At 40.2% G+C, this 72089-nt stretch overlaps 4 protein-coding genes across 6 annotated transcripts; 3 read left to right on the top strand and 1 right to left on the bottom strand.

The window, feature by feature from the left end:
* Positions 1–6020: 6020 nt before the first annotated feature.
* hint1 (histidine triad nucleotide binding protein 1) lies at positions 6021–7343 on the bottom strand. Its single transcript, XM_084693711.1, has 3 exons — positions 7086–7343; positions 6835–6939; positions 6021–6345 (listed from the first exon to the last, which is right to left on the bottom strand). Exons 1-3 carry the CDS (start codon positions 7194–7196, stop codon positions 6181–6183), a joined length of 381 nt encoding a protein of 126 aa, XP_084549837.1. The 5' UTR covers positions 7197–7343; the 3' UTR covers positions 6021–6180.
* lyrm7 (LYR motif containing 7) lies at positions 7256–16033 on the top strand. The gene is made up of 5 exons (XM_084693712.1): positions 7256–7406; positions 11159–11231; positions 15472–15542; positions 15754–15835; positions 15935–16033. Exons 1-5 carry the CDS (start codon positions 7389–7391, stop codon positions 16003–16005), a joined length of 315 nt encoding a protein of 104 aa, XP_084549838.1. The 5' UTR covers positions 7256–7388; the 3' UTR covers positions 16006–16033.
* A 25112-nt stretch (positions 16034–41145) lies between these two features.
* On the top strand, positions 41146–57161 carry cdc42se2 (CDC42 small effector 2). 3 transcript variants are annotated; one of them, XR_014750896.1, is made up of 5 exons: positions 41146–41254; positions 45787–45888; positions 55046–55163; positions 55282–55351; positions 55499–57161. XR_014750896.1 is itself a non-coding variant. In XM_084693925.1 (4 exons), the coding sequence occupies exons 1-3, from the start codon at positions 41201–41203 to the stop codon at positions 55145–55147; spliced, it is 258 nt and encodes an 85-aa protein (XP_084550051.1). In that variant the 5' UTR covers positions 41146–41200; the 3' UTR covers positions 55148–55163; positions 55499–57161. The 3 variants fall into 3 exon arrangements, 2 of the variants coding, with proteins under 2 accessions (XP_084550051.1, XP_084550050.1); XM_084693925.1 differs by lacking the exon at positions 55282–55351; XM_084693924.1 differs by having other exon boundaries at positions 55282–57161.
* Positions 57162–63497: 6336 nt separating this feature from the next.
* sptlc1 (serine palmitoyltransferase, long chain base subunit 1) lies at positions 63498–71634 on the top strand. Its single transcript, XM_084694106.1, has 15 exons — positions 63498–63657; positions 64379–64486; positions 64689–64783; positions 65914–66007; positions 66097–66169; positions 66385–66517; positions 66588–66717; positions 66813–66902; positions 67066–67173; positions 67300–67395; positions 67678–67774; positions 68405–68459; positions 70145–70262; positions 70523–70596; positions 70919–71634. The coding sequence occupies exons 1-15, from the start codon at positions 63604–63606 to the stop codon at positions 71010–71012; spliced, it is 1419 nt and encodes a 472-aa protein (XP_084550232.1). The 5' UTR covers positions 63498–63603; the 3' UTR covers positions 71013–71634.
* Positions 71635–72089: the final 455 nt, after the last annotated feature.

Below are 72089 nucleotides of genomic sequence, written 5' to 3'. Positions count from 1 at the left end.
AACAAGAGCAACAGTCTAAGCAAGAGTCATTGTGATCCTTGAGGAAACCAGCGTTGGGTTCAGCAGATGTGTAACACGAAAGACACCACCTCAGAGAGCTGCATTTTAAAACCAGATAAACAGTAAAGGCCCGTTCAATCTGGTGTGTATTGATTTTCTCTCCTTTGAACCAGATTCCCAGGGATTGGCTAAATCCTTGTTGTGACTGACCATTTTACCAGATACGCTCAAGCTTTTCTGGCAAAAGGTCAAAGAGCTTCAACAGTAGCAAAGATTTTGTGTGAGCAAAACTTTGTGCACTATGGACTCCCTGCACAGATACATTCAGATCAGGGGCGGGATTTTGAGAGCAAGCTGATCCAAGACCTTCTGAGAATGTTGGGAATCTGTAAGTCCAGAACGTCACCTTACCATCCTCAAGGGGATCCACAACCTGAAAGATTTAACCGCACCCTTCTATCTATGCTTGGAACTCTGGAACCAAATCAAAAACAGAAGTGGAGCCAGAAAATCAGTCATTTGGTGCATGCCTACAATGCACCATAAATGAGGCAACTGTATGTTTAAACCAAACATAGAGCGGCGATTCTGGGTGAGACCTGGCTGAACAGCTAGCTGGTGGGACAATTTTAAAACACCAAATAGTATTGCCAGAGGAGTATGTAAACAAGGCACCGTGGCGGGAGGGAGGGAAGGTCAGGAGTGGCATAACCATGACAACGATTGTCATGTACCGTGTTAGTGTGGACGGTAAACATTTGGAAAATTATATGAAAACGCTAGTGTGGACGGAGATCGTTTGTTTTTGTATATTTTGAGTTTTATTTACATCCATTCTGCAGGTACAATACATTGTGACAATCAAATTTGATTAGGTTAAAATCAACAAATAATCGTGATAATTAATCGTGATCTCAATATTGATCAAAATAATCGTGATTATCATTTTGGCCATAATCGTGCAGCCCTACCGTCAACATTCCAAGCTCTAATCTGCTTCCCTACTCTGATCCAGGCGGAGACAGAGGTAGAAGAGGGAGCGGGTGAAACTGTGGATGAAGATGATTACCTTGTAGAACGTTCAAAGAGGGTGAAGAAACCAGTGGTTCGTTTGAGTTATGATGAGCTCGGAAAACCCTCTGACCAGCCTTTGACTGTACTAAGCCATGGTGTGCTTGTGGGAAGCGGCACCTTCCGAGAGTCCAGATACCGTCTGTGCCGGACAGTCTGGTGTCATGCTATGGCCTTATGCCGATTGTCATAGTTTAAATACTGCTAGTCGGTATAAGCAGATTCGAGTTATCTAAGATGTAATTTGATGAGGACATCAGATATTTTAGGAGGGGGAGAGTGTAGCCCTGATGTAAATCTAACAGATTGAAACCGTTAAGTTTCTACATTCATTTCTACAAAAAGTATATGTAGGAAACAAAATTGTAGTAATGCAATTTAACTCAGTCATTTAGTTTAAAAGAGAAACAAAAAGGGTTAACTGAGATTAAGCATTTTGGTGCTAGATTAAACAAAGTTTTGCAAGAAGTTAAAAGCTTGGAGTTATTATAATTGTTCTAAATAGTTTGGAGCATTAAGAGTAATAAACAGAAAATAAATGAGTCTGAGAAACATCGAGAGACATGAAAATAGTTAGCTTGGAGAAAATCTAAGTGGATTACCGAAGCTGAAGAAGGGTACACTAGCGCACTTTTGTTGTCTAACCGCAGTGGTTATAGCAAACGTTGTGCTAGTGTGGCTGGCTAACAGTTGGAGCTAATGGCAGAGAGTTGCTAATTTGGAGGACACTGATTTCCGATCGGAGAAGACGACTGGGTGTGTTTCCTGCTGAAGAGGACTTTGCTGTATCTCGTGACTGGTTTTAATTTTCGTGTTTGGAGCTGTGTTTCTCGGATTAACAACTAACTGTAAATTGGATTTCTGTGGGTTTGCTTCACTGAAGAAACACGTCCTTCGGAAGCATCGCACACAAGCTACCATCAGAGGCCTGTTCCATAAAGCGAGTTTACTGAATAAGCCAGACTTATGTCAGTTAGTCGGACTCATTTCTTGTTCATTCGGTTCCATAAAGCTAGCTCAACGTAGTTCGAACTCGGTTACTATGGCAACTTACGCTACGAAACTAGTCTGGTCAGGGTCAGACTAACTGTCAGGTTTAGCGTGACTTGGTGCTTAACCAGACGTCCCTGTAACACTGACCCAACGGGAAGACGATGATTTACCACGTATATTCTCATTTTCTTATTCTCATCAGTTCAACATTGATAGAAAATCAATGTAAATAGCCGACATAGGCTACAACATTTAGCCTAATGCAGGGGTCGGCTACCCAAAATGTTGAAAGAGCCATATTGGACCAAAAAAAACAAAAACAAATCTGTCTGGAGCCGCAATTATTTTTAAGCCCTATGTAAGCTTTATAATGAAGGCAACACATGCTGTAAGTGTCTATAGTAGCTATATTAGCCTACTATTTTCCATGCTTTATTCAGGGCTGCCAACTTTTGCAAAAACCTTGGAGTGAGATTTGGTATTTGGCCCCACTCGTTATGCGAGCGTGCATAGCGCGCGAGCAATTTTTTTTTGACATTATTTGAGCGCAAAATAGTTTAATTGAGCTTTATGTAAAATAAACATAGACGTTTATCAAAAAACCTTGTCTAGTGATGCCATCACTCCGGCCCTGCTCCCATCCATCCTCGCTGACGCGTATCGTTACGGTATCGGTAACCTATCTGAGAAAACTTTTTGGAAAAGACGGGCTATGGACCCAACCAACTCTATTTGGGAGGGGAGAACTCCCTCACATGATACAACCTGTAAAACTGTGTAGCCTACTTTAAGAGAAGATAATACAAACGTGACAAATGTCAACAACATCCTCGACTGGCCAAAAGTGAAGCGGCCCACCGGGAACTCTCCCGATTACCCAGCCCGGCCCTGTTTACAACGTTTACAAGACAACTTGGTTGGCGTTGCCTTTTCAGCGTGAGATATGGAAGGTGTGGCTTGAGAGCATGTGAAATGGTTGAAATGTGTGTGTCTCACAGCCAATGCGTGAGAGTTGGCAGCCCTGATTTCATTTATTATCTCCCGGGTTACAACAAAACTAGAAGCAGTAGTGGAGTTTGGAGATGCAATCCACTTCTTAAATCTATCTTTGCGCTCGTCTAATTTCTCCAGAAGTAATGCAATCGCACTTTTTCTCTCACTCCCAACTGGGTACTCGGCTGCAAATGTAGCATGCATTCCCTGGAAATGTCTTTTCACGTTACTCTTTTTGTTATTTGACAACTTCTCATTACAAAGCAAACATTCAGGCAATCCTTCCGCATTGGCAATGAAAGCAAATGATTCGGTCCAAGAACTGTTGAATCCTCTGTTCTCCTCAGCTATCTTTCTCTTTTTCCCTTTGGGGCCCATGACACACCCGCCAGTTTGTTTGCAACAGCCACCTGTCTGGCACTATGCCGAACTGAAAGAAACGTGTGTCGCAGGCTATGACGTAAATCTTCGTTGACAGAACGAAGCAGAAGCAGACAGACGAAGCAGACAGAACAATAATAATAATTAAAACAAAAATTTCACACCATCTTTTTTCATATTTTTGAAAAAGCTCCAGGGAGCCACTAGGGCGGCGCTAAAGAGCCGCACGCGGCTCTGGAGCCGCGGGTTGCCGACCCCTGGCCTAATGCATTAAACAATGATGAACAATGCTTTGATAGGCTACGAACCATAGCCGTTAAATGTATGGATGTTAGTTTGTGAATTCAAATGTTTAGGCATCAGCCATAGACATACATCTCAATCTAAATTATCCAAGTTTAATTATCATAGCAATATAATTGTTGACAGTAGCCTACAATTGCAAAACGAACCTAAATCCGCCCCCCATTTCCCCGACACAAAACCCATGTTAAAAAGTTAGCACTAGGCTACTGGATAATGTTTTAATTAATAGTAGGCTATTTATTTTAAACAATGTCAAAAAAGTCAATTTAGATTAGTTTAGAGGGTATTTTTTAATCAACGAAGGTCTACGTTCACGACGTCAATCATGGCGTGTCATTTTACTTAGATTGAAGCAGTGGATTAGGGAGCTGTCATTGTACACGATTTAAAGGGGACGTTCTTTCTGGAAGAAGTCATGTGGCCGTGTGCATTGCTTTTGCCGTGGTGGATTGTATGATCCATGTTTTACCTCTCGGGCTGTAAAAAAATAGGGTGCACGCGCAATCAGCTTGACTACATAAATCTGACTTGAATTAGTAGGACTGCGTGAGCTGAAATGGGCCTTTATGGAACCGCTTAAGCCCCGCTTAACTAATTAAGCTTTGTCAAGTCTGGTTTAGGCCTTTAAGTCTAGCTTTTTTGAGCGGCCTTTATGGAATAGGCCCCAGGCCTGCAACGGGTGTGTGTGTCTGTGTGGTACCACGGTTAATATGTTTTGAGAACGTTTTGCAGTGAAACTGATTTAAGGAGGAATACTTTTGTTTAGTTGTAATGTTTTAAGTGGAAACAGATAAAAGGATAAGGATGTGTAATATCATCTAAAGCAATATTGCCATTAGCCTATTTGAAGGGTGTTATTTGTGTTATGTTTTTTTGAGTGAGTTTTTATGTGTGAGTTGTCTGGGGTCAGTTATTCTAATACCAAAATATAGATTTGCATGTAAAAAATAGGGTAGTATATGAGGGTTCCCGCGGGGTCTTAAAAAGTCTTAAATTCTGAACATTAAATTTAAGGCCTTAAAAAGTCTTTAAAACCTCAATATTTTCATCCGAGGTCTTAAATTTAATTTAGTCAGGTCTTAAAAAGGTTTTACCCTCGTTAATTTCCAGAAACGCAGGCTGCAGAAAGTTGTTACAAGGTAGCAAAAAAGTATTGAGTCGTAGCCTACAAAGCGAGTCTTTGCTACAAACAAAACCAGCAGAACGCTGCCCATTGTATTTCTTTCTGGAGGATAGCCTCTTGGTGTTGGTATGTACGCGGTGATAAAACTACAAATCCCGTGATAACTGTAATACCTGCATGCAAAATACGTCTGCGCTTCCTCAGAGTTTGTTAAAATTCGGCTACGTGTGGAAAATGGGAAAGTTTACTTTCAACGAGACATGAGTTGCGTTCGACATGCACCGACTTCATGCAGCGCCGCAGCCGGCTGCAGACGACGCCGACGCTGCATGAAGTCGAACGCACCTATGGCTAGATCTCAGTGATTTCCGCGGTTGGTTACAAACAGTAGCCTACCCAACTCCAGGTACGACGCCTGCTGCAAACTTTGCCCCAAAAATATTCAATTCGGTTACTGTGATTGCTTTATCTGTAAATTAAATCTATGCTTTTTTTAAAATTAATTCCATTCATAGAAATTACATGTTTTTTTCAGAATGTCTTTTGATTTAAATATTATTGGGGTAATGCGTTGTGTAGATCTTAAATTACAATCTTTATGGTCTTAAAATGTCTTAAATTTGACTTAGTGAAACCTGCAAGAACCCTGTATATGACTAACCCAAAATAGGTCAACCTTCGGGGTAGCTACCTTAAAGAAACAAACTCAAACACCTCATCATTCCAGTCTTAAGTTAACTTGTTGCAGCTTGGGCATGTTATGAGTGTTGGGGTGCTACAATAGCATACAGTGTGTTTCATTATCTCACTTCATTGCACCACATCTCACCAGCCTCACTGGTATAAAACTATTTCAGACTGATGGGCAAATAAAAGCCAAGTGTAATTAATCATCAATTAATTTATTTGTACACATGCAGATATGGGCATACTTTCGTCATTTTGCAGCAAAACAATTTCATTTTCAGTGATTCTGGAGATGTGGGTGCACTTTAATGCATGCACACAGCACACAATATAAAGATGTAAACCCAAACTACAATATCCTGTGCCATTAATGTAGAATAACTTTCATAACTTTTTCTTCAGCATGTACTAAACAAATTAAACATGTTATGCATCACGATAAAAGAATGAAAAACATCACTCAGCCTGCCTTTGTGAAGTGCATTTATTCAACAGAGAAAGTGTTCCCCATTAAGTCTACATGACAGAGTTGTTGACATCCCATAGAGTAGCAAGGGGACAGCATTTTGTTGAAACGGGAATACAGAAGTGACATAAGTTATGTCTGTTACAGCAGCAGGGATCAGCTAACCAGGGGGCCAGCCCATCTGGCGCCCACCCATCACGTGGATATGGATGTGGTAGACTGATTGGCCGCCATCCGGGCCGTCGTTGACCACCAGCCTGTAGCCCTTGGGCAGGCCCACCTGCTCAGCACACTTCTTGGCCACGATCATCATGTGACCCAGTAACTGAGACGCCACAGGTCAAGATAAAACAAATAAAACGAATGAGTTTAAGCAGTCAATGTACAGTGCGTCCTTTTTGTATCAAAATCCTAGATTGTTTAAGATAAATCATATCCTGCTTTGAATTCCAATACTTTAAATCTAGATGTTGCAAGGCTAGATCAGAATATTTGAGTCATTGTGGGAATTGAGTGTTTCCAATTTAAGATCAAGAACGCCATCTAATGGTCATGGTTGGATAGTCCACTGCAGCAGGCAATGCAGAGCAATGCAGAGAAGCTTTTAGTCCACCTCCTCAGCTCTAGCCCGGGAACCAAACTATCTGCGAGTTAATGGTTTATTTTCTCTGGCAGATGAGTCTGGCTACGCTCCCATTCAAACAGATCAACCCACTTGGTTACGTACTACAGATACACACTCCAATACCACGTTGATAGTGCAGTAAGATGAACAATGACATGTCCAGTAGCCTTCCAAAAGTTAGTTACTTACGACTGCATCACAATCTTCTGCTTTAGACAGTTGGACGATTGGTTTTCTTGGGACAACTAAGAAATGAGTGGGTGCCTGTGGAGTCACATCGTGGAAGGCAATGCACTGAAAAAATACATATTTTATTAGGCCTAAGGGTGAGGGTTAGAGGTAGCAATATCGTATTAACGACAGCAATTCATAACTAGCTAGCAAGCTAACACGGTAGCTACAAAGGCAATATGGTTTGCATGACACTAGTGTATGCACACCTGATCATCTTCATAGAAAATCTTTGCTGGAATCTCCTTGCGGATAATTTTCCCAAATATTGTATCTCCGCCAGGTTTGGCAGTCTGCGCTTTAGTTATCTCGTCAGCCATGGCGTAAACTGGAGTGCATGATCCCACGTTCCACTCTCAGGGGCTCGGTTTTAGACACTCAATATGGTTAAAGTCCATTGGCTGAGGACTTTTACAGCACAACTATTGGTTTAAAAGAACGCAGACCGTTTGGGATTGGCTCTATCCTCACATTCTGACAGGAAGTCCGTTACGACACGTTCTGATGTTAAGATGGGGACTCGGTTGAAGGTGAGTTGTAGAAACGTCCAGTATGTACAGCTGTAATACCACAACGGTTTTAGTTTTGTTGTTGTTGTTTGTTTTAAAATACATTATTCCTTTCTTATGTCCATGTGAAATGTAAAACACGAGAATTAATCTCTGTTCCAGGGGGGTGTTCCATCAACGTCGCTAACGCAAGTTATGTTTACACGAATAAGTCTTGGGTAAACGTCAATTTATACTTAAGCCAAGCCGTTCAACTAACGTTCCGTTCCACAAACAGGCAACGCTAAATCAAGCTATACCTCAATAAGCATATTGTGCAGCCCAGATCAGTCGATCGTCGAAAAGAGGAGTTATGTCGCAAAAAGCAAAGCTTAAACCAGCAAAGTGTTATTTTCAGCAGCGTAAAACATTTTTTCCCCCCCAAAAGGTCAATGTATCCGCAATTAACACGGCAAGGGAGACATTTGTCAAATCATTACGACCATTAAAATGCATAAATTGTAGGCCTACCAAATCTACCTAACATAACTAAATGCAGTTAGGCCTACTGATAATTAGCGTAATTTGATGAGCTGTCTGCAACTGTTCTGGGTGACAGTAGCCTATGGCCAATATTCTCAACAGGAGATTGAGAATAATAGCCTAGCATTATCCTTGTGCAGTTGCGTATCGTAGGCATGCTTAAAGCCCCTTTCCCCATACTACTCACGTCAATGTCAATGCGACAGAACTTACAGAAGGTATGATATTGATCTTGGCTGCTCTTATGGCAAAGTGGAGTTCTGAACTCCACGTAGGTTAGAAAGGATGTCTTTATTTTTGACATCGGAAAACTTGCGCGAGTAGTAAATTGCGACGGTGGGCGTGAAGGGTCAGAAAGGAGGACAAAAGGGCGAAAAGACGGACACGCAACAGTGGTCCGGACAAAAGGTTGGAAAACCGGACTGTCCGGCTGAAATCCGGACGTCTGGTCACCCTACATTAACCATAATCTTATTTTAGTCAGATTTATCCATGACTATTTTTGTCTAGTTTTAGTCGACGTAAACTGATGACATTTAGTCTAGTTTAAGTCAATGAAAATTGTATTTTAGTCTCTTTTTAATCAAAACATAAGTAGTCTAAGCAGTAGTCTCGAGAAGCATGTCAATGCCAAAACCATTTGTTTAATGTAGGCCTATTAGTCTAGAATATTCAAAGTCATTTACATTTATTCATTTAGCAGGCGCTTTTATCCAAAGCGACTTCCAAGAGAGAGCTTGGAAGTGCATAGGTCACTGATGATAACAACAACAAGATAGCCCCAAAGCATTGCAGTTACCCAAAAACAAGAAGCACACATTGTGAACAACCCAAAAAATAAGTGCTAAAGGGAAGAAACCATAAGAGCATGTAGTTAAGCAAGTTACAATTAAACTACATGAATCTCTAAGTGCAAGTGTACCTGTAGGAAAGCAATAAAAATAGGATAAACTAAAATAGAATACAACAGTTTAAATCGGCTACCATTAACCAACAAGAGCAACAGTCTAAGCAAGAGTCATTGTGATCCTTGTGAAGTCATGTTGTTGATGCCAAATTCAGTTCACTGTGATGAAAATATAATTATTATATTACTATTCTGTATGACAGTGTATGGACAGCTGCCCCAGATTTCCAATTAATATGGTCTGCTTTGGCTGTTTGAAGGGCAGGGTGGAAACATTTAAAGGGCTGCTCCTGTTGTCACAGCCTCACTTTGGTAAAGCATGCCCTAGTGGGCACATTGTAGAGGAAACTGTTGGGCACAGCATCTAATCGTCTTTTGAAAAGGGCACCATTTGGGACATATGTAAGGGTAGCATAAAGGGCATTTCATAACAGCACCCTTTTCTATTGGAAGTAAGGGCACAGGAACAGTCAAATTTAGACCATTGTAAGGGGAACCATATAGGGTACTGCATTACATTACATCTCTACTATAAAGAAACTCATTAAGACATGTTTTGAAATTTATAGAGGGCATACTATCATTTGAATTACATAAAGGGGCACCCTGGGCACTCAAGCATATTTCACAATCTGAATGGCAGACAGTAGGGACACATTTTTGCCACTCGAGGGCATTTTAGAAATGTTTTTTCAACCCTGGGGGCACCAGGCACCCCCTGAGTCTTCCAGTGGGCCTGGATACACCATGTGGACAGTACATTGCACATATAATATTGGGGAAGCCAGAAGGAGAGGATGAAGTAATATAGTGGCTTGTCAATATATAGGCTATTTTAAACAATGAAAATGCTTTATACAATTGAATAAAAAGTCTCCTTGATTTTTTTGTGCTTCAAGATGACCTGGAAAACTGATGATAATATTCAGGTACTGCTTTGGAGCAAGGTATACCCTTCATATTTCCTGGCATAGTTGCCTTTGCTAAACCTTTTTAAGGCACCAACCTGTTGTCCCAAGAACCAAGAATGTCCCACATGCAAAGACACACAGATATGCAGACAGACTGAACAGTGGTCAAGGCGTGGCTACAGTGAGTTTGCTTCCTTGTGTGTGATTCCAGCAGACTACATAGTCTAGACCTACCTACATAGACTGCAGTCTACTACCCTAATTTCTACTATTATAGTCTACTACTCTCCTTTCTACTACTTTCTACAAAGGATGGTAGGCTGCTCTTATGTGTTCATTGCCATCCTTGCGAGTTGCTAAAGTGTTTTTCTATGTATATATTTTTTAAGAATGACAATAAAATCTATAAAGATAAACTATGCTGGCGTGCTGAACCTATACCTCTTCCACATATACTGGTCAGGGAAGCATTACTTCTGTCTCTGAAGACCCTTGGGGCTGGTGGGATAAACGCTCTTTGTATAATCTGAGCACCTTCATCCACAGTGTTGTCAAACGGATAGGCCCTATGCCATAAATGATTGTAACTTGTCTATACGCTCTGCTTAATTTCTAAGGCCTTATTTTATGTAAATGTATCAATGGCTTTTGAAAACAGTTAGGCTAAAGTGCAGTGGCGGTCATAGCACATTTGGCGCCCCGGTGGAGTCCCCCACCCCGGACCAATAAATCTTGTTCCGCCCCCTACGCCGCTGGCCGCCCCAACAGAGTACATGGTACGAGTGGCACAATCGCAATACCTTTTTTGGCCAGCAGAGGGCCAAACACACAAGTTGCGGAAAATGCCGCCCCTAACTTCGTGGCGCCCCGGGCAGCAGCCCGGTCGGCCCGTGCCTAAAACCGCCCCTGCTTAAGTGACATTATTTCTTAACTTGTTTATTTAAATAAATACATTATTTGGAGATGAAGTAAACACGTAAATGCATTAATGTCTGCGCTTCAAAAAGTCTGCACTTATGTTTCCGAACAAAGTGCTTTGCGCGCAAGAATTTACTCAACGGAACTGTCTTTTGAGATTCTGTGTCTGCCTGTTTGAAATAATTTGCAACACATCTTAGTTTAGCCAGAGCCCGTCTGTTTAGTTGGACTTTTAGCCTGACACGGAGCAGGCTAGTTCCGAAGTATAAGTTACATTGGTTACGTAGCTAGAACTAGCCACTTTAATGGAACGGAACTCTCGTTGAAATAAGTCTTGCTTTTCCTTAATCGACGTTGATGGAACACCCCCCTGCATAACTCGGCTTAGTGTTGCTGAATCTGCCGTTTAGTGTTGACACTGACAGTTAGCTGTTTAAGGAATACTTGTTTCGCCAAATAGTGGTAGCTAGCTACCCAAGATTGTGTCTATTCCATGGTTATTTATTTCCGTGCAGGTACTGAAAGCGTTCAAAGCTTTGCATCGGACAAGAATGGATGTTTTCAAAGAGGACGATAGAGCATTGACAGGTAGCAATTAGTACAGGGTATAGGCTACTCTAGTTGTGCATAGGGAAATGGATAGTTTGGCATTTACGGTGCTAACATTAGGTCAGGCTGCTTCTGCAATCTGCATGCATCCTATTCTAATTACAGTGTAATAATATTGCACTGTAATTATATTCTATAACATATAATATATACAGTAGCTAATCTAACTACATTGTATGCTAAATATCCTAATTCAAAGTCTAATGTTGTAGGCTAAGTAGCCTACGACATGTAGTCTGACTCAGCGAGGTGAAGTTAGTTTCCTATTCGACATTCGTCTCACATTCGGAAGACGCTACTTTGCAGCGTCGAGTTAGGGACTGGGTGAAAACTAAACTATACAATTTAGGAAATGTATGTGTTTGATTATATTTCTATGGATATAAAACCTCAAACTGTCACCAGATTATTTTAATAATGTCTGGCCTACTTCCACACCCTTTACTTTTTCAATAAAGTTTTTAACAACATTCAAATCAATTGCTAATCTCTGAAAATAGCATGAAATCTTCACTAATCTCAAACTTTTTCAAAATCTCAAATATACATAGGGCTGTCCCGACTCAGTTGACTAGTCGATTTTCTGGTCGATATGCTCTTGGTCGACTAAGATTTCTTTTGTCGAGCTGCCGTATCGCAGTGTGAGATCTGATTCCCGCTTGTGTCACCATTGCAGAATTAAAGAAATGTTCTACAGAAATTGTAGATTATATTATTTAAGACAAACAAAGGGACTAAATATATATATATATATTTATATTTAAAAGAAAATGTGTTATTGTTTTCCCTTTCGTTAATCTGTGCTTTGTTTTGTCTGTTTTTTGCGCACGGCACGAGCACAATTGGCAGCCAAACTACAAACTCTGCCATAGCCTACTTTGTCGGTGTTATTAGGCAAAATGGCAAATAAATCTGTGGTATGGCAGCATTTAATTTACAGTACATTTACAAAGTACCGGGTGACTAAAATAATTTTGAATGCGAACTCTGCTAACAACGGTTTATTTTTGAGTTAGAAGTTGAATATGATGTAGCCTACCACCTGAAAGCCATAAATTAGCCTACTTCGCTCATGCTAACACGCTCATGCTAATGTCCAGCAGCTACATTGAGTCAGATCGGAAACATGTTTGTACATTTGTTTGTGTAGTTGTCAATGTCCCTTCTTACGTATGTATTTATTTCATATTATCTCTTAAAACAGTGAGGTAAAACGTCACACAAAAAGGTTTGATGAAAAACATTGTGACATTCATAGAAGAAAAAAAAAATTCAATTTTCGATTAGTCGAGTCTTGGTCGACCAAAGAAAATCTTAGTCAGGGACAGCCCTAAATACACACTTCATCTACCAGCCATTTTGGCTGGTTAGCCAAAAAGTTAATTTCGAGCCCTGCCTACTTCCAGACCCTTATCTTTTTCAATAACGTTTTTAACAACATTCAAATCAATCGCTAATCTCTGAAAATAGCATGAAATCATTGCTAATCTCAATAACCTTTTCAAACTTGTGTCAACAAATCTCAAATATACACCATCTTATTCTTATAATGTCTGACCTACTTTCACACCCTTTACTTTTACAATAATGTTTTTAAAAGAATGATAGAAAACCGCTAATCTCTGAAAATAGCATGAAATCCTTGGTAATCTTAATAATCTTTAAAAAATTGTACAGAAAAATCTCAAATATAGACCAGATTATTCTAATAATGCTTGGCCTACTTCCACACCCTTTACTTACCAGTATCCTTACCAGGTGCCCAAACCACCTCAACTGGCTCCTTTTGACGCAAATGAGCAGCGGCTCTACTCCGAGCTCCTCACGGATGATTGAGCACCTCACCCTATCTCTAAGGGAGACACCAGCCACCCTCCTGAGGAAACCCATTTCAGCCACTTGTACTCCTAGTTCTTTTGGTTATGACCCAACTTTCATGACCATAGGTGAGGGTAGGATCTAAATTTGACCGGTAGATTGAGAGTTTTGCCTTCCGGCTCAACGGTGCCATGGTGCGAATGCAGTATCGTCCCTGCTGCCCCGATTCTCCGGCCAACCTCCTGCTTCATTCTCCTCTCACTCGCGAAAAAGACCCCAAGGTACTTGAACTCCTTCACTTGGGGTAAGAACTCATTCCCTACCCGGAGTAAGCATTCCATCGGTTTCCTGAGAACCATGGCCTCAGATTTAGAGGTGCTGATCCTCATCCGAGCCGCTTCAAACTCAACTGCGAAATGATCCAGTGAGTGCTGAAGGTCACGGACTGATGATGACAGGAAGACCACATCATCTGCAAAAAGTAGCGATGGAATCCCCAGCCCACCAAACCGCAACCCTTCCCCATCCCAACTATGGTTCAATATCCTCTCCATTAATATCACAAACAGGATTAGTGACAAAACACAGCCCTTGCGGAGACCCGGACACAACTCTGGCTTTGGATGTACAGGGATTCGATCGCCCAAGAAGGGCAAGAATCCCCGGGCTTTGCCACTGTGGAGTTGTTTGACTACCTCAGAGATTACCTGAGCTGCATTTCTCCACCGTGGCTTCATCAATGAAGGCTTTGAACAGTTCCCACTCCGGTTCAATGCCCCCAACTTCTGCAGGGTTACCTGAGAAACTCAGTTGGAGGTTGAAGAGTGAGTTGAAGATCTCGTGAACAGGGGCCTCCTCCAAATGGTCCCAGCTTACCCGCACTACTCACTTGGGTTTACCAGGTCTTTCCAGAGTCTTCCCCCACCCCATGACCCAACTCACCACAACATGGTGATCGGTTGAGAACTCAAACATACAACCTCTGTCCACCGGGGTCGCCTCCCGCCTCCTCCAACTCCAACAAATGCATCAGGTTACTGAGCATTCGTGTATATGGTTTCTCTTACCTGGAACATACTTCATTTTCTATTCTAGGGTGGCTGGTGCTGTCTTGGCGTTTAGGGCTACATCAAAAACTCTTTAGTTTGCTTAACAACTGCACTAAATCACACTTGACTGGTGGGGGGGACCTTACCCATACTGTTATTGTAACTGTTGTTTGTCGCTTTGCATTCTCTAATTATACTTTCTTCTCTCTGTTGCCCATCTAACCTCCCCTGTGGTGTGGGGGGGTTTAGCTGTCAACATCGGCCTGGTTGCTGTTGTGACAATGTTGGACATAGTCCCCAAGTGGACTTTGGTCTCCTATGACGGACCACACAGAGTTCCTGGTCCCTTCCTGTCCATTTTGCTGGCTGTCCTCTGATCATTTGGTGGAAAGCATATTGGTGCAAATAAACGTTGGTTATGCTGTCACAATCAAACCACAGACTAGCTCCCGGTTGACCTGCAGCTGTGTGACCATTGGTCAGAATTTAGTTTAGCACAGTTTTAATGCTGTTTTCAGAGATTGAAAGAGTTAAGAGTGTGGAAGTAAGCCAGACATTATTAGAATAATCTGGTGTATATTTGAGATTTTGACACAAGTTTGAAAAGATAAAGGGTGTGGTAGTAGGTCAGACATTATTAGAATAATCTGGTGTATATTTGAGATTTTTGACACACGCCTGAAAAAGTTAGTTTATTGAGGATTTCATGCTATTTTCATAGATTAGCGGTTTTCTATCATTAATTTTTTATTTATTTGTTTATTTTATTTAGAAAGGAAAGGCTGTGGAAGTATACCAGACATTGTTGGAACACTCTGCTGTTTGTTTGAGGTTTTATATTCATAAAAATATTATAAAAGTCATAATTTTTCAAAATTGTATGGGTTTATAGTTTTCACCCGGCCCCTAAGGCGACGCTGCAAAGTAGTGTCTTCCGAATGTGAGACGAATGTCGAATATGAAACTAGCTTCACCACGGTGTCAGACTCAGCTCCAGAACAAATTAAATGGGGGGGGGGGTTCACAAGGGGGGCACGCATTTACAAAGCATTTGAGAGTCAAAATAAGAGCAGACCTTAATATTCTGCAGGAATGTGTAGCCATCTTGATATTTAATTTATAGCCAATGCCAGTATTTCTTATTTATACTTTAACAAACATTTTTTGGGAGGGGGCACAGCATTCCATTTGGGGGGGACATTGCGCCCCAATGCCCCCCCTTGGAGCCAACCTTGCATATAGTACTACATCATAGCTACCTATCCTTGCTTGAAAAGTATTACAATTAACCTATGTGTTTAAGTATGATAATATCATAACCTGGTATTGATTCAAGTTGTTTTGTCTTACAGCTGCAAGGTTAAAAATAAATGAGGAATACAGAAAAAACAAAGAGGAAACTTCAGAAGAAAACATAAATAAGGTAAAATAGCTAATAATGCCAAGTGATACTGATAGGTAAACACAGTAACATATGCTGAGTTAAAGAGAATATGTACACCAGAAGAAAAAATAACCTTATTGCAGGACATCTGTGGATCATAAAGATTTTTTTTTTTTATCATTGTATACATCAATCAGTGTCTTGCAATAGCTAATTTGTCTGCATTTGGCTGTTTGCCATATACTTTCAGATGATAAAAATGAGCTCCGATGTGGAAAGTATTCTTCGTCTAAATGTCATTCAAGCTGAGCATTTATCACAAAGTACTATACGTAAGTTTATTCCATGCCTTCTCATTTTTGTCTTGCACAATACAATATAAAAGGAAATATTTGCATTCCGATAATAATCCAATTTACTTCATCTTGTAGAGCTTCGACCCCGAAAGAGCCTTCTTCTGGAGAATGTGCCATACTGTGATCAACCAAGGACAAAATCGTGACAATAAAATAATCATTCTAGTACTAAGATCTTGCCTCTACAATGTTACTGTAATTTGTCCAGACCATTATTTCCTGTGTATGAAGAGCAATTTGGACTGTCAAAAGACAAAAGGTTATTACTTACATGGAAATTATTTTCAAAATATTTAGACTTTACTGGACGATATTTTATGTGTTACCTGTTTTATTGTTGTAAGATATAGTCACTTAACTGTGCAAGCTATTGATTTGACTATTAAACTCACAAGTGAGGGTGCATTATACATTTGCTGCTCTCTTTTCATCTGCTACTACTGCTATGTTGGAATATTGTTATAGTCAATTAAGGTAATACTTGAACTGTCCAAAGTTTCTTTTTATACAATTCTCAAATTACTAGGCATTATATGCGAGTTTAGAAAAATATCCATATTCAAAATATTTTCAGTTGTCAATATTTCAGATACAGTTTGTGATGTTTCTGATTGTCTGGTAGGTGACATCTAACTGTATAACCCGAGACAGCTATCAACTCGGCAGAAAACTTCCCTCTGTATGCCTGCACCTTGTCCATTGTATATTGTATACATAGCAGGGCAAGTTATCCCTTCTCAGCATGAGAAATACAATAATAATAATAATTCATTTTTATAGCGCTTTTCTAAATACCGTAAGTCGCTTTATAAGTGTGAGGTGAAGCAAACAAGACAACAGTAAAATATAAAGAGAAAGGATTGAACTAAACAGACAAACAGAACATTTTAAAGAAAAGCTAACATATACGTCTAATAATACAAGGTGTTTTGTGGGAGTATGGTAAATGGTTGAAATGTGTGAGTCTCACGGTGAATGTGTGAGACTTTAGAGCCCTGATAGAGCTTTCTGCATGTGCCAAGGTAATCTGCTTGGGCTTGTATGAAATGTCAACTAGCAGTGGCGGACTCAGGCTATCTAAGGGGAGGGGCAAAAAAAATAGGGACAAAAGGACACCAGCTGCATATAGTGGGGCACAGGGGCGTTGATAGACATAAAACTCTACTTTGGCACAGGCCCCACTCATAACTAATTTTGTCTTCCAAGCTTGCTGTGTAAAGGAAGTGTGCAATACAATGCACTAAACAAACTTCCCTTGCTTAACCCACTATACTTAAAGTTCATGACATAAATAGTAAATGTGGAGAATTTGTGGCAATTTGACAATTCTTTTCGCAATAATTTGCACGCAAAAATAAGCATCATGTAATATAATACGTTGGACTCATGTTGTTATTATGTTTAAGTCCAAATAAGATGCATGTTTTCTCCACTGATAGGGCACCCCAGAAGGCACTGCATCATGCTTTCTCCACTATTAGGGCACCCTAGTGGGCACTGTATTAGAACAGCATGTTACCACATAATATTACTCAACAAGCAAACCACTGGGTTCAGTCTGAATAGTTTGTTCTGATTTGTCGAAGTCCCTGATTAAATACCTTCCTATTACATTCCTCCGGGTTTGGCTAGAAAATTCCCTACCCTTGATAAGCAGCGGTATGCCTGCTCAACAAGATACAAAATAAAATGAGTGCAGTTAGGGATACACCACGAGGTGGTGCTGTTTAAGCATAAAGTCTTTGAGGCATAATTGAAAAGGGAGTGTTCGCTTGTCAAAACCTTTAGCTACTCAGCTCTTGCTTGGCATTGACATCGTTCTCTGTTCTAGTGCCTGTGCAAGGGTCGTATGTTGGGATTTGACCAAATGCATTTCCAATTTTCAACATTTTGTTTTTAGTTTTACGTAGACGTCACGTCCTTCAAAGCATATGATACATTTCAAGTAGAAATCACGACCCGGGCGCGGAGGCTCTGCACAGGTGAACAACCATTTTCCGCATTGGTGAGGAGGACTGCATCGGGACCCTGGTTGCTGATGATCTGGTCGATCGGTAAGAAAGATTTCTGTGATGTCACTGCGTATGCCAGTCTAACATATCGATATCGATATATCATGGAAAAAGAATTGTTTTGCTTAGTTCTGTTTTTGAAGATATTATAGTGCCACCCTTCCCATCCATTGTTACATGCTATAGCCCAACAGCTTATCTTCTAAAGTGGTTTTGCTATCATTTAATTAATTCAGTTTAAATCATGCCAGTTATAGCTTGCCCTTGAGTTGCATAATTGTATTCAGTCATTTTATAGTGTTAGTCCTGTTTTTTTGTTGTGTGTTTTAGGTGGCTTTCTTCTCATTTATAACAGCAAGGTTACTTTTGAATATTTCGTCTTCATGAAGTAAATTCTGCCCATGTTTGCCAAATCTTTATTGGTAGGCTATATTGGATTAAACTGTATTAAACGGATTGTAAACTGTACTGTATGCAAGATACCAATTATTTTGGAATGGAAAAGCCTAGGTTGTGCTGGTAGCTCTACCTATGTGTTCATCTGTCAGGCTACACTGTCACTGCTGTAGCATGCAGCAGGTTCACCCAACCTATGTGTAGCCTTTGTCAGTGGAATTTTTTCTCTCCAGGTGGCGTTTATCCAAACTGGTTAATATTGCTTGATGCATTGGCAATCCAGTAGGCCTATTAAGTTCAAAAACTTGGTCTGCCAAAATTGTGTATAAAAAGAATACCTCATATCACTTAAGTCTGCCAAATGGAATTGTATTGTGTTGAAGTAGGCTCCATTGAACAGTGGAAAGCTTGTACGTGTTATTGATTGCAAATTATATATATTTTTGTATTACATTTGAGAACAATGTCCTTTAGATCTGGCATAAGTTGGTCTTTGTGCTGTTCATACAAAGGGGTTGCGGATAACTAAGGGGTCTTAACCCCCTACTGCGATTAGGCCTATATTCTGTTCAGTCATCCATGTGTTCTCACATAGCCTGAGTAGCCCACTGTTCTGCAACTGGCTATTGGCAAGCACTCCATCTCTCCTCAAATTGCTGCACTTCCTTTTTCTTTGCCCTTACAGTGGCACTGCTGTCCCCATATCATATTCTGCACAGTAATGCGGTGCTCTATGATGTTGTCTCCTGGATTCTCTCAACTCAAACACACACAACCCAAAACACAGTCACACACAAATATATACCCCCTCCCCTCTTTCCTTTTCAGGCATTGTGTTAGTCAAAGAACCCTCAAACCTTATTGTCTTCTCGGGTCCTCCTGAATACAGCGTTGCTAAAGATGGGTGGAGGAAGGTAGCTACAGTGTTAAGTGATGTATTAATTTTCTTTGGAAGTGATGGCTCCCACAGGGGCCATTGATCCATGTAGGATTTAGCCCTTTGCGTTATACATATCCTCACACCTGGTATGAGTTCCCTCACCCTAGACCTCTAGGTCTAGACCTCTTGCCCTTTGCCCTCTAGAGCAAATTATTAATGAAATGTGCTGATTAGGGCTGGTGGGATCTGCATCACCCTTCCACAAAATGTCCTAACATCTGTTGAAATGTTTCCAAGAGGAGTGGAGGATCTTAAAGCAGCAAAATCGAGACAAAATTTGCCTTGATTTTGAAATGGGAAGTTTGACAGACAGGTTCATTCTACACAAGCTATTAACTTTTGAGAAACATTTTGGCTAACCATAGCATGTTTCTTTCATGACAAAGGCTGATCATTGTAGACTTGTAGCTTCATTCACTATTTGTCCAATGGAATGAAAGAATTGGACTTGAATGAATTACTTTCCTTGTAGTATCTTACCTTTTGATTGAACAACAAATAGCGCAGTCCACATATCACAATGTGGGTTTCTGTGTAGAATGCATTCATTACATAACTGGGGAGTTTGATGTTGGCAGGCAATAGGCATCTGAAAGTAACATTGAAAGTCACTGCATTTTCCCAGAAGCTTCACATAGTAGACATTCTTGTCTAGAAATTGAATAGAAAGTGTCTCTGTTTATCATAGTGTCTTTTATGGGGAAACACTTGCTGTCACAATAATTATCTTACGCTTAACCCAGAGGGCAGTGAAGGATTCCAAACCCTTGCCCATTTATAATGGAAAAAGCACAAAATCATCCAAATGTTGTTGGTAAACCCATTGAGCTTCACAGAACAATATGGAAGCCCACAGGGGACTATATTCAAACAATAATGCAATTTCACAAATACATTATAATTTTCAGTATATGTAAGTGTTATTTGAGACAATATTCAAATAATAATGCAATAATCCAAATTGCATTTTCACATGTCCACATATGGGCATTCTATGACAATATTAAAATAAAAATTGAATAACGGTTTGACATTTCATGCAGCATTACAGACTTTGACATCATGCAATGACCGCAAAGTCAAGTTTGGGTAAGTTGTCTCTGGTCTACAGAGAAAATGTGATGTTTTAACTGAAGACCCGCCTTGATGAGAGGTCTGAGGGATTGCATTTTCATGATAGAATTTTGTCCCTAAAATAACGTGGTGTCTTGAAAATAGAAATGCAATTGACTGGGGGCGCTATACGGCAGGGAATCAATCCGGCAATCTTTTGATTAATAGCCCGACTCCCTCACCGCTCAGCCATCTGACTCTCTTGCTTAACAAATGCTCAACATGAGTATGTTGAATACATTCAAATGTCTTAAAGGAGAAGCTTTCATAACCGAATGATGTATTTGTAAATATGGTTTATTTTTTATTTTATTTATTTATTAGATTTCACAGACTTTTAGGAGATTGTAGGAAGCAATCAAAGGTTTGTGGGGCACAGTGGATAAATCCTGAAGGAAAAGCCTGCACGATTTCTGTAGGCCTATCTGGACTAAGCCAAGTGTTTTTTTCCCACACCAGCATGACTTTAAATTTTAATCAGCAGGCCCACTGAGTGTTACATCATCAGCAAAGTTATCTGCTTCTGATCCTTCCTATCCCACATGCCAGTCAAAGGTTGGGACTGGGGATACCTGTGCAGACTTGCTTGCCCTTTTGCTGAAGGTCAGGATGCGTTTAGTGGATTTATGACCGCTTTGGAAATGTTGTTGGATGAGTTCTACTGGATTTCAATGGCTTATTGCTGTGGCAGTCTTATTGGCATAGTAATGTAATGTGTTGCATTGTGATGGACAAGTTGAAGCCGGAGGTATTGGTCAAAATGAGGATGGGAGACAGATCTGAAAACCGTCCATTAGTAAAAGAAAAAAAAGTTAAGTCTACATAAATTCAAACATGTTTGAAGTGTGAGGACAAAGTCTTTATTTTTTTGCCACATTTTTACAGTTAGATTGTGGCCTTTCTAAAGACTGTCTGTAGGAATTAAAGATAGATAATAGGATAATATAAGGAGATTAAAGACTTAGACTTAGAAACCTCTTGTCAAACCGAAGTGTTCCTACAAACCCCTTGTCAAACAGAGGTGTTCCTAGAGAATGGCAACATCTAAAGGATATCCTCTTAGGTTGTTGTAGGATTTGTAGAAACCATTGTCATAACATAGTCTGAGCTGATTTTGACCAATTTGCTTGGGATAGTATGCTCTAACCTGTCGGCCTACTCCAAACACCAGGCCATAAGGCCAGTATCAAATCCTCAGACAAATCCAGGCAGACCTCGACCTAACCCCTCAAACAGGCCTGGCTGGGAAAGAGTGGACTAATTGGATTGGGGGCCTCCAAAGGTTTCCCTGGACAAACCAAAGCAAAAGGGCCCAAGTTGACAAGCAATTTTCCTCTGTTGTAGGATGAAAGGAGTCATGGCTCCAGGATGCCCTTTGGATATTGCAAATATAGATGTGAATAAATAGATGTTCTCTATTTTGGCAAAGCTTCTAAGCCAAGGACCTCCTTTCTTTGGAATGTACCCACTCCTTTAGAGTTCATACAACAGAGAATAATGTCATCCCACCAAATGTTCCTTCCTCCTTACTGTTTTGTAAGTCATATACTGAAGCTAAACTCCAATCCAAGAATGTTGGAGAAGCTGAGAAGAGGACCCCTTTAGAAAGATTAGATTTTTGTGTAAATATAGAAACAGGGGGCCCTACTACCGACTAGTTTCAGCTTGTTAAAACTGTGAAGGTTTGTTATTCCACTGCAGGGACGGAAAATTGCTTGCCATCGCTTGCCTTCCCACAGTTCACCACGCTCGAGGGCAGGTCAGACAGATTAATGCAGATTTGTAGTTATCTAAAGTCACTGTTATTGTTTGTATAACGTCATGGCAAAGTGTGCAGACTTGGGTTTACGTACTTGCAATATTGATCAAAATACGTTTGATTCCCACAATGCACCACGCAAGAAATTTATATTTACATTTAGTCATTTCAGGAGTGCAAACTCATCAGGGATGAAAAAGGTGACAAGGATCCGAACCCCCTCAGGGATCCGGGGCATGCTCCTCTGTGAATATATTCTTTTATATTTAAATATATATTTTATATATAAATATTATATATATATATATATATATATATAATATATGCATAGTCAGTGAACACTGAAATGAATTTGAGGATTATAGGTCACATGACCAAAAAGCTATTGAAGTTTGAAGGTTTATTTTGAATAAAGAATAACTTTTTAATAACTTAATAACTTTACAAAATAAAGGCTTTGCAGCATGAATGCATACATCTTCAACAGTTTAACATTATTCTGACGCTATTAGTTCCTGTTGTTGAGATGCTGTTCACTTTTTAAACGTGTAATTTGTTGATGGTCCCTAAACATACGCGTTGTTTAGGCAGTCGAAAGCGTTGGCCAAGTGGCTGGTCGTAGCGGTCCTAACTCCGGTTAAGATTACACAATAGCCTACTGGGCGTCCAAATATCTGTTAAATATCGAAGTTCAAACCAAATTTACCAAGGTCATTCACGAGCCTAAAATACAATCAAATCATCTCTGTCCACGATTGCACCTTTAGCTTGCTCTGGGTAGCCTATGTGCCACACACATAACTGAACTGCCCGCAATAAAGGTATATAGCCTATAGGCTAGGTCATTATCCCCAAAATAGCATTTTGTGGCCACGAATTAGCCTTTCATGGCCACAAATTTCGGATGTCATGTTGACAAACAACAAGCTTGAAAAATATTTTGAGATACAAAAAAATATTAATGACAGCTTGCTATCGCAGACTAGGATACTTGGAGGACCCCCGGCCCCCCACAAATACTTTTATTGCAGATCTACACGATTCACACAAATAACCTATTTTGGATCAAAAACTGCAAATTTTGGTGACGAGTTTGCACCCCTGCATTTAGCAGACGCTCTTATCCAGAGCAACTTACAGTAAGTACAGGGACATTCCCCCGAGGCGAGTAAGGTGAAGTGCCTTGCCCAAGGACACAACATCATTGGCACGGCCGGGAATCGAGCCGAGAACCTTCTGATTACTAGCCCGATTCCCTAACCACTCAGCCATCTGACTCCCTTTCACCTGGCTCCATTGAAAATGAATGCATGTTATTGCTCACATTGCGTCGCTGCAGTCGACACGCAGTTAGCAGGCAAACACAAGACACACACACTGAGCATAGTGTAACTTATTTCCATGATAGAATCTTACTGCTAAGCAGTGTTTGTAGTCAACACTGTTGAGCGCTCAGTAACTATATAATCTAATCTAGCACCCATATGTTTCTTTTTAGGAGATCATCAAAAATTTAAGCCTCTTCCCTGCTCTCTGTAAAAGGCTATCAGTCAGGGATTCCAGACACAATTGTTTCTAGACTCGCAACTTCCCCAGGTTTTGGAATGGTAACTAATGTAATTGATGATGCTTCAAGCGTGTTGAATAAATGTATATCATGTAAAATGTATATCATGGTATAAATAAAAAGCACTGATGGTAATGGAATATATCACAATATATTCGTTTTTTGAAAAATGTCTAGTCCATTCTTTTCAATAGAATGCAATCCGTACCGCTGCGTCTAATCTACCACTCTCAGATGGATTTTGATGGGGTACGGCACATATTTAGAAGGCAATTTCTGTTATACTAACACAGCCAAATATGTGGTCTTAACGCAAACGCTAAATTACAGGTTTTGGCACATATGGCTTTCCATTGTGGAACAGCACATAACCTACCACCAAAACCACACATTTACCCATGCCATTTGTTGGGGCATTAATTTGAGCGCAAAATAGAGATTTTTGAGTTGTATGTAACATTACATTGGACTTTTATATTTTATTCTGTGCAGTCACACATTATTTTTAATTTTGTTACATGTCTGGTTTGTTTACTATGCAATTTAGTCGGGGAGTGAGCCTCTTCATGGCTCAAACCTAGCCAACTTTGCAATGGTTAGCTAGCAAGCTAGTTCTGACTAAAGCACCAGCTACAGTTTACACTTACCTACAGTTTGGCATTTAACTATTCTTTCAACAGATAGCACGCTCTCTTTCAAAAGTTGTGAATTATATAAAAATATGAATTAATTGCGATGATGTGAATTACACTGAACAAAATTATAAATGCAACACTTTTGGTTTTGCCCCCATTTTTCATAAGCTGAACTCTAGATCTAAGACTTTTTCTATATACACAAGATCAGGGTGAGAATTTCTGCACAAACTGTCAGAAACCGTCTCAGGGAAGCTCATCTGCATGCTCGTCATCCTCATCGTCTTCATCGGGTCGTCCTCAGCTGGTCGGGGTCTTGACCTGATTCAGGTCGAGGGTTAGCTAACCTTAACCCTAACTGAGTGGTTTTTGGTCCCCCCCAATACAATAAAACTGCACATTTATTGTGGTCAGCCTAAGGCACACCTGTGTAATAATCATGCTGTCTAATCAGCATCTTGATATGCCACTGTGAGGTGGATGGATTTTCTCTGCAAAGGAGAAGTGCTCACAAACACAAGAAATACACGCAATGATATAAATCACATACAGCTCAACCTAGATATACATTTACTTTTAGTCATTTAGCAGACGCTCTTATCCAGAGCGACTTACAGTAAGTACAGGGACATTCCCCCTGAGGCAAGTAGGGTGAAGTGCCTTGCCCAAGGACACAACGTCAATTTCTCCGGAGCACCGGACGCATGGAGCAGAGCACTGGGGTGACATAACACACAGGTCCACTCTTCTTGAAGACACAGTACAGCTTTAATAGTTGGGGTTCAACTGCTGGTTTTGGCACATAAAATAACAGTTTTTTCTTAATGCCAGTTTAGTACTGATCCTAAATATCCAGTACCTCAGTCAGTGCATCACACTAAGCACTGCAGACAGGAGTCAATTTTAATAAACATTGTTAAATAGACTGTATGTTTTACAGTGAATAAACCACAGTTATTTCAGGCATTTGCATTTGTTCCCATAGTGTCTGTCTTGCTAATTTTCTAGGACTTTCTAACCTTATCCATGTATGATTGTGAAAATCAGCAGCATAGACCATATTTCAGTAGGAATAAGAAAATGGGTCTGTAGATGGACAAAACATAACACATTTTTGTAAGGCAAAGAAACCTGCAGTAATTTAATTGTCAGAATCTACTCCTGGACCCTCGTACAGTACAAATCCAATATATTGCATTAATAATGCATTTCCAACATAGCCTTTAAAGTGGCTGTAAAGGCAGAACTGAAAATGAGTTTTAAATTCATCACACCACAGAAGAATGTTTTGTTAACTACCCATCCAAATTCGAATGAAAAAAAAATATGTTAAATTAGGCTTTGAAATCTTGAGAAAATCAGCTTCTCTGCTTGATACTGCGGGAGCATGTTGCCTGACGGAGCTGAAGCTCCGCCCACTCAAATTTATTGAACAACAGCAACAACTAGCCAAATCAATTGCAGATATCAGAACAGACCTATCTGCAGTCTCTGTGTGTTTTATGTGTTAATTGCTTTGTCTTTGCATCTTACCAGCTGAGTAACAGAATGCAGGTTATATAAACCGTCTTTGATCTGACGTAGATGGGTGTCTGTGACAGATGTACTATACAAAATACTAGCTATACAAAACCTGAGCTGGAAACGGGTGAGAAAATGTTCAATGGTCTAACTCAGCTCTTATTTCAGTGCGACAAAGTTTTTGTGCTTTGCACATGCTTTCAGCAACTCATTTCACATGTATATAATGTACTGAGAAGCAAATCATGGAATTTGCTTTACAGCACCTTTTAAACCTCTAACTTTTGATCTGGACTCCTTTGTGGAGACATGTTGAAGCCTGGTGTGGCTGACCCTCTGGCCACAACCTTATTGGCTAGCTTGAATGTCAAACTGCTAATAGTGAAACGTCTTATTGTTGATCTCGAAGGCCTTCCAACAAACCACGAGTGTAGTTAGATTGGAAGCAGTTTATTAATGACAGACATATCTTCCTCAGTTACTCCCTCTACTTAATCCCATGAGCCACTGACACAGAAATCATCTCCTGCCTGTAGTTGCCATGGCGGTGCATTCTTCACTTAATGAATTTCAGCCTTTAAGGACAAATGAGCTGAATCTGCAGATAACCCAAACATCTTTTTAAATTAAACGCCCCAAGTGACATTGCCGTGTTTTGAGTGAGACTAATCGCAAAATCCAAGCCTCTCAAATCTACTTTCTGGCCTGGGACGGAATGCTGTTTCTCATTTTGTCAACGTGAGTTTCAAACTGCTGGGAAGCAGTGGGTTTTAATTCAAAGATTTGGTCCGGCTATATTGTTGGAAACTAGCCTGAACCCAAAATTAGAGCATGGTTAATCTCCATTCTCAATCTCAGGCCACAAGGTGCTGTGGTTATAAAATTCACTGTTGCAAAGGTCAGAACATTTAAACTTGGACGCATTACTGACCAGGCATTTTTATGTTGAGACAGAACTTTCAGTTCTTACAGACAATTTTCATGAAATCTGATCGTAATTGAATCTGTGAGGGGGAGAACATCCAAACTGCCGCGCCGTGGTACATTCAATCAATTCTTAATGTGGGAAATTGACACACAAACTGCGGCAAAGGGGTTGGTGAGAAAAATAATCACCCATTGCTGTAAATTTGTCAGGTTTGTTTCCAATGTAGATGACAAAAGTTGTTCAGAAATTGAGGTTTAGTTGCTGAGCTTGCATGCCATTCGATACTGAAGATGACTCCAGAGTAACTTAGTTTCCAGGATGCAGTGTATGCGTGGGAGCGTTGAGTGTGTGTCTCACTCACTCACTTTCTCTCTCTCTCTCTCTCACACACACACACACACACACACACACACAGGACAACTGTTTTTTCCCCCCAGTTGATCACTAATAAAAATGGAGTTGAAAATCACTGAGGCAGGACTATTTTGTGTTTACCTCAGTTTATGTTCTAAGAAACATAGTATAGACTGGGATGAGTTGTTGGGAGCTGGGCTGATGCTGGAATGTCTCGTGATCCGGCTGAAATGAAAGACTAACTTGTTCTTGAGCATAACATCATTGTCACTGATGACTCGGGGGAGATGAGCTTACTCTCAGGGCCCTTTTATAGAGGTTCTTTAAGTTTGAGATGTAATTTTAATAAGGTACTCTATAATTGCCAAATTATGTTTATAGTTGCACATTGATATTTCCCTTGTTCTTCTCAGCTATTTTGTCAGTTGGATATGTAGTTTATGATTCCCAATGCTGACTGGCAAAGTTTAAATGATGAGGTATTCCTTTAAAGCCTATTGTCAGAACATCCTAAAGGGTTTGTCATCAACCAACTAAATTAATGTAAATGCTGTACTTGCTTTAGGCTTAACTGGTGACAAAGTATAAACTTCGGTCCAACATCTACCACAAGGGCTAAGTAGTAATTAGTCCACTCTCCGCTCATGGCACACCCCAACGGAGAAGAGAGCATTCTGTACACCAAAGTCTAGCAACTAATGCTTGATGTGTTCCATTACAGGGCTGCCAACTCTCACACATTGGCCGTGAGACACACGCATTTCAACCAGTTCACACGCACATTGTATTTCTCACGCTGAGAAGGCAATGCCAACCAAGTAGTTCTGCTAACGTTGTAAACAGTAATGGACGAGGAGCAGATACAGAGTGAAGCAACATCCGTGCGTACACCCGTGAAAGCTTGTCTCAGGGGGGGCGGGGGGGTGTTTGTACGTAGTAAAATTTGGGTTGGCCCCACCAAATCTCACTCCAAGGTTTTTTGAAAAGTTGTCAGCCCTGCCATTACACTTTGGATATACAACGCACCATCCACTGATGTTAGTCGAAGGTGTTTGGCGTCTTCTGTACCATATGTGAACTACCTCAGGGCCCTTATGTTAGACCTGGGTCATCTTTATCAAGACCAGTGTTCGGCTGGTAGTTGGAACCATGTTTGCTCAAGTGTAAGCGCTGAGAAGATGAATGTTTTTCCTGTACTGTTAATCTGTATGGGATTTTCCATGCCCCTCATATAACCCTCCACCGCTCATCTGCAGGGGGTCCACAGTTATGCATAGTTATCCTGTCACCTCATGCCCCCCTCTTTCTCTTGCTCTCTCGCTCTCAGTCACTCAATCAACCTCAGCAACTACTGCTTCCGTCTTCTCCTAGTATGTTTCCACATCTTTTCCAGAGCCCCTTTGTTTAAGGTGTGGAGACGATTCTTGGATATTAATGTGAGAATAAACTAGCTGTTTTCTGACCGTCTTGCTCCACATCATGCACCCTGTCATACTGGGATGGAGTCCCATTCCTGGTTGACTCAAGGAAGAAGCTGGGATACAGCCTTTATCAGCCTGGAAAAACTATTCTCATTCTCAATGCCGTTCAACAAAGGCATTGACAGACATGGACTTCAAACCCAACGCTGGGAACAGAAATGGGCAAGAGCAACTAGGACTGATGACAATGAAGCAATCTCTAAGAATGAAAGAAACGAAGGGAAATGGGAGCAGTAAGAAAAGAGGGGGAGAGGAAGAGGGAAGAAGGGATGTCATTTGCTACTTTCGGATGGCATGAGGGGAGGGGCACACAGGCAGTGGAAATGCACAAAAAAGTGTGCCATTGATGGCTCTGCAGATGGCCAGCAGGCTTTTGTTTAGGGATGTACAATTGGGACTGTACTGCTAGGCTACCATTACGCTCATTCAACATAGATAGGTCTGCATGCTTTATCCCAGCTAGCTGATGCAGCAAAGCCAATGGTGGGAAATTTCAACAGTCAAAGATATGACTTTTACCTACTTGAGTTTTACTTTCTTCTGAATTAGTCAACAGCTTGTTTTCCCACTCATGAGAACTTGAATGGTTCAGAAGTACCAATTGTGTTTCCTAAAGCCCAAGCAGATGTGTTGCATCAGAATAAAAGAATGGACTACCTACATTTTGCAGAGATAAAATAAAATGGCCAGCAGTTACTCAGTCCTGGAAGTTACATAACAGTGACTTATCACAACTTTTGTCGTCTTTACCGAAGATTATTTTAGATTACCAGAGCACCATATGGTCAACCTAAACCCTGGACTGTCTGTCTTGGTTGGACATTTGAAAACTGCTGTGTCTGCAAAATGTGCAGGGAGATGCTACTGTTCTGAAAGGGTAGTGATGAAGATTTAGAATCGACAGTAGGAAGGGAACTGACCGATCAAGTTGACAGATCTTGGCTGTATATTACATCCAGTCATTTGAGCCTGTTCCTCTTAATTATTGCTTTCTGTGAACACTGCAGACTTATTATTGAAGTAGGCTACATCCTAAATTTGAATTATATACTACTGTAATAACTTTTTAAAAGTAATCACACAGTTGATGCTGTCCCTATGCATTTTTGTGACAATTTTTGGTCCAAACAAGATTATCAGCAGGAATGTGGCTCGTGGCCACTATTTTTAATTAACAAAGATGTGACCATTCTCTCATACTCCCAATCCCTTTATACATACTTTAATTTCCTCTCAAGATAAAATTGTAATCTTTTTTGCTGACCTGCTATTTTGCAATGCATCTGTGCCAATAATCCTGAGACTTATTGGCACAGATGCAGTATGGGGAGTTCAGCGTATCTCATGCAAACTCTTCATTTTTGTTCTCAAGTCCCTTGTTATTCACTAATGGGATCAGTGAAGTGTTAGGTTGTTGATGGATGACATAAAAGGATTCTCCCATAGCCTAGCAGAGGAATGGACTATGGGAAAACTGTACCGCAGCAGTATAGAGTCGTTCCAAAAATACTTGGTTCAACACTGTTTGGTTGATTTTTTAAAATTGATTATCCATTCTCTTTACTGGAGCAAAAGTCCAGAACATGCAAGATAAGTTTTGATTGTGGAACCCCCAGCAATACCATGTCTTTATAGGGAGTACAATTCATAACATGTAATGTACTAGTTGAAATTATACTTTAAGTACTTTAATATTGACTGTATTTCTTTTAGGCTACGTTGTGTGTTTGACTACAATTACTCTCGGCTCAATGTGCCATCGTTGTATCTGAAAGGGTCAAAAGTGCACCTGCTCTTACAAATGTCGTCAATGGGCCCTTGTGGTGAGTAATGAGAACTACAGGCTGATACGCCTTCCCAGGGCACTATGAAATTATTTTTTTTATTCTTAGATGGATTTTTTAATTTAATATTTCTTGGATTTTGTAACTTTTTTTCAAATGTGCTATACAGTCTGAGTGATAAGATAAAAAATGATACAATAGTTTAGGATGAAAAATTAAACAAATACTTATATATGACTGACACTGGCTAACTTGGTAAATCCATTTGATTGATAAGGTGGGCATGTTGGACTGGGGTGGTGTTTATGTGGTATGACCGAACCAAAAGTCTTAAATAAACCCCATTTATTTGTGGTGAGAATCTTGATCTCTTACTGTAGGTGTTACGTCCCGAGACCCGTCCCTGTTTGTACTGTTTGTTTGTTCTCCCTCTGTCCTGGGGCCTGTTCCATAAAGGCTGCTCAAAAAAGCTAGACCTAAAGTCCTAACCCAGACTTGAATAAGTTTAATTAGTCAAGCGGGGATAAAGCGGTTCCATAAAGGACAATTTCAGCTCACGGAATCATACTAATTCAAGTCAGATTTAAGTAGTCAAGCTAATTGGGCGTGCACCCAATTCTTAAACAGCCCGAGAGGTAAAACATGGATCATGCAATGCACACGGCCACGTGATTTCTTCCAGAAAGAACGTCAGTGTTACAGGATCGTCTGCTTAAGCACCAAGTCACGCTAAGCCTGACAGTTAGGCTGACCCTGACCAGACTAGTTTCGCAGCATAAGTTGCCATAGTAACCGAGTTCTAACTACATTGAGCTAGCCTTATGGAACCGAATGAACTAGAAATGAGTCGATTAACTGACATAAGTCTGGCTTATTCGGTAAACCCGCTTTATGGAACAGGCCTCTGTTTATGTATGTTTCCCAAGGGTTCCGGGTCCTGCCCTCCTGTGGCCATCCAATCAGCGACATCCAATCCGTGACGTGCAATTCATCAATTCATCAATCTTCAATCACCCATCTGCCCCACTTCCACCAATCAGAGCCCACTCCCTGTTATTTGAGCTCTTTTGTTTTCCCTTGTGAAGGGGGAAAAGAAGGTTTTCTTTTGCTGTCTTATGACATGGTGTACGGTCTGTTTTTGTTTAACCCTGGGGGGGGAGGGAAATAGGTAAGACCCCCATGGGCATACATTCTACCCGCAGGAAAACTGTGTATATACACCCTAGGTAAGGCACTGGGCGGACCACCCCCTGTATTGTTTCGTTTAGGGCACCTTGTTTGCGTGCCAGACTAGTATAGGAGTGTTGGGGTAGGGAGTTAGGGGAGGGGATGTTATATGTTTCATTTCTTGGTTTTAGTCCCGCTCAGCCCTTTCCCCCCTCTTCATCGTTGTTAGTCAGTATTGTCATCATTGTTGTTCTGTGTGTGTTTGCGTGGAGAAAAGAAACCCTTTTTTTTCCTGTTACCCCGGTTGTTCTGTGTCCACTCCTTTTTGGCCTCATTCCCCCTGCCTTTCAGGGATCCGTAACATTAGGGAATTTGAAAAATTTTGTTTGGAGTGTTTATGTGGTCATAGGTTGGTCAGAAAGGTGTGAATAGCTTAGAAATCCTTAATCCCTCATGATGGCACACTGACCTCTAAGGGTAGCATTTGATTTGTGTCAATAAACTCTCACTTACCCTGCCTTTTCACGAGGCGAGGTAAAATGCTGAATGAATTTTTTGGGACATGGCGATGTTTAGAGTGAGATGAAGGGGATTTTGGGGAATGAGTGAATACCACCCGCCCGTTGATCCGTCACTGAATGGAAGACAAGAGGCCTCCTGGGGTGAGGCGTCCACAAAGATAGACCCCCCCCCACCACCACACACACAGTTGTTGGCACTCTCAGCCACTGTCACAATACACTGCTGCATGTATGTGTCCACTTCCCATTCATACTGGATAAGAACAAGATCAATGGAAACTGGGTCTCCATCTGTCCAGTGAACTTCACCCAGGCATGCTCTTTCCATATGTCCTCAGATTGTATGGTTTGAGCTGGTAAAGTGGACTTTTTGTCTTGAAGTGAATTAATGTCTCTGGTCAGACTTTAACAAGCATACCTCAAAGGCTGTTTATACTGCTACCATTCAAAGCAAACCTTTTCGTTATTGCTTTCAAATGTACTTCATGGCCATCAGTCCCTTGTCCAACAGCATTCAGATGCTACTGCTTTGACCCTTGGGCTACAAACATACTTCTCTCTTGTCTTCCTTTTTTCTTTCCTTTGTATCTCTGGATAAGCGATGATGCTCTGCATGGAATAGGAGCTGAAGTAGAAGAGGGTTTTGTGGTTGTGTGCCTGTGGGTTGTTCCTTTAGAGCAACACAATGCAGAAGTCGTTGTCTTCCTTCCTGGTTCTCTTTAGGGGTTCACAACTAATGGAGAGGTGTGTAGGCGGTGTGTGTGTGTGTGTGTATTGTGCATGTATAATTTGTGTGTAGATGCTTGTGCACCCTGGCTCATCCATCGTTTCAAAGGAAAATAGAATTGTGCTATAGCTCAGTCAGACACTGAAAGGGAGAAAGTAAGGAATGCCTCCTGCCCTCTAACCCTTAAAGAGCTTGTGTGTGAGTTTGGCCATTAAGATCCGAACGATGAACCTTTGTGCCTTTTCCTATGTTTTTGTCCCCCGGGGGGGAAAGGGCATTCTCCAGGATGTCTTTGTTTTCTTGAGGATTGGAATGACGATTCACCACTAAATTGTGTCAGGATTTTACCTTGCTTTCTCCCTCATTAACATTTTAAGTAAAGCATTTAGTTAAACATCAACATTCCCATGCTAACAGGTGTAGCTTGAATTCTGGGAAATGTTTTTCATTATGATGCTGAAGGGGGAATTCAATACCATAGATATGTGTTGGTTTACAAACATTTGTATGTTTAAATGGTGTATGGAAGGTCTGTGTGAAGTATTGTTACAATTAAATTGGTCAACCTAGTACACCCTTAACATCAGCTTCATAGAGATTAGGCACAGAGCCCTATTTGCGTCATCACACTTTAGTCAGCTTTGGTTGTTTGACATCCAAACAATATTTGAGATAAGTTCAGTCAGTTTGCATTTTAACTGTACTATTCTTGACAGTTTTAGGGTCAACGACACCAAAGCAGGCAAAACCTTCAACCATGTTAATACCTTGACCAAGTTGGACTGGATCTTTTTGGCTGTCAGGTTATTTCATGGACACCAGGCCCAATTGTCTGATTTGAGCTTGAATTGATGCAGAATAGACAGCTGCAGTACAAGTGTCTAGTCAGAGTAGGCGCGTGCAATACATAAATCAAAGGCAACGGAAATCCGCAGCTAAATTTAGGACATGAAGATGGTCCGCTAACAGCACTTCAGTTTTACTGCTTGCTGTCTCATACATACAGTATCTAACCCTCTGATTAGTTTGATCTTCATCTGGTTTAAGCTCACGTCATGAATTATCCCCACAGGGATTTCTTGTCCAGATATTGGCATTCGCCATAGTCCCCAACACTAAATATGAATTATTCTTTGTCCATCCAGACATGCAGTTTCTCAAATTTGACATTCTGTGACTTTTTTGTTTTTGCTGTAGTTTGTGTATTGCTATAGCTCATGATTGAGTGATTTTCAGTCCACATGCTTCTACATCTACCAGCACTCTTTCAAATGTTGTGGACTGTGTCTGAGTGTGTTTGTTATATCTGTATTTGCCTGTGTCTGGTTGTAATACTTTTTCTTCAGAAAACATTTCAATTGAGACTTTTCTGCACCGTCCATTCTAAAAGCCAAACTCTGACGATGGCAGTCTCTTGCCAAAGCATCTAACCATAAGGCAGGGTTGGGCTTAGTATTAGAAGGAGTGGGAGTCTACACAGAACACACCTCCACTTTAACAAGCTCAACTGGACATGTAGGCCTACTTAATGAGCTTTTGTTGATAGGAGGGTGCAGCAGCATTCTCCTCTGAACTTCATTTCCTACCAAGCAGGTGGTTTTTGTACTTTTTTTTTATTTTTTATATATAGTTTAGTCTAGTGGTTTTGTAGTCTTTGCAAAGTCCTGGCTTATTCCTAATGGAACTGTTCCCAGCCCTTCCAATTTACTTTCTATGAAAAAGTACTGAACATGATGTGTGGTGGGAAAACATCATATTCTTTCATTTATGGGGTGCAGTCTGGAAGTGAAGCAGTGACAGCAACCAGCCATCAGGACCTGTTTGGCCCGACTTGTTATTCATTCAAGGTGGCTCTCTTGACCCTGTGTGTGTGTGATAGAAACACACAATGGAGGTGTTTGCTTTAGCACATCATAAAGAATTGCTACAGCTTGGTTCAAATTACAGACCTCCCTTGTTTTCCCCAAGGGGTGTGTCAGATCTAATTACCAGAGAGGAAGAAATAAACCAGCATTGAGAAGAAGTAAGCAGGGTACACCTTTACATGCACTTACACATTTAGCAAGAGCTCTATGAATGAGAAGGAATTACGTTCCAATTGTTGCTGACTTTATCCTTGCAACGGCACGAAACTCAATTTAAAACCAACTTCAGTCTTCCAACACTGCGTAGCTTACATTCACCCAAAAAGTTGAAGATCTTATCCGGGACTTCAGAGACAAGGGATACTCTCTGATCGATGAATGAATGATTCCTTTTCCACAAGCAGATATTTCTTCACACGGGCTTCTGTTGTTAATTGGTTTAGGAGAAGCAGCCGAACATGCACTCTGGCGGAAGAACCAGAGGGATGTGTCATTAATCACCCTCCCCCAGGGTTTGAGCTAGAAAGCGTGAGCTTGAATCCTTATGAGACTCCTCAATCCCAGCTGTTCCAAACATCTGTGTTTTGTCTAAACACTAAGGTAATAGTGGAGACATTTTTTCATAGAACATCAGGCTATTTGTAGTGAAGACTCAATTTGCAAAAAGAGCCACAATAAGAAAAAGCGGCTAACCCTGAAGTCCTAGCTGTTTTAATGTTACGGTTTTGAACACTTCCGCTAATTTTGTTAGTTTAGTTAGTGTTCTTATGTATACTGTAGGGGCACTGTGATTGTGTTTTAAGAGGTATCTTTGAACAAAGGTTGGCTGTTGCAGTGAATGCCTGTATTTGGTTGGAGAAGTTGACTGTGTTAGCTGGTCCATTGTCAGCACCAGATGGCTAAACGGTTCTTACATTTTCCCTGAATAGACTATAGTACAGCATTCGGGAGAATCTGAACACATTGTAATTGCAGGGAAGTGGACCATATTGCTATTATGCTCCCAATTAATAATTTGATTGTATAGCTGACCATATTCAATGAAAATCTACGTGGTACAGCTCAGTGTTGAACTTTGTAATATCTCAAGTCTATCCTCAACAATGGGTGCACACTCCAGTGTTTCCTCTAGGATTTTTTTCAGGGGGGGTGGTAGACCTACATTTAGCCTCCCATTAATTTTCAATGGAAGTCACGTGACAGGCCCTGCAAGGCAATCTAGCAGCCATAGAAGGGCAGCAAACTTTATTCTATGTGTTTATTAGGGCATTTGAGGACGAGCAACGTCTGTATTTTGCTTTTGTTTTGCAAAACGAAACTAACTAGTACAACACAGTTAGCACAGTATATGCAAGGAAGTAAATAGGTGCATTCGACATCGGCTGTGGCTGGCTGCTAGTAACCTTCATTGCAGTGTGCAATTCGGGGCGAGGCTCAACGTTGATTGACCAATGTAGGGCTGCCGCGATTCGTCGACGTCGCTGAAAATGCGTCGACATCAATATTTTAAATCGACGCATCTTTAAAAAAAAAATATTATTGAAAAATACAAAAAACGCTTCAATTCATTATCCACCTTATTCTCAGGGGGTACTGTAGAAATGATCATGGGTGCAACTTCCGGTGAGTAGCGGAAGTTGCGGTTTGCTATACGTTAGTCCCAGCCAGCCGTCAACAGTGATTCTTTCTAAAGTAATTTCAACTATAATTTTACTAAAACTGGTTTGTTTTTAAACATATGTTGTCATTTGATTGTTATTATTATTGTTATAAAATGTCATTGCGGAGCTCTGGTAGGCTACCTGTTGTGCTGTTCGCGACTTTACTACAGCTAACAACCAGATTTAGCTAAATCTGTAGCTTCCACGACAGTGTGTTGAACACACACCCACAACAAAAAGGGATTTCTTGTGACAAACGGTAGTTTCCATCGCCTGCCAACAGATGAGTCCTACAACAGAATGTAGCTGAAAAACCTAGCCTTGAAGAGACCACCCAAAACACTATCGTATGTGTACTCATTTCATTTTGAGGACAAAAAGCATCCTACTTTGTGTTTGGGCTACGAAAGACCTCCACAGATTTAGTTGCAGTACTGCCAGTAAAGGTGGGATGCAAGTGTTCATATAGGATTTTTTGTGGGTTAGTAGTGTCCTTGTCCAGCAACACATGAGCACCCAGTCGTTTCTATTTCATCTGACGATGAAACTAAAACCCAGGACCGGTGATGTGGGACTTTGAGGCTCTGACTAGGCTCTATGTCTGCTTTAAGGGAGACAAGGTTGTGTCCCACCTCCTTTATTAAAACGCGACCAACTTTATTGCGGTGGAGGTAGATAGCTACTGATTAGACTCTGAGCATTTCAGGTTATTCATCGCTTCACCCGCCGTCCGTAGCAACAGAGTTGCTAAAGTAGCTAAATTTGCTAGTTTACGTTATTTGAGGCCTTTTTTCAGGTCGGCCTCCCATCCCTCGATTAGTAGAAGGCAGAGGTATGATCAAATTGTCCAGATTCAAGTGTAACAGGCTGTGTTCCCACATGTTTTATTTCGCATCAGAATTAGCTTACCGCAATGACTGTTTGAGCGTTACCATGACAATCGCCGGCTCCGGAAGTTTCCTTTCTCTTGCTATTTAGCTAACTTGTTAACCGTAACCATGTAACCATGACGCGTTGCTAGGACAATGGAGTCGTATGAAGTGATTTAAAGACGTTAGCCCTAACGTCCGGCTCTAGTGTGTGGTAAATGTACTCTACCTGGTTCTTAGATAATTGGCGAGTATTGCTATCGAATCATTACCGAATTGGCAAAAGCACCAGCCCAGAACCAGCACCTTGGAATTTTTGGTTTAAAAGGGGTGTGTGTTCGTGTATGTTGGGATATGTTATGTACCTTATCTAAATATTTTAATTAACGTTGGAGTTGATAGTTTAAACCTACAGTTTTGCACTTTAATTTGTAAGCCTTTGTTTGTTTGTCAATGACATATACAGTTTGTTGTTTTCAAAATAAAATAAAATGAACTGAAATGGTCCAAAAATTCTGTATATTTTTTTGAATATTTCTTTAAATTAATGGTTTCGATTAATCGACTAATCGAAAAAATAGTCTACAGATTAATCGATAGAAAAATAGTCGTTAGTGGCAGCCCTAGACCAATGACATTTGACTTCAGGGGGGTATTCCAGGTAGCGGGTTTAACAAACTCTGAGATTAACCCTGAACTCTGAGTTGAGTTACTCTAACATGGGAAACTCTGAGTTGACGTACTTTTCTGGAACCAAATTTTCAGAGTTAAGCGCGGGCATGAGAACTATTAAAAGCCAACATCAATGGAGCTCCGATACTAGGATCCACCATGGCACCCGGGGACAAAAAACGTTGTATACTTCAGATACAAGTTTTATTTTGTGTTTATGGTTGAGCACATATTCCGGGAAAAAAGCAACCTGGTTGTAGCAGCGTATACAAGTGGTGTGGGAGACAATTGCTGCCGAGTCAATGCATACATTTGAAGGAAATAGCCAGTCCATATATTGAACATTTAACCCCACTGTCTGTTAATATTACAGGAGAAAAAGTGTTCAATGTTTTATTAATAATTAATTTATAATGTAAAAACATACTACGAACAAGTAACGCATATTTTGCTTAGGCTATACGCTTGTGATTGTAGCCTTGACGTCACCTTAATTTTATTCAAATTCTACATGATACGAAGTAAATATCAATTGGTGCCTATTTCAATTTGAAGTAGCAGTTTCCCCCAACAGAATGCTTCTCATCAAAAGATGATGATGATTAAGATGACGAAGAGACATTGACTGCTGCCGCAGAAATGGATGCAGAGAATTATTTATGGTAGCTACTGGCAGTTCTCTCCCCATGTACTTTTATTTACAGGCTTGTGCGGAATTGTCAGTTACACTGACATTGTGAGAATAATTGATATTTTAAAAACGATTTGCACATTCTGATGCAGTTGAACAGAGCACGGATGCTGTATACAGTGAGATGTTCATTTAATGGCAGGGTAATTTAAGATGTGGAACTTTGAAATGTAGCTAATGTGATCTCATGTATACCCATTTACAAGTAAGTTAGTTGTATAAATTGCAGCTCATGAAGAAAGTGCCAAAAACTGACCAAGAGATGGTGTAGGCCTACTTAAAGTAGAAGAATAAAGGCTAATCTCGAAAAAGATTTGCCTGAACACCAGTTACGAGAGGATGCATGGTCACAGGTGATGTTAATTGTAGGAACAATATACTACATTAATATTAGTTGTTGAATTTGCTGATTTTCTATTTTGACCAAGATATGTTGTACTTAGGGCAGAAGAATAAAGGCTGATCTTGCAAGGTTATCAACCTGCCCCCACCTCTCATATGGTAAAATATGGAGTTACTGGATGGAGTCTCAACTTGATGTCTCTCACATCTTTGTAACTTACTGTAGCATTGCTAGACATGTTGATAAGTAAGGGTCAAGATACTGGTGTGATTGTAGTTGTTCTTGGGTATAAAAGGAATTGTGAAGCATTGTTCTGTGGATTCTTGATCTCCTGAGACCTTCTCCTCACAGAGCTGAGGACAAGGTCTCTTGTCCTACTCCTTCTTCCTCACCTCATGCTTTCTATCTTTGGGTTACAATAATCATGGTAGAGTAGGCATAAGAGTTAACTTCATGGATTGCATTCATTTGCAATAAGATATAATGATTATATTATTTAACCTTAATTTGACCATTCTTGCTCTGATTTAACCCAAAGAGTCAAATAACTGTAATTCCAGTGGTATTGGCATTATTTGGTTAATGTTCATACACTGTTCAGTTTCCCATCTTCCTTCAAACCATAGGGAAATTTGTTTAGGTTGTTTGTCATTTAGCAGACGCTCTTATCCAGAGCGACTTAAAGTACAGGGACATTCCCCCGAGGCAAGTAGGGTGAAGTGCCTTGCCCAGGGACACAACGTCATTTTGCAAAGCCAAGAATCGAACCGGAATCGAACGTTGTTTGGACGTTATTAAAGTTGCTAAATGGTTGCTTAAGGTTTTAGTTGGACATTTAATTTTAAACTTTCAGGGGACATTCCCGCAACATCCCTGGTTGGTTATGATATAACATTATGTTAAAAATGTTGTGGGACGTTCGGGACGTTCCATGAACGTAATTCGTTGGTCATTATATAATGTAACCACCTTGTAAATTCCGAACGGTCCCCTTCCTGCGTAATGTATTATTCTGCTAGAAAGCATGAGTGGATGAACGGCGAGGTGCCCTTGAAAGAATAGTGGGTGTTTAGAGCAGTCCTATCAGGTGGTTGCACTGTGCCAAGCCGGAGATGAAACGTTAGTTGCTTTGTTTTCGGGCTGTTCCTTAGATGGTTTGTTGTCAAGTGAATGTCATTACATAATAATCCATTAAAAAAAGTGATGTAGCATCACTGAAACCAAACATCTGCGCTGGATCCAGCCTATCCAAGCACCAGTTGCCACCTCCACCTCCATAGCTCCTTTTGGGCTATTTAACTCAGTTACTGTTAATCTGAGTTAGTCTGATTTGAACAATGCACTGCTAGCAGAGTAAGAAATGATGTCAGAGCCAGACACAGATGTCACACACAGATGTAGGTGTTGGGACCTGAGCAGAGCCTGGGGCATATCTCTGCTGTCTTATTAAGATGACAAATTGGCCCATCTCTAAACTTGCCCAGTTCTTGAGAACCGGGCACTATGCAAAGTAAAATTTTTGCAGGTGTCCCTTTCAGAATCCAAGGGAGTGCAGTATCATATTTGACGTTGTTTGGCTAAGTGCTTCAAGATCCCTAAAAACAAATGTGCCAGAAATGTCGCTTTCCCTTTCAGCCAAGACCCCTTTTCAGTTAACAAACATTGTGACGTTTTTTTGTGGGTGGAGTTTAGGTGGAAGCGAAAGTATTCCCCTGACCACTTCATTAACACTAGCTATCAAGTTTTGTTAGTTTGTTTTTCAACGATGGACTGGAGAAAATCGGATTTTATCGGAATATGTCAGGTCACTCACTGTCCGGGACCGCGATTGTTATCTTGATTGGCCGACGCATACAAGCTCTGTCAATTTGGTTGGACAATCTGACAGGATTACTATGGCGTCAGATTTGTGTCAAAAGTTGCGAGCGCCAGAGATCTGTGCTGCCTAGAAAAACCAACTTACCCATATTGCGTGTGCATGTGTGTGTGTGGGTCCGCAATGTAGGTTACAAATCCAACAGTGTTCCCAAAAGCCGTGACGTCTCTTTCTCTCCATGGCAGGTGTGATCGAAGGGGCCAGAAGCCAGGTACTCTTCATCCTCTGAGACCACCCACTCCTCCAAGGCAAGGGCTGCAGAACACCACCCTCTTTTATTGCTTCCCCCACCCCATCCCCATCCCCAACCCCCCCCCCCCCCAACCAACGGACCCTGTACCCAGGACAGGACACTGCCCCCCCATTTTCTCAGGACCTCCTGCCACCCAAGGACCATTTATTTCCAGCCCCTAAGGAGGACTCTCACAGGAACGCTTAAGAACACTAGTACTGCTCGTCATGAGCGAATTCTGGTTGTGCTTCAACTGCTGTATTGCAGAGCAGCCCCAGCCGGTAAGAGTGCCCACCACAAAGAACACTCATGTTACAGGCTGCTTTTCTCTCTGTTAATGCCAGGAATGTGTGTGTGTGTGTGTCTGGGTGTTTTTATAATGTTGTTGTTTTTTGTTACCTATCAAGTGTTGTTAGTTTGTTTTTGAACGGTGGACTGGAGAAAATCAGATTTTATCTGAATGTGTCAGGTCACTGTACTGTCATATGTACTGTCACTTTAAAAAGACAATTGGACTGTCCTGACCCACACCTGCCATCAGCCCCCCACACACACACCCGTCGCGAGACCTGTCACCCTGACCTCTGTGGTAATGAAGTCTTTTTAGCGCGTGATGCTGGCACACCTCCATCACGGACCCTCTCCTGGACTCCCTGCAGATGTGGGAAAACACATCTTTGATGTGTCTGACTATAGGTGGAAAGCTGACAACCTGGTGCAGCCAGAACAACTTGGAGCTCAATGCTCTTAAGACAGTAAAGTTGGTTGTTGACTTCAAGAAGAACCCAGCCCCACTCAGCCCCATCACCATATGTGACTCCCCAGTCAACACTGTGGAGTTCTTCTGCTTCCTGGGCACTATCATCTTCCAGGACCTCAAGTGGGAACTGAACATCAGCTCCCTCACCAATAAAGCACAACAGAGGATGTACTTCCTGCGGCAGCTTAGAAGTTCAACCTGCCAAAGACTATGATGGTGCACTTCTACACAGCAATCATTGAGTCCATCCTCACCTCCTCCATCACCTCCTGGTACGCTGCTGCCACTGCCAAGGACAAGAGAAGACTGCAGCGTAGTGTTATCATGGTCCCAACATTTCAGAAGTCAGTACCAATACCACATAAATTAAACTTTTGACGACTCAGTGCTTTGACAACTAGCTAACACTTTTGGTAACAGCTAGTAGACAATGTGCAGTGGTAACAGCTAACTAACTTGGCCTTCTACCATCCACTCATAGACTGTTAGCCTAATACAGTACCTCCCGGAAGTGATCTGGAACGGGAGACTAACAAGCTAGCTAACAAAAAGCTGAAAAATATTGGACAAAAAACTAACTGGTCAACACAGCGACTGACTGACTCACAGCTTGTATTGTATGCCTTGTTATGATCGCACGCGCGGTTGTATTGTACATGCCTTCTTATGAATGCATGCGTGATGTGACGTTGTGGCATGGTGTGACGTTTCTGACAGGCACTTTTCTCCACAAAAACTTAAATGATGTCTAATCCGTCAAAAACAACGTTCGCACGAATACAAGCAACGCAATCGGGACCAAGACGTACATTTTGACTCCGACATTGTCTATATATTGCACTTTTTTTAAGGGTGGGAAAATATTAAATAAAGAAATAAATATATGTGAGAGAAAATATAGGTTGAGCCTTGTCAAAGGCAGGCACACCCAATAATAATAAGAAAAGGTTGAAACCCAAAAGGTTGCTTTGCAGCTTCACTGCTTGGCCCCCAATAATAATAATAATAGTAAGAAGAAAATGTAGAAACCCAATAGGTGGCTTCGCTGCTTGGCCCCCAAAAAGGTAGAAACACAATAGGTGGCTTCGCTGCTTGGCCCCCAATTACTTTAGACTACTTTATAGATACAGTTAGAGCTCAAATAATAACAGAGCACAGCATGGGACATTTGGTGGAAAGTTGGATCATAAAATGGCAACAAATGTATTTGATCATGTGTTTCAAACCATGCAGTTTTGATAGAAAGCTTGGTTGGATCAATCAGACAGTAGAATTATGGAACTGAATCAATTGCACTACCAACAAATTGTTTTTCAGGAACCAATTATTATTATTATTTCAACAATACAATTATCTTGGGTTAAACCTCAGGTCCATCCTGTGCATGATTAGATGCTTAATTATTGTCTGTGTTCTGTGTCCTAGATTAGTTTGATTCAAATACAGGCCATCATTGTTCTCTCTGTGAATTTTATTTTAGGTTTGAGCCATTTCAGGCCTTTGCCTGGTGAAATTGTGTCTCTGTCTTTTCCCATGTCAGAGGCGTTGTTAGACAGAAAACTCTACTGGGGCACAGGCCCCCTATTCATATCCCTTTTTTCTTTCAAGCTTGCTGCGCACAATGCACTACTAGGCTATAGAAACTCCCCTTCCCTAACCCCCTATATTGGCAGGGACATCAATAGTTAATGCGAGCGTGTAATTTTTTTCTTGCAAATACTGTTTTTTGGAGCTTCATGTAATATTGTTACATAAAATATGATGATCGGTAGGCCTATCATTTAGAAACTTTCTTTAGTTTAGTAATGTTTTATTAACCTACTTCAATTCTGACTTGTGTGCCGAGTCCAACACCTGGACTTCTGTGTGCTGCAGTGGCTATTTGGCAAGCTCAAAAGAGCGTGCAGACATGGAATTCTGCAGGCATCGGTTTGTGTTTTTGGTTAAACTGCTTTGATTTTACAAGCATCGATTGGGATACTGCTTTTTTCTGGGATTATTAATCTAAATGAATGACTAATAAAGTAAATTGTTCAAACTCAAACTTTAGGTTTTACTGGGGCACAGCAGATTTATACTGGGACACTTGCCCTAGTAAAAAGGGTCTAACGACGCCCCTGGCCCATGTCTAGTATGACTTTCCTAAATGTGGAGGATTTATCATTTCTTATCCTTTCTTAACATCCTACAGTATGTTACCAGTCTTGAGTTATTGCACCCATGTGGAATATAACCCCAAAGGAAAAAATCACTACAATACAATATACTGCCAGGTATAATACTGTGCAACCCAATTTTACACTACCTCAGACACATAAACTTGGTTTGCATTCGTAGTGACTTGCTTGTTTGTAGTGATCACCCAAAGTATGGTTTTGTTGGCAGGATGCTTAGGCTCAGGCCCTCAGTTACTAACACATGCGCAGTTTACGCTGCGTCTGTTTATGGGAGTTCGGTAATAGCGCCCGCTATGCTTCCTCATTTTGCGTAGTATTTATCAAACTTGATACTCATCAGGCAATCAGCCCATACTCCGCCCTTAAGCGCAATTATTGTAATTATTATAATTTATTCATTTAGCAGACGCTTTTATCCAAAGCGACTTCCAAGAGAGAGCTTTACAAAAGTGCATAGGTCAATGATCATACACAACGAGATAGCCCCCAAAACATTGCGGGTAACCAAAACATGAAGCATACTGAACATGAAGAACATCACCCTTGGAAAAAAATTGGCCTATGTCTTCGCCTTACTCGGATCACTGCTGCCATTGAATAAGGTACATTTGTACACACAGGAAAATGCGCTCCTGGTTTACACCTGCTTTTAAGAGGCGGTAAATTTCCCCCGAGAAATAGAGGCGCGCTCTTACTGGCAGTCTTTGTAAATACCGCTGAATATATAATTAGGCGCACTTTACGCGTATCCTCCCACCTTTTCACGTCGGTGAACTCCGTCTTTGCGAACAATTAATGCCTGGAAACAGGTGCAAACGGCTTGATAAATGAGGCCCTCAGTCTCTTACAAATGTCTCCCTGATATGGAGTTCATGTTTCTATGTACACAATAGCCATGTGGTAGTAGGAATCAGAACAGTACTGCCTTTGACCAACAAATGACCCTGAACCAGTACTTAGACTCTGGGTGTAATTTCCAAGCAAAGGAGCTTACACAGCCACACCTCCACCAAAGCCTATTAGAACAGGAAGCCAGGATGCATTAAACACTTGGACGCAGGCAAGGAGGAATGTTGTTGAATGTTGTGTGGCATATTAAAGGAACGTTGATCACAATCTTAGCACGTGTCAGAATTAAAATCCAGTAAAAGCATTGTGGGTAATGTCACCATGACATGTCAATTTTGTGACATGACACTTGTGTGAAGGAGCTGAGAAAATGGCAGGCTTCACCATATTTCTGTTATTGGAAAACAGTTGTCATGGCAACCGGGGTGTGAAGTGTCAGTAATGGGCATGTTTGTTTTGTCATTTTTTTAATATTTGTTTACAGCTGTAGCCAGGATGTTAGTATCTGTCACAATTTTATGAGATTTAAGCCACAGAACAAGACCTTGAATGTGGGTCAAATGTAATGTAATGTATTGTCATTAGTTGAAACATGTCTGGTGACATTTAAATACAGTTCTGTCGCTAACCTCAACCAGTCCTCAACCAGTGTAGACTGTTTACAAGAGTGCGACTTGGATCACTCTGACAACTCAGACTGTTTTCAAAGCAGTAGGCTACATTTGTTCTTCACTAAAGTCAAGTTTGTTTTCTTTGTCAGAGAAGTGGAAAGGAGTGTTCATATTCTTTCTTTGACAGGAAAGATTCACACTACGGCACTTCAGCTCGTTCATAAGCATACTGCATGCGTGATCTGTGCAAATGGTATTAATCAATTTATAGTAAAGGTAAAATATTTTGACCAAATGTTCATTGGACAGTGATACTTTGCATGTAAAACATGAACAGTTTAAAAATGCTCAGAATCTAAAAAGGATACGTGCTCCGTAGAATGACAATGTTGTGTCCATCTCGTTCCCTCTCACAGAAACGACGGAGGCGCATTGACAGGAGTATGATAGGCGAGCCAACCAACTTCGTCCACACAGCTCATGTGGGATCGGGAGACCTCTTCAGTGGCATGAACTCTGTGAGTCTGAGAGGAAATGGTGAAAGTGAACAAAGATAAAGCACAAGTTTGACTGTTTCCCAAGTGTGAATGTAATGATGGTTGAGCCAGCTGGTAATGATGACCTTGTTGGTTTGTGAAGATGGGTGTGTAAGCATGGTGTAGTGGTCATTCCCACTACTTACTGATCACACGCATTTCATGAAGCAGAGGGGTGAACTCAGTCTGCAACCTCCTACTCTACTCATTTTGGACGCTTATTTAGGAAAATATTGTTTAAAAACCTACTGTAGGAATGTAACATTGTTGCTTACTGCCTCATTTTAGACTATTCACTGTGCATTATTGATTACGACATGCAGATGTACTGTGGAGAATGTTATGAGGCCCTTGTCCATCATATTGCATGGTATGCAGTACACTGCATCCCCCTGCCAGGTTTTCTTATTGACCTTTAATACTGATGACCTTTTCTAACAGATCTGACAACGGACAATACTTATTCCACGATACGGAAAAAGCACCTAAACTGTAGAGATGGATATCAATTACTTATACAGACTCTTTGACCATTAGCAAATGATTTATCCCTTCCATCAATTAAGAATGAACGTTTATCTTGAAAGAGTATGCGTTAATATAATCTTGTGATATGGGGATATCATGACCAGATGAATGTAGATTAAACATCCTGTTACAATTACCCCCCTCCACCCCTATGTCCTTATTCATGTGAAAAAACGTCTCTTTTTTTACTTAACAATATATTAAAATCAGAGGTGGGTAGTAACGTGTACTACATAAGTAACTTTTTGAATACAATGTACTTGTAAGAGTAGGCTAATTCCTCTGCCTCGAAGCTTCTTTCAATTATTTTTAAAGCTCACTTCACGTTCTTTCGCAATGATTATTTTTTGTGTGGCACAACGGGCTTGCGTCATTCACAAAGTGTTAGGAGACGCAAGGAGTTGGCGGCATTTTGGGTCGTGATAGTCTTTTTTGATTGAGAACGGCTCGCCCGGTACGCCGCATAGTCTTACTGTAGGCGGCAGCCACGTCCCGTTCGCGTCATGTCACAAAGTAAATCATTTGTCGGTGAATTTTACAGCAAAAAGGTTGTGGAATGCAGCTTTCAAGAGATATGGGTATTCTGCATTTAGCCAGGCGGTACGATTTTTGGTGTGTCACATTTGTGTAAAACTTGCAATCTGAGTGAGACTCCGTCCTCCGGTACTAGGCTACATTGTTTTGACGTTAGCCTCAGTCAGATTTGGGTCGCTCACTGGCAGTGTGTTCACAATGTTGTATTTCACTCCATTCTACACAAAAAATGTCAGGGAGGACTGCTTATTATAGATACGAGCCTGCTAAAGATAGCCAGTCTGATATATAAAGATAGTTAGTCAGGCTAGTTTTGCCCATTTCAGGCTATTTAGAGGTCTCTGACAGTCTGAATCACTGTTTACAGGCAAAGGTCGCTGTGGTCCTTGGCCAAGTGTGTATATTGACCAGTTTAAAGCTAAATACTCCTGCCAGAGCCTGGAATCGAACCAGTGTTTTGAGTGATTTTGCATGGGTCTCCATCAGGCCATCCAGACTTTTTACACTGAGGTACGCAGTAAAAATCACTGTTCGGATTTTCCCACATCTTGTACATAACCAGTATGGATAGATACATGGTCTTCACAGTTAAAGGGGCGATTGATTGCAGAACCGAATTAACCTTGTCACAGTTGAATAACGACAGTTCAGTGGGTAAAATGGACATACAGTGAACCTCAAAGTCGATTGACACCTCTTTCCTATGTAAATCTCACAATAAAAAAATGTAGCTGCAGGGCTCAAGTTTTGAAGACAGCCAAGAGTGACATTCTAACCCCCCCCCCCCCCCTCGGGGTCAAAATTAATTATTTGCTTTTTGACATCTTTGAAAAGCAGCAATGATTAATGCATCCATGGCCAGGATATAATTATAAAATATGACATTATTTTAAAAGTGACCTATAACATCGATTATAATAAAATTATTATGCCTATTTGGAAAGGGATGTTTATAATGTGACAATATGTCAGTCATCGTGTGATAATGGAACTATAACTCGGCCTATTAAATGTAACAGACAAAGAATTGCTAACTCCGTCAGAGGTATCGAGCCTCCGTTCGCCCCAGGAGTTCGAACCTGCCACCACTAGCAACTACGCCAACAAAAAGCTAGCATTCCATGTATGCGGGTGGCCTATTCCATACGTGAGTTTCACCGATACACATCGACTACATCTATGAACTACTTGTTCTGAGCAGGTGTTGTCAGTGAACAGGCTGTAAAACTGTTGATTAAAACTGATGCTAATTATCTGGGAAGCATTTTCTAACAGCAGTCAAGTTGTCATTGTTTGTGTCAAACAAGTTGTGCATTTTTGTAACATTAAAACAGGAGATCATGACTGTGCTCAAAGTGATGCTCGAGCTCCAGTGGTTTGCTTTGTAGGTGAACAAAACTTTCGGAAGATGTTGTAGCAGAATCACGAAAAATTTAGGATATGCTTTTTTTCCATTGGTTGTTGCATTAAATCTTACCAAGATACAATAGTGCTATTTTCCGATTGGCTATTGTATAGACCCTTTCGTTTTTTGATAGGTTGGCTGATAAGTTGCAGGCTCGAATAAGAACCAGGGAAGACGCGCTTGATTCCTGCCGGTTCCATAGTGAGAGTTAGCCTGGCTCTGCCCTCCTACTTACTTCCGCTCAATTTGGATTTTGCTTCTGTACTAGGTCTGGGAGTTTGACTTTGAAGTCGGTCTTCAGAAACACATTTTTTGTAGGTCCAATCAGTGAACAGAGGGAGTGGCGTACAACGATGACGTTAATGTTGTGCACTAGTTTGAACAGTTCAGTAATGGCGGCAGAGAAAGATGCGAGCGAAGCTATTCTGCGATTGTGGCAACGTTGCCGAATATCCATTAGTTAAAGCCGGAGCAAGAACATTCCTTGCTGAGTTTTGTTGGTGGCCATGATGTTGTGGCCCTCCTACCCACAGGGTTCGGGAAAGTTTGATTTTCCAGCTACGGCAGCTAGCTCCGTTACAGTAGTGGTGAAGGAAATGAACTGTACGAGGGTCTGGTTAGGACCAGGCTAAGTGAGAGTGGTGCGGCCAGAGTAATTTTGGTTGGGTGCTGCAGCATATTTAATATATATATTATTTTTTTATTCAGCGTGAGAAATACAATGTGTGGCGGGAGAGCGTGACAAAAGACCGAAATGAGTGACTGTCACGCTCAATGCGTGACACTTGAGAGCCCTGTAGCTGTGAAAAGGTAGTTTTTGAAAAATCCACCGAACTGACGTCAGTTCGCCTTTTTTGGTCCTGGTCTGTATATTTGTCAAGCCCTGAAATTTACATCCAGCCCACTGGTGTTCTTGCCCAGTCCGAGGTAGCGTAGATCTCCGATAGTTTAGCAACGCGCTGCTCTGTGTAGGCTACTTCTAAGGAATTTTCAAAGAAGAAAGTTTTGAAGTTTAAGAAGGATATTGATAATGGATCACAGTCATGAATGCTGTGTTCCAGGCTGTACAGGGAATGCTAACACCGGGGAATCGGGAGAGATCCCGGTGGGCCGCTTCACTTTTGGGCCAGTCGAGGATTTTTTGTTGTTGACATTTGTCACATTAGTATTATCTTCTCTGAAAGTAGGCTACACACGTTCCGCATTCTGACACCTCAGGCTCTGCATGGGTTTTACCATGTGAGGGAGTTCTCCCCTCCCAAATAGAGTTGGTTGGTTGGGTCCATTGCCCGTCTTTTCCAAAAAGTTTTCTCAGATAGGCTACCGATAGCTACATAATTCACAAACAAACGTAACACGATTCACAAATGTATTTCATGATTCACAAATACATGTAATGCGATTCACCAATATATTTAGTGATTGCTCGTTTCCTCAAGGATCACAATGACTCTTGCTTAGAGACTTGTTGCTCTTGTTGGTTAGTGGCAACTGATTTAAACTGTTGTATTTAGCAAAATATATTTTAGTTAATCTTATTTCTATTTTTACTGTTGCTGCTTTTTCTACAGGTACACTTGCTCTTAGAGATTCATGTTGTTTAATTGTAACTTGCTTTACTACATGCTCTTATGGTTCTTCCCTTTGGCACTTATTTTTTGGTTGTTCACAATGTGTGCTTCTTGTTTTGCTACCCGCAATGCTTTGGTTCTATCTTGTTGTCATGATCAGTGACCTATACTCTTTTGTAAAGCTCTCTCTTGGAAGTCGCTTTGGATAAAAGCGTCTGCTAAATGAATAAGTGTAAATGTAATGTAATTAAAAAATGTAACGCGATTCACAAATAAATGATCCCATTACATTTGTTTGCAACCTGACAAACACGAGTTACAAATCGGAGAACACGAGTTACAAATCCCTGCATTTGTGTGTGGATTTTTTTAACTTTCCTGATGTGCTTAGATTAAGGCCAATTTATACTTCTGCGTTTTTACGGACACGCACACAGGGAACGCGCTCTCCGTCGAGGAACTCCCTCTCTGTACCCTCTCCGAACCCCTCGGAGAGCTCTACGTGCACCTCCTGAATTTCCTGACCATCCGTCGGTCAGTCCGTCATTTTACGGATACCCCTTGGCTGTGATTGGTTCATATTAAGAACCGCTTGCATCAGGAGCGGGGGCGGGGTTGCCCTCACCAACAAGAGAACAGGATCCTTTGACCACCATTGTTGTAAGTTTTTACAATTCATATTTCAGCTAAACAGTACATGTAAATCAGCATCTGAATTAAAATGTGAAGAGAAATGGGCAGTGTAGTTGCTAAGAACGTGCTTATTTTATTGATGAAACGGCTAATTTGTCAATTTGCTCCGACCTTTCGATAACCTAGCTAGCATTGCAGTGCAGCGCCATCCACTGTTCTGGCGGTGAATTGCTTTCAGCACGCAGATCCGTCGGAGTAGTATAAATTCAACCAATCCGTCAGACTCTGTGTGTGCATCTGTCCGTAACGGAGTCGGAGAAGTATAAATCGGTCTTAAGGCCGAAATATGCTTCTGCGTCTCCGTTTACGGATGGGCGGGCGCACGGATACGGACGGATAAACTGCGTTCATGGTTCTCCGTAGGCTGTGGGTGCTGAAAACGATTCACCGCCAGAAGAGTAGGTGGCGCAACGGTTTTTTGAAAGACGTCGTCGAGTGTTTATTTACCTCGGTTACCGAGAAGTCGGAGCAGATTTAAAAATAAGCCATTTCATCAATAAAATAGGCCTACGCACATTTTTAGCAACTACACTGCCCATTTCTCGTCACATTTTAATTTTGATGCTGATTTACATGTCCTGTTTAGCTGAAATATGAATTGTAAAAACTTTACAAGCAATGGCGATCAAAGGATTCTGTTCATCCTGCTATCACGACTTCAAGAAGTAAACTTGATAAATTTCATTTTACTATTAGGCCTACTTACTAATGTATTCAGATGTTCAGGAGCCCCTCAAATGCCTCAGATCTTAGTCACTTGGCGAGAACGGGGCCCTCGCAAAGTCTCTCCACCTTCGTTTTTTCAGTGAGTGACGTATAGTTAGAAATTCAGGAGGTGCACGTCAAGCTCTCCGAGGCTCTCCGAGGGCTGACGGAGAGCTCGTAGAGGGCGTTCAGCAGAGACGAGGGCGTTCCTATGTGTCCGTTTTTCGAAAAACGCAGAAGCATATATCGGCCTTAAGGCCTATTTAAAAGCATCCATAAACAGCATATCATGTGACCTTTAAGGTCGATATATGCGTCTGCGCTTTTCGAAAACGGACACATGGGAACGCCCTAAGGTGTTTGAGGGGCTCCTAAACATCTTAATACATTAGTAAGTAGGCCTAATAGTAAAATTAAATGTATCAAGTTTACTTCTTGAAGTACTTACATTAATTGAAAGTGCACTTGAAAGTAGTTAAGTAGCTATACTTTGAAGCTATTTAGGAAGTATACTTCATTAACTGAAAGTGCACTACACAGGTTACTTAAGAGTATTCCAAGGTATACTTTTAAGTACTTTAGGAAGTGTACTTTATGAATTGAAAGTGCACTACACAGGTTACTTTTCAGTATAAAAAAAAACAAACTTAAAATACACTGAGTGTACTTTAAGTGTACCAAATGAGCTAAAAGTGGGCCAATTTAGTTTACTTAGTACAAAAATTGTATATAAATAAGTACAAAAATAGTATACTTTAAGTAACATGATAATAGTATACTTTTTATACTTATAAAATAAACTTGAAGTATACTTCTTTTTTGTAGGGGTCTGTCCACTGGATTACTGGGCTTGACATTAACTTTTTGAGGCACTTGTCCTTTGAACAAGTACATTTACGTTTCACTTGTCAATGCACAAAAGTCACTTGACCCCGATACCTGACCAAGTGAGCGGGCAAAACTTGCCTGGCTAACGGAGGTTGCTTTCTCAGGCAAATGATATATGAAACAGGCTTGGTTAAAGAAATACGAGATGCTGGCTATCTTCAGCAGGCTTGTGACTATGATAGGCAGTCCTCCCTGACGTTTCTGGTGTGGAGTGAAATACAACATTGTGCACACTGCCAGGGAGCAATCCGAGACTGACTGAGGCTAACTTCAAAACAGTGTAATGGGACGCAGTCTCACTCAGATTGCCAGTTTTAAACAAATCACAAAAATAATCGGACCAGCTGGTTAAAATAATTCCCATATCTCTTGAAAGCTTCTCTGCTTGACTTTTTAGATGTAGAATTGACTGTAAAACTGTAAAATTATGAACTATGTGACATGACGTGAAGACATGGCTGCCGCCCGACTATGCGGTCTGTACCGGGCAACATTCTCACTCAAATTCCAAGACTTTCGTGACCCAAATCAAAATTCTGATGCAACAGATCAACGGGGAATCGCTTTCTCTCTTAAAAGCTGTCTTCCTCGACTTTTTTGGTCTTAAATCAAACTATTTGTATGATCCGTGTGGTCCTTTTGCTGTTTTAAATGCTATCCTTTCCCAGTTTTTTGCAGCCACATTGCGCGCGCATCCCTTAATGTTTACAAACAAAAACTTGGTCTATATATTCATGAGCATACTATTAAAGGAGAAAACCTAGCGTTTTTTCCCGGGAACATTTCAGAGGATGTATCAGGGGGCATAGAACAGCATCCGGGCCATTTTCAGCCCAACCAATGTTACATACCCTATTTGGAGACTTTAAGGAACAATCTGAAATACCCCAAAAACCCAGTCAATGACCACTTAAAAGATATGGAGGTTTATGAGTACAAACGTTTTGTAATTTTTCGATCCAGCTTCAAAACCAGTGTAAATGCAATGTCTGCTCTGGAGGCAGAAACGGTCATTGCCACAGGCAGCAGCATGCTCGCTTTGTGACACGTTTGACGTCAGACGCGTCACAAAGCAAGGGAATCAGCAGAGGAGAGCCCAGGCAGATAAACAGTGGGCTGATGTCTGAGTTTTTGGTCTTTATGTTTCTAGTTTCTAGAAAGACCTTAAAGGTCCCATGACATGAAATGTTCACTTTAGGAGGTTATTGAACATTAATATGAGTTCCCCTAGCCTGCCTTTGGTCCCCCAGTGGCTGGAAATTTCAATAGGTGTAAACCAAGCCAGGGCCGGACTGGCCATCGGGGATACCGGGGGAATCCCCGGTGGGCCGACGGGGTTCGGATGGTCCAAAATAACGGCCCACTTCCATCACCAACCGGCCCTCCCTCTGACATGATCGCTAGCACCTCCAACTAGTTTCCATATATCACAGCTTGAACACGTATACCGTGTTGCCTTGACAACTATATATTATACGTGTTAAAACGGTTAAAACCAAGGTACCAAAGGTTACCTCCCCTTCCTCTGCTTTGCCCGCACAGAGAATTTGACCCACCAATGACAAAATGAGCTACGACCGTTGAGACCATAGACATAATAAAGAGTAGACGCCGCATTGGCTGCTGGGGGTGAGAATATTGGACTGGGCAAATTCCTAGTTGCGTAGCATCAGCCAGCACTGTGCAGCATATTCCTGCTCAAATCTGCGGACAATCGCAAACATGGCTCGGGGGATTACTTTTCATAAGTAAGATTTAGCATTACCATACTATTGGTTATATTTTGTGAAAAGAATAACCATGTCCTGTATCATAGCTACATGTTTGACCTTTGCAGCAAAGCAAATCACGTGAAAATCAGCTCCCTATGATTAATTAAATGCGCTGACAGCTCATTGCCCCAGCCAAACAAATTACAATGAGTGGAGCGGTTGCCCGTTCCAAGAGGGCGGCCCCGCGGCTTGTCAGCGCCAGTAGCAGTCGAAGCGGCGTCTACTCTTTATTATGTCTATGGTCGAGACATCATGGCTTGCAAACTACCGAAGCATGGCAGTTAGCCCTGCCTCTTTCTTCCTCATAGCATTTAAAGCTACAGAAACAGCATGTCCTGAGGAAAGCTCATTGTGGGACTGCTTGTAGTGGCTGTAATTCTGCACCAAGGCTGAATTTCGGGAAAGAAACTTCAGATACAGTATTAGGCGACAACTAAGGCCCATATAAAAGCATCCAAAAAAAGCATGTCATGGGATCTTTAAAATAGGGTTAATCATCAAAAAACCTTCACCAACATCGAGAAATATTGTCGTTACGTATGCGTTATTATGCTATGATTTTACTGGTCTGGTCCATCAAAGTGGACACTATTTGGCCCCTTAACTAAAATAAGTTTGACACCTCTGCTCTAGAAGCACCAAACCAAATGTAGGAGCACCACACTAACAACATTCAAGACATGAATATCTTTTTTCCATCTTCCTGTTAATTTCTGTGAAGTAACTCAGTACTTGAGTAGTATTTTCACTAGATTTTCACTTTCTTACTCAAGTAATTATTTGAATGATTACTTTCACTTCTACTTGAGTCATTATTATTTTAAAGTAACAATACTTTTACTCGAGTACAGTTTTGGGCTACTCTACCCACCTCTGATAAAAATACATGAGCATTAGAAAATTAGGATTTTTTAATGTTTCTAATTGTGTTTCTATTTTAAATATATCAGAATTAATTTGCTTTCCAATTCCAAACTGGAACTTTCTGCAATGTGCACCGTTATCTTCAGACTAACCCGTAACGTACTGTCTTTCCTGATCAGGTGAACTCCATTCAGAACCAAATGCAGTCAAAGGGCGGCTACGAAGGGGATGCAATGCCTGTGAATGTTCAGCTACAGTTGGTGGACACAAAAGCAGGATAATAAAGAAGAGCTGCATGTAAGGGGCACTTCATCATATTAAATTGGAACATTAACATTTAGTAAATTCTGTATATTTAGTCTTAATGTATAGGCTAGTGTAAATATAAAATGTTCCAATTTTGTTACTTCTGTAGGTTTCTCCACACTGGTGTTTTCATTGCCCCCCTCCCCCTATGCCTGCCTTCAGTAACAGCTGGGATAGAGGTGACAATGTTCATTGGCCAAACCCCGCCCCCCCCTTCCCCTCGCTGTTGGGACAGCAGCATTAACACTTGAACCAGTTTTCACACAGAACGGTCTGATGTTGTCGTCCCCCTTCCTCCCTTTCCCTCCTCCCAACCCATCCCACAGACGCTGACAGATGACGGACAGCAGTGCTTCAGTTTTAGTGTACCTCACCTTCCAACTGCAACCTGACCGCTAGCATGCTCCTCATCATTGCAAAAGTGCAACATGTTGGAATGCCTACTCTTACCTGTGAAATATGGTGTCTCTTTCTTTGCATTGTCGATGCTTTGATTTTGAAGGTCTGGAACCTACAAGTACAATTGTTGATTTTTATTAAATTGTATTTCTTTGTAATGTCTAACTAGGCTGTCAAAACAGTGGCTGCCCACATGTGAAAAGTGGCTTGCTACTGCCATTTGGTGCCAAAATGTCTGTAGCTAACATGGAATGATGGTAAATTGTTCTGACAAAGTCTGGTACTGGCAGAAATGTTGTTTACAGTCTGTGCTCATTCCTTTTCCTTTTTTCCACAATAACTGTTGTCTTTGGACAAAGTAATAAATTGTGAAATTTACATTTGACTTGACTGTTTTAAATGTAAACTATTGGAATAAACTTGGGCTGTAAGTATTTGCAGTGCAGTAAAATCTTAAGAAACAGATTGTGTTTGTAATATAGAGCAAGGTATTGTTTTGACAATTAGTTAATCAACTGTACAACCGGACCGTCAGTCTTTGACGCTTACCCAAACTCTTACATTCACTTGAAATGATCTCTGACTATATGAACTTGGCACATCTTCGGAATGAAAGAAAAAAACCTTTGGAAGCTTTCTGACATCTTTTGTCTATGGAATCACTTGAGACCATAGTAGAGGCCAGGACAGCCACAATTTGTGAGAAAACAAATGCCAATATGATTCTCATTAGCACACAGTGTGACATGCTAGTTCCTGTTCTTCAACTCCAAAACATTTTTCTCAGGTTCAAAGGTATATTTCCAGTTATTTTAAAGATGTACATATTCGGTTTTTTTTGTTTGTTGTTTTTTTCTATAAAAGCAGATGTTTTGAGGAAAGTTACGTCAGGAATCTACAGATAGGTTACAGACTTGCTTGAGATAGAATTTTAAAAAGCTGTATAAACAAATACATTATATATAATATATATAGGCCTACACACATTTTGCTGTCCTTGGTGCTGTAAGACATGCTGTACAATGCCAATGAGAAAATAAAATATTACAATTCTTTCAAAGTATATTCCTTATTATTAATCATGTAAAATCTGTGTTTTCAATTGACTAATCTTGATGTTGTTCTTTTGCCACAGATACTCATTTTAAAATGAATTTTCCTACAATTACTATTAGTATAGTAACAATTACCAGTGTTTCAGGAAATAAGTCATTGACCGCCAAATGTGATAGTATGCCATGATAATAATTTTCCCATGTTTTTTTTTTTCTTGTCCCTCAAGTGCTTGTGTATATTGTATTAATTGACTGTCACAATCTGTGCTGTTGTAATTTAATGTTGTTTATTTTTGTTACATTTTGTACTATAGTTTCTTTCAAAATGATTGGAATTTGACAAAAATATGTACACATCACATTTTATGTTGATAGATGATGTATATTTAATTACTCATGTTTTGAAAAGAGGAGTATTTAGCCGTGATTAAGGATGTCATACATTTGTTAACTAAAAAGCACAAAGTGAAGAAAAAGTAGATATAAGTTTGCATTAGGACATCTAAATGTTGACCAGTATATATATGAAATATTCTGCCCCACTATATATATATATATATATATATATATATATATATATATATATATATATATATATATATATATTCAACATTATGGAATGAGCTCCACTCCAAGTCTATTTTTGTTACTGTATTTCATCTTATAAAAAAAATTGCAGGCTTGTAGATTACCAAATGTCTTCAGTTTAAATTAAATATTTTTTCCATGTTATGACTGACTGTGTCTGTGAGATGTCTATTGATAAAACTGAGAATAGAGACTTATTAATAGAAAATACTTATCGGTTTCTTCCCACAAAATTGTATGTTAAATCATTTTAGTTGAACATTTAGACAATTATAAAGGGCCAAGTCAGTCTGAAGTGGCTTTTCACCTTTGTTGTGTTGTGTCCAGCTATAAGAAAATGAATTCAAAGTGTGTGTAAAACCTTCTCATTTCTATTCAGATTTTTCTGTCTCACATACTGTAAATGGTCAGCCATTGCACATGAAATAACCATACTCTAAAGGAGAAGTAAATTTATTCTCTGACTCTACTGCAGACATTATTGAAAAACTGGCAGTTGGTGTCTTGTTTCCAGGATTTAAGGCAAACACATTATGGTTTTAATGTTCATAACCACAGTTTAAGGGAGTCTATGTATATTGCTATGTATATGTTGCCTCTAATAGCAGAAGTTAATTGCTACCCTCAGGAGCCACTGCACTGCTCTTGAGAAGAAATAAGAAAATGATTGTAATATGGATAGAACTTAACCTCCGGTCCATTAATATGAATGTGATTTTGGGAGAAGGATATAGGTTTGTAGTTAATACCAGGGGCCAGTTGCATAAAATAGACCTAGTCTTAGACTTCAATATAACTTTAAGTACGACTTGCCATAGACACTTCAATTTACTTATTTAAATGCTTTGAATAGAATTGTTAGGTCAGTGTAATATGATCATGTATGATTGATTGGTTTTATTGCAAAAAACACTGCATACTCCAAATCCCATAATTCCTTCTATCTGGACCCCTTCTAGGCACAAGTCCATGATAAGTTTGCAGGGTAAAACTATGAAAACTCACAGATTATGGGTTCCCAGTACAAGTTAGATAATGACCACATGGTACACTGAACCAGCAAAGCAAATTTGAAAGTGTCAAGCAACTAAATAAAATTAAATCACGCAGTATGGAAGATGGCTATTTCAACTACGAAAATATTGTCCAAACAACCAAAACGATTCCCCTACATTTAAAGGAAGAGGGGGAAACTGAACAGTGTATTAATATTAACCAAATATGCTGGAATTACAGTTATTTGAGTCCATTGGTTAAATCAGAGCAAGACTGGTCAAAGATAAATGAAATAGATATTTAATAACCGCTAATGAATTTAATAAATTACAAGGCAAACATGTTACAAGGTGAAGGCTTTAAAACGTACCTACTCTCCCATGTTTATTGTAAATCAGAGAGAAACAGTAAGAGATGAGGAAGGACAGGGGGTAGGAGAAGCAAGAGCTGAGGAGAAGCCTTCAGGAGATCAAGAATCTACAGAACAATGCGTCATAAGTCCCTCTATACCCAACTAGTTTCTGTAGAACAACCAATCAGACCACATTTTGAACCTTACTTATCAACATATGACTAGCAATGCAACAGTAAGTTACACAATGAGGTGTGAGACCCATCAAGTAAAGACTCCATCCAGCAACTCCAGATTTTAGCATATGAGAGGTGGGGGCAGGGTGACATCCAGCCGTACGTTTGACCATCACACCCCACAGAGGGCATTGTAATGCATATCAAAGAAGATCTAGTGACCTATCAGTGTCTCAGCCAGACTTGTGCTACCATATCATTGGTCCTTGGAAAGAGTGACATTCCTTCCACTGTCAAAGTGGGCTCCCTGGTGTTGCTAGGCAACATGCTAGCCAATGATGCAGGTGTTTACATCAGCAATGTATTTCTTGAATGACTGGAAACACCCTTTTTTGTATCCTCCCTTTAAATAGAAAGGGAGGATCATTGAAAGAAGGATAAACATGATATTTGCATATGAGGTTGACACAGGCATATTGAAAGGGGGTTGGTTATGGAAGTAGTCGTGGGTTTTTTGGGTAGGCTTGGCTATGTGACTTGGATGAGACAAGCCTCATTACATCTTACGGGGAGACAAACAGAGGATGCGGGGGAGTGATGACTCTCCCTTAACGCACAACCTTATAGAACAACACCAATTCCTTCATACACCTTTAATTCAGTTAAATAGATCTCTAAGTCCTTACAGCAATCATTGTACCCCTATAGCTACATTTTATGTCAAATGAATACTGTACGTATGATACTGTATTTATGATTAAAGTTTCAAGATGAATTTTGTTGCCTGCAAATTGGAAGATTTGGCTTGAGCTTTCACCCATGCTATAGCCGTGAAAGACAAATCTTTCATATACAAAATTTCAACAACACAAAACATTAATTTGTTGTCTTATTAACTATATATTTTAGTTTTTTTTAGAAAGCCCTTAGCAATGACTTCAATTGTGGGTTTTGTCATTGTTGCGCTGACAAGGGAGCCACTACTTTATTGGTCAGATCAACCACCATGTAGTTCTGGGCCCTGTTTCATAAAGTGAGTTTACCGAACAAGCCAGATTTATGTCACTTAGTCTGACTCATTTCCAGTTTATTCGGTTCCAAAAAGCCAGCTCAACGTAGTTCGAATTCAGTTACTATGGTAACTTATGCTGCAAAACTAACCTGGTCTGGGGCAGGCTAACTGTTAGGCTTAACGTGTGTCGTGGCTTAACCATACGTTCCTTTAACACTGACCCAATGGGAAAATGATGATTCACCACAGACTTTCTGGCGTGATGATTTTTTTTTAAACTTTTTTACCACTATCAAATGTACATTCATAGAAAATTAACTAATTTAAATATAACTCAAAACATTCTAAATACATGCATTCAACAATGATGAACAATAATTTCAGAATGATACAAACCTACATAGGAAACGTATGGCTATATGGTAGTTTGTGATATCACATGTTTAGACTGATGTATCTCAATCTAAATTATTCCAGGATAATGATCATAGCTACATAATAGATAACAGTATCCTACAATTGCAAAACAAATCTAAATCCATACATCTATCCTCCATTTTCCGGACACAAAAACCATGTTAAAATGTTAGGCTACTGGATAAAGTATTGGTAAATAGTATTTATTTAAAACAATGTCAAAAAAGTCAATATGACTTTATATATATGAAGTCGATATGCTTTGGGAGTGTATGTTTTTTTAATCAATAAAGTAAAGGTCTATAAAAAAGGACCTTGACCTACGTAGCCTACGTATCGTTCATGTATCGTTCATGTCAATCATGGTGTGTCATTTTATTTTGATCAGAATCAGTATCAGAATTAGCTTTATTTGCCATGCAAGTTCACACAAACAATGAATTTACTGTGGCAGGAAGGTGCATGATGGGAAGTTGGGTTGTACGCCAATCACAAAGTTGGCCACATTGACGGAAATGTTTCAATGTTTTCAAGTCACAGCCAAACCTCAAAGAGAGAGCTCAAACCTATAAAAGATGGCCTTGGGTCAAGAACTAACCACAATGCCCTTTTCTCTTCCTTCGGGTTGAAAGCTTCAGTTTGAAATTGAAACTTGGAAGAACTCCTGTCTAGGTTTCTCACCTGACTTCAGGATGCAGACAAGGAGTTGTTTCATCTCAACTGACTTCAAGAAAGAGATCAACATCCAGCTGTGCTACCTCTGTCATCAAAGAATCATAATTCAGTCTGCAACACCCAATTCCAATGTCAACCCTCACAAACTTTGAGATGTGTTCTTGTCAAGTCTGTCAGGGCTTGGGGAAGTCCCACTGTCAAATTGTCAAGTGTGTGAGGGCTCTCTAGCAGACATTTTGAGCCCTTTATGCACCCTTTTCATAAGTCAGCATTTTTGCAGACCTTGCCTAAGTGAATTGCCCACAATTCACAGCGTTACCGGGGTTACCAGTGCAAGCCCGGAAGTAAGAGAAATCCTGGCAAACCCGCCTCATAAGACAAGAAATAAGAAGAACGGCAAGCATGGAAGGTGCAACCAACCCTGACATAAACATGGTTGGAAATAAAAATGTATGTGTAAGTTTAAACGCAAAGCTCACTGATGGTTAACATAGCCAGAACTGTGTGTAGTTTGTCCTTTGATAATAAATTCCAAAAATGCTTTCATCAGATTTGATCCAAAAAACATGACTATTTTGCAGGAAAATGCAATCAAGTGCTGTCCCATATTGAAAGCATTCTGAGCCCTTGCAGCCTTTGGCACTCAATCACTCTGTCACCGTGTGACATCAAGTAAGTCTGTGAGGGTTCAGAGCTTAGGGTTTAGGGTGGAGATTGAGATTGGGCCCCAAGTATCCACTTGGCAACCAAGGCTGCTTAAAGACTGTAGTATCTAAGACTTTACAAGATTGGTCAAGTTCCACAAAAATATGTTATTTTTATAATGTGACACTACGAGAGGCTGGGTGCTAGAGGGCAGATATGTCCCCCTCCAGTAGCTCAAGTTATGAGGGTCTACAAATCCCAATGGTGGCTATGATTTAGGCAACATTCAGGGGCACAAGCAAGATTGACATGTAAAAAAGCATTAGGACATGCTTGAAACACATTGCCTGTTTGACTTTTTTTTTATCTATCTTTGCACACTTTTATAAAGAAGTTGAACTGTCCTCTGAGAACCCAAAGTTATCTACTATGTGTGTAACATAATTTTCAGTACAGTGCTGTTGGAGGGCTGAAATATTGCCAATGCATGCTAATTGTCAGTGTACAATCCTACTATTCATGTCTACAACTTATAGGAAATAATGCCATGCCATAATACAATGGCATGAACATAGTTCCAGTCTCCTGTGTTTTGACATGTAGTATAGATCATTAACTGACTGAGAAATTGTATCTTACTTCACATCCAGGGAGCCAAAACAAACCCATTATCTCTCTCTCTCTCTCTCTCTCTCTCTCTCTCTCGCTCTCTCTCTCTCTCTCTCTCTCTCTCTCTCTCTCTCTCTCTCTCTCTCTCTCTCTCTCTTTATATATATATATATATATATATATATATAGATATATATATATATATATATATATAGATATATATAGATATATATAGATATAGATATAAACCAATAAATATAAATACAAAATACTTTCACAATTGGAGAGCTGCAGACCAAATACAGTAGTTAATGTGTTGTTTATGATAATAGAAAGCATAGTGTTGTACATGATTGGAGATACAATGCCTTTGTCCATATTATTTAATTAAATGCAATTGTACTGCCATCTACAGGCTAAAGTTTTTACACACGCTGGAGCCCTCATTTTAAGAAGTCATTTGTTACAAATTGACTGTGAGGTCAGGTTTCTATACCACATCCCAGAAAACATACTCATTCAAATACAGTAAAGTACATATATACTTTAATATAATAAAGCTGAACTAATTACCAAGTGGCAGTTATATAAAACATGACAAATGAAATAATCTCAACAATCAGATGAATCAATCCACAAATGTAAATCAAGCCGTTTCAAAGGAAGCTTATTGAAACAAATTGCAAGCATATTGTATCACATCAACGTTGCCTTTGACCAGCCTTCTCTCTGTAACTCATCAAAGGTAAATCCTATTGATGCCAACCAAAAACACAAGTGTCTAAAGCTCTTAAGGCCCTGTAAAGTTATTAAATAATTTATGAAAATTATATCAAATATTCTTTTTTTTTACAAAAGAAAGATCAATCGACATTTTCAGTCAAAGTCAAAAGCAGATGGCCAAGACATGGGCGAGCACTTCGATGGGACATGTGTGTGTGTCCAACGTTTGCTAGATGACATGATTCTTCTTTTATTTTTTCAGATTCATCCAAAACCATTATTATCATTCTAGCCTGAAAAACCTAATTCAAAATCAACATTTAACAATCAACTTCAAAAGGCATGGAGAAGGGGATTGTTTGAGATGTAGCCTACTTTACCCAGGGCTGGACTGGGACAAAAAAATGTCCCTGGTATTTTTGCTCAGACCGGCCCAACACAATCGGTCGGACACCAGTACACCAAAAGAGTTAAGAGATGTGATTGGGCCAGCCCAGTGTCAGTATGGAAAGGAACCAATGGACCGCTGTCTCTGCTTTATGGGCCGGTCGTTGGCCAATTTTAAATTGATACAAAAATACACATATAAAGATGTAATATTTTATATATATTAAATATCATATAATATCGGCCCCAAGTGCGCCGGCCAGATTACCAGTCCAGGCCTGACTACCTAATTTGCCTCACCAGTGGATGGGCGGCATACGCTGTTCAGCGCCAAAGCATACCGCAAGGCTAAGTTGAAGAAGAAGTGGGAAACTGACGTTTTATCACGTGGTGCAAAATGGCGTCAGGGCAACAGTGGGTGCTAGTGGAAATGGTGCAGGCATTCTACGAGGTAAGTTTGTTTCCATGATTAGCTGTGTTAAATTTGTGGCTTAATCCATTCTGTCAAATAATAATCACAATAAGTGTGTGTCGTCCAAAAGTTCAATAGTTTAGAAAAGTCAGCTAGCCAGCTTTTATTGTTTTACTGGAGACACGATTGACAGATGGCTGTGGCCAATACCTGTCGTGGTACGGATGTGCTTTTCCTTTCGAGTCCAATCATGGTGGGAAGTTTTCACTTTTTTTTCTCCTGAGAAACAGGAAGTGAACTGAAATGAATTTTAATTCATTTAACACCACTCTATTTACAATATTCACTCAAAGTTAAAATACTTTTGGATTACACGCAATTCAGCACGTTTTTAGTTTTTGCTAAATGACATTGTGCTGTTGTATTACTGTTAAATTGTGGAGTATCATGTTAGCTTCAGTTCAGCCTTGTTGGCCAGACTGGAAATTCCAAACGAAACGCCCTATTATTTTTGATTGCGTCAACATAGCCACTAGATAGACGAACTTCCAAAAGATTTCCAAATCTCTATCATGCATTTTGGGTGTTCCATCCCTAGTCCCTACACTGTTCAGTGTTTTGTTCCCTCCCCTGTTCAGTGTTTTGTTCCCTCCCCTGTTGTTTTTTCATCCTATTACGTACATTCTGATGGAACCACACAACACAAATGTAAATCAGACTTAATAAAAATAAATAAAAGGTTTCATGTTTCTCTTCACAGGCACCTGCGTACCATCTGATCTTGGAAGGGATCCTTATCTTATGGATCATCAGACTCCTGTTTTCCAAAACCTACAAACTTCAGGAACGTTCTGATCTTAATGAGAAGGTAACAGAAAGCAGTACAAAAAATCTTGGAAAGTCAGATCTCCATCAAAAATAATTTAGATTACTTGACAGCTTGCTTAGCCCAATTTAACAATGTAATACCCTCAGAAATACCAAAAGCTCAGCCTGGTCTATTTTGTTAAAGTAATTTGACCCGGAGAAGTTTATAGTCTGTTTTTAAATGTGGTGTTTGTCCACCACAGGAAAAAGAAGAATTGATTGAAGAATGGCAACCAGAACCTCTTGTTCCTCCTGTTTCCAAAGACCATCCTTCACTAAATTATGATATTGTAACAGGGTTAGTAAATTATATTTGTATTTTGTATAAAAGTTTTTATAAAAGTAGTATTTTGTGTAAAAGTAGGGTATTTGCTACAAGTACCACTCATTAGGCTACAAATGTGGGCTACTGATTACCACTATTAACAGTAGCCAATGCCAAGTTTTTATCTAAACCTTGGGCCCATTCTCCGTACGTCGCTTATTACATCAGAGATCAAATGACACATCCAAGATGGCATCATCTTGCTAATCATGATCTGGCTAATTCTGTTCTTCGAACACCCATGTTGTTTATAATGTTTATAATTAGTATAGCTGGATTGAGTTATGCATTGGTCTGAAAGGGGGTATATATCGATAGTAGAAACCTTGATCAGCAACGCTGCTATTGGCTGCTCACATAAGTCTATTGCTGCTCACCATGGCTAAAAAGAGCGCCCCGTGTTTTCCGCAACAGAGCAACAGCTTGCTTGAAGGTTCCCCCGAATTTGAAGATTTAATCAGAACGCCAGGGAACACCTCAAAATCATTTTTGCAGAACATCTGCAAAATCCAAGAAAGAGGGCTGGCAAAAATTAGCAGACCAAATTAAATGTATAGTTAGTGACCAAGTTAGATGTTTTATTGCTTATTACAGTAAGCTAGGCCTATGTTCATACTTTATCATCTTTAATGTCATATAATGTGGTTTCAACAAATTTATGATGTAAATGACACCCTCACAAAAAAAACGATAGGCTATCTCTCAAAAAGTAAAGGCTAGTAGCATATTGCGCTGTGTTTAAGGATCTATCTATCACGCAATGAGCAATTAATTATTTTTCCTGTTAAATTCTGCTAATTATTCTTGCACTTTCTGCCACAGGTTGCTGTCGTAAAAACAGACAAGACATGGCTGTGACAGACTTCCTGTATCAACCCTGCTTATAAATTCGCCACAAATCTTGTTTACCTAAAATAAGCCTGCCCCCGAGCAGGTTGAAGCTCTGCAAGCCCAGAATGACAATCCAATATAACAATCCAAGATAATGACAAATCATTATAGTTAGCGACGAACGGAGAACGGACCCCTGAGCTCTGTGAGATTAGTCAAATTTTGATTTTAACTAATGCTAATAGCTAATGGAAATAATTTTTTTCTTTCAGCCCACCAAGCCACAGAATCATTGTCAATGGAAAAGAGTGCATTAACTTTGCCTCATTTAACTTCTTGGGTTTTCTCGACAATGAGCGGGTGATGGTTGGTAGTATTTTCAGTTCAATTGTATTGTCTATAAGTTATCAGTATGACACAGGCCATTTGTGGTTAACTTATCCAATTTCACTTAGCAAAAGGCCCTTGCATCTCTTAAGAAGTATGGTGTTGGTACTTGTGGCCCAAGAGGATTCTATGGAACCTTTGGTACGTCAACAAACACCACCAAACAGAATATGTTTAATTTCATCAGATATATCCCAGTCAATAGTCATGAATGTAAACTGAAATAATACTATTATCACTTGTTGTTCTCTTATCTGGGATAAACACTTTTTTTGTTAGATAAATGGAAAGTTAAAATACTATTCATAGTTTATTTTAGGAAAAAGCTTTGTTAAACTAGATTTGTGTCAATACAGATGTACATTTGGAACTGGAGGATCGCTTGGCCAAGTTCATGCGAACAGAAGAGGCCATTATCTATTCCTATGGCTTTGCAACAATTGCAAGTGCAATACCTGCATATTCCAAGAGAGGGGATATAGTGTTTGTGTAAGTGCCTTTTTTAGACACATTTTGAACTTCTTGAATAGATTTCTGATAAGCATGTGTGATTATCCAGGGATGAAGCGGCATGCTTCTCTATACAGAAGGGTCTTCAAGCCTCCCGCAGTTTCATCAAATACTTCAAGCACAATGACATGGAGGACCTTGAGCGACTCCTCAAAGAGCAGGAGATTGAGGATCAGAAGGTTAGAAAGCAGCAGCCATTTTGTAATGCCATCTTTGACAGATATCAACATTTTGAAAGCTTCAGAAACTAAACACAACTTGAATTTTCTTCCAGAACCTTCGGAAAGCTAAAGTAACCAGGAGATTTATCGTAGTTGAGGGGCTGTACATAAACACAGCAGATGTGTGTCCTCTCCCAGAACTGGTGAGATACAACTAGACTGTATGCTGTGTGATTGGATGTTGTCAAAACTTAAATAAGTTTCCCTTTTCAGCCTATGATATGGCACTGGTTGATGATGTACAGGAAATCTGATGCAAAAATGGCTCATAATGTCTTTTAATGCTAATTTGTTCATGTGCACCAGGTGAAGCTGAAATACAAGTACAAAGTACGCATCTTCTTGGAGGAGAGCATGTCATTTGGTGTACTTGGCGAGCATGGACGTGGGGTTACCGAACACTTTGGGGTCAATGTGAGTGTGAGGTTTATTTGACTCCATATTACAATTATTTATTTGGCAAAGCTTTTAATTGTTTATGTGTTCATTCAAATTCCATTCTGCTGAAATATCAACTAAGGTTCTAGTTTTTTGATTCAGATTGACGATATAGACCTTATCAGTGCAAACATGGAAAACGCAGTGGCCTCCATAGGTGGCTTCTGCTGTGGAAGGTCGTTTGTCATAGACCATCAGGTACAGTCTACTGGATTTGACACGTATTTACCTTCAGTCATAAGCATAGTAAGACCATTGTTCAATTGCTTATTGGCTACTCCTTTCTGAGAAAATAGACATTCAGTCCCTGACGACAGTCCTATCAGACATTCGATATGGTCCATTTTATGATTCAATTTAATACACACACCCAAGTCAGGAGTTGGACTTCAGTAGGACTGAATAAATAGTGAATACTTAGTGTTTTTGTTATCAAAGTGTTTGTTTTTTATGGAAGCTAAAAGTGTTTGTCTGTTATAGCGTCTATCAGGTCAGGGATACTGTTTCTCTGCCTCCCTACCCCCGATGCTTGCTGCTGCTGCCATTGAAGCCCTCAACATCATGGAGGAGGACCCGGGTATACCCGCCAACACACACACACACACACACACACACACACACACACACAGTCTAAATAAGTAAAACATCCCTGTCTCCCCCCAAAAAGGTGTGCACTCATTATTTCCCCTCTCTCGTATTTATATCCAGATTTTTCATAGTAAGCCTGGCATTATCTTTTCAAGAGAACTTATTGACAAGTGTGTTTTTGTAGTTACAATAAATGGCTCCAGGGTTTGCTTAAGTGAATTCACAAGGCTTTAGGGAGAGTGTGCACACATTTGACAACCTGGACAGCTTCTCTTTGCTGACTACTACCAGAAACTTAATTTTAAAAAAGGCCCCCAAAGGATAACTTTGTTTGTGTGGTTGTGTGTATGCAAGATGCTGTTTACTGTATTAGTGCAAGAATATGTGCAGAAGTGCTTGATATGTCTGATACAATATTGACAAAAGACAATACATATCACACGTGTCTTACACTGAGAGTAGCTAGTAGGTTTGAGTGCACTTGCCACCATTTAGCATCCTCCAATCTCTCTTGGAAGGTAAAATAATTACCGTCCACCAGTTGGAACTTACCTTGCAACCTCCCTCTATCTGAGAGTGAGAAATGCTGGAGATGCTGAAGTTCCCTTCTTTCTTTCAGGTATTTTTTCTGTACTGAGGGAAAAGTGCAAACATGCCCACTCTGCATTGCAGGGGTAAGATAAATCTGTCATTATTTGTGTTCCTGTGAAATTGTTTTTCATTAATTGTGTATCGTTTTATTTTGTGACTTTAAAATCACACAGACTTGTAATAAACATGTTAACATATGTACTGTTTACATATGCAGTATATTTACAATAATGTATTTTCCGTTCATATATTGACATTCATAAGGGTTGGTTTGGTTAGAAGAGAAATCTCAGTGTGTGAATTTTTTTTAAATTAAAGCAATCACATTGATACAGAATACTTTCTGAATGCACTGTAGATCCTATTTGATGGAAACATTTTATGTAAATTCAGGATTATGGAATACTTACAGCCTGACGTTGTCATACTCATAATTCTGGTCAGAATATGAGTCTGATACTGCTCCATTGGGCTGTGATTATGGGGCGTGTTTCAACTGAACCCGGAAAAAAATGCCTCTTCACTCAATTGGATAGACCTACAGCCAATCAGAGCAATGTAGTATGTTGTTTGTTGAAAACAAATTCAACCCAAGCGCTCTTTGGTGACATGGTTGATTACGTTACTGTTGATCATCTGTCCATCATCGTATAAAGCCCTCCCTGACAATTTGATTGGTACGAACAGCTCTTATTCGGGCATAGTTTTTCCCCAACGGAGCATTGCCCGACTGAACTTCCCGACCAAAATAAATTGTGGGCGGGGCTTAGTTCGGCTGGCACCCAGACTAGAATACTTATGGAAGGTTTGGAAGGCTTTATTCGCCAAGTAAGTTTGCACAAACAAGGAATTTACTATTGCAGGAAGGTGCACACGGTAAACATATAAGCGTTTTAAACTTAATAAAATAAATTGTGGGCGGGGCTTAGTTCGGCTGGCACCCAGACTAGAATACTTATGGAAGGTTTGGAAGGCTTTATTCGCCAAGTAAGTTTGCACAAACAAGGAATTTACTATTGCAGGAAGGTGCACACGGTAAACATATAAGCGTTTTAAACTTAAAATGTACAACAGTATCTAAAATAATTCTAACCAGTACTATACAAAGACTGTGCTTCTGTGTTTTACATACTGTCTTTCTGGTTATGTTAAGATTCTGCCATGTCTGTTTATCGTGCTTTCCCCCTGTCTTGCTTCCTCCTGATTGTACATCTCACAAATCTTTTATGTTCAATTCCACCTTGCTTAAATTGGCTGTTTACATTTTACAGAGACTCTGTAGAGGCAATGCATGAATGTTTTGTGAATAATTGTACCACAGTGATGTAAGGAGTATTTTAAATCTGAAATGTAAAGCATTTGGAAGTCAGCAGGGGATTTCTTGGAATTGCATCAAACAGATCAGAATCCTGTAAGAACTTCTACATGAAAACAATGTTTTAGGTATAGGTTCAGTTCAAATAAATCAGTTTAAGTGTTGGGATTCACAGTATATTCCATGGTTTGGGTAATATGTCGTTTGATATCATACTGAACTGAAACATGTTTCCCCATACAATGTCACTGTAACGGGGGGAAAGATTATGACGATTCTAAGGGCCCTGGTCAGACAGGGGGCCCAGCAGAACACCATACTTTCCTGTATGATTTGGGGCTCAGAGTTCAAATTAGCCAGGGGGCCCAGAAACCCTAGCGTGAAACCCTGTCTCCAATCTTCACCTAAAACCTCATTACTCATGCTCATTCAGTTTCATTTTCTGCATTGCAGAACACCTGGTCTGAAGGTGGTCGGGAAGTCTTTTGCCCCTGCACTTCACCTGCAGCTGGAGAGAAGCTCTGGATCCAGAGAGACTGATGTGAAAACTCTCCGCAACATTGTGGATTATGTAAGGAACTTTTCTTTACAACTAAAAAGTTTGCTGTTTGGATTTAAGTGAAGTGATTGTTTCCACTGTCCCTCATCAATGGAATCATTTATCCTGAAGTTACGATTTTCGCACAGTGGAAATGGGAATTAACCTGACTTGCCAGGTGGTTTGTTATAAATCCAGCTCTCGCAAAGTTAAATGGGAATGGCAAGGAACTGGAATTATATTTGATCTCCTTGAGTTTGTGTGTAGGCCTAACTTTTTTTCAAATTTGCCAGTGTTTGGACAGACAGGTGGCACTCACCCTGGCTCGGTACCTAGAGAAAGAAGAGCGATTCCTCCCTCAACCTACGTAAGCGCCAAACAGCATCATGTACTCGTATTAGTTTGTTAGTTACGCTTAACCTGAGTACTGTTGATGTCATTCATTTTAAATTCTCAGTTTGCAAGAATTCCCTTCAGTTAAGGAGGCGGTGAATGCATGTTGTCACCTGCCTACGATTTCTGTGAATGTATAAGCTGTAAATTAAGAATGTTTCTTAACAAATTGCACTGGCTGGACATCTTCTCTAGAACAGTAATATATTGTAAGCCAAATTAGAACCCTTGAAATCAATCCAGCTGCTATGCAATGCCACCACCGCACATGTTTTGACAACATAATGTCTCCACAGCATTCGTGTGGTGGTAACTATCGAGCAGACAGAAGATGAGATTGAGAAAGCTGCATCCTGTATCAGAGAAGCAGCTCTGGCATTACTCAAATGATTCCCTGTTCCGACTGCAACGGAACCTGGATTTCTCAACCGTGTAACACTCACAGGATCCACCTGTTGGCCTGCCAGAGTATAAGGGGAGAGGGAGGGTCCATTGATGCAAGACAAGGTTTTCTCATCCAAAAACTAAAGGCATGAACAGTGGATGACCACGTGACATGAGGAGCTATGTCAATACCTAATACTTTATCTTTCCTTCTTGCAGCTACTTTTTGTTGATTTGATCTTTGCCTTAACTTTTGTTCTTGTTTTTTTTGTACTGTATCCCAGCTATGTTTAATTTTCTTATTAGATCTGTGAATGTACAATATGGACCTTATTTTGAGTTTGGGAATATTTTACTTTACTACTGAATTATGGTTAGGTCTTAAACAACTATAAATGTAAATTTTATTTCAGAATTCTTTATCCAAATGACTACATTTCCTATGTTGTTTTCAAAAAGCTTGTGTTTATTTGAACAACATTTCCTGTTTTAACCAAAGGCAGCCCTTATATTCCTGCTCCATGCTTCTAACTGAAATATTTTTCTTACTGTCTTTTGGCTACTACTGAATATTCTTTTCCAGGGGGTCACAAATTTTTTTACAATTAAAATAATTTAATTTACATAAGTTAGCCTCTGCCATTTTTTTATAACTTTGTTAAAAGTTGTTCATAAATAATCGATTTTAAATAGATTTGTTTGCACTTTAACTGCCATTGTTGAATCACAGGATTTTTACTCAATGTTCAAGTCTTGTGCAAAATGTGGTGATTACATAAATGTTATGCTTGCAGATTTTTCTGCTTTAATCAACTTGCACTATTGTAGCCTAATGCAGTGGTTCTCAATCCTGGTCCTCGGGACCCCCTGCCCTCTGCATGTTTTAGATATGTCCCTGCTCCAACACACCTGATTCAAATAAATGGGCCTGATAACGACGCATTAATTTGAATTAGGTGTGTTTGAGGAGGGAAACATCTAAAACGTGCAGGGCAGGGGGTCCCGAGGACCAGGATTGAGAACCACTGGCCTAATGCACGTCAATCTTTATTTCACCCTTAAGCCAGCTTTAAAACCAAAATT

The sequence above is a fragment of the Hypomesus nipponensis genome, chromosome 27 (assembly GCF_054491055.1).
Source record: "Hypomesus nipponensis isolate SF chromosome 27, ASM5449105v1, whole genome shotgun sequence".
NCBI lineage: Eukaryota > Metazoa > Chordata > Actinopteri > Osmeriformes > Osmeridae > Hypomesus > Hypomesus nipponensis.
The sequence above is the reverse complement of the archived record's forward strand: the minus strand, read 5'-3'. Positions and strand labels throughout refer to the sequence as shown.

Excerpts from the sequence above, each read along its gene's own strand:
- cdc42se2 (XM_084693925.1), top strand. The coding sequence starts at position 41,201 with ATGAGCGAATTCTGGTTGTGCTTCAACTGCTGTATTGCAGAGCAGCCC. Across the intron at positions 41,255-45,786 it reads TTGCAGAGCAGCCCCAGCCG|AAACGACGGAGGCGCATTGA; the intron begins GTAAGAGTGCCC and ends TCCCTCTCACAG. Across the intron at positions 45,889-55,045 it reads TCTTCAGTGGCATGAACTCT|GTGAACTCCATTCAGAACCA; the intron begins GTGAGTCTGAGA and ends TTTCCTGATCAG.
- lyrm7 (XM_084693712.1), top strand. Across the intron at positions 11,232-15,471 it reads GGACGATAGAGCATTGACAG|CTGCAAGGTTAAAAATAAAT; the intron begins GTAGCAATTAGT and ends TTTGTCTTACAG. Across the intron at positions 15,836-15,934 it reads TTTATCACAAAGTACTATAC|AGCTTCGACCCCGAAAGAGC; the intron begins GTAAGTTTATTC and ends TTCATCTTGTAG.
- sptlc1 (XM_084694106.1), top strand. The coding sequence starts at position 63,604 with ATGGCGTCAGGGCAACAGTGGGTGCTAGTGGAAATGGTGCAGGCATTC. Across the intron at positions 64,784-65,913 it reads AATTATGATATTGTAACAGG|CCCACCAAGCCACAGAATCA; the intron begins GTTAGTAAATTA and ends TTTTTCTTTCAG. Across the intron at positions 68,460-70,144 it reads GCCCACTCTGCATTGCAGGG|AACACCTGGTCTGAAGGTGG; the intron begins GTAAGATAAATC and ends TCTGCATTGCAG.
- hint1 (XM_084693711.1), bottom strand. The coding sequence starts at position 7,196 with ATGGCTGACGAGATAACTAAAGCGCAGACTGCCAAACCTGGCGGAGAT. Across the intron at positions 6,940-7,085 it reads TTTTCTATGAAGATGATCAG|TGCATTGCCTTCCACGATGT; the intron begins GTGTGCATACAC and ends GTATTTTTTCAG. Across the intron at positions 6,346-6,834 it reads CAGAAGATTGTGATGCAGTC|TTACTGGGTCACATGATGAT; the intron begins GTAAGTAACTAA and ends GTGGCGTCTCAG.